Source organism: Mobula hypostoma, chromosome 5 (genome assembly GCF_963921235.1).
Source record: "Mobula hypostoma chromosome 5, sMobHyp1.1, whole genome shotgun sequence".
NCBI lineage: Eukaryota > Metazoa > Chordata > Chondrichthyes > Myliobatiformes > Myliobatidae > Mobula > Mobula hypostoma.
In genome coordinates, this window is record NC_086101.1 from 65,006,744 (window position 1) to 65,078,832 (window position 72,089).

Consider the following 72,089-nt stretch of genomic DNA (forward strand, 5'->3'; position numbering starts at 1 on the left):
AGCCGTCCATATTCGAAGCTGGGATCATTAGCACCAAAGACCGGTGTGGATGCCACTACACCATTGGCGGCCTACGATGTCCTTAATATTTATTGCATATTTATTTATTATTATTATCTTTATTTTTCTCAGCTCAAGCTGGTAAAACCTGAGGTATAGGCATAGCCAAGCACACTCATTTCTCAGTTGCTAGGAACTTTCAGACTATTCTAGTGGTGCTTAGTATTGTGGCTTTCTGGAGATTCATGTAGATATTGTTGTGTAGCCCTAATTGTTTAATGCTATTGTGTAGCAACTTTGGGATGCCAGTTGTAGATATGACGATTGGGACAAGTATACCCTATTCAGGTTTCATAGTCTTTCAATTTCTTCTTTTAATTCAGCATATTTCTGGTGCTTTTCACTTACTGATTTATGTATGCTATTTGTGTTTGGAATGGCTATATCTATTAAGTAAGTTGTTCTTGTTGTTTATCTTGTAGTATTATACCCAGTTGATTATTATAGATTGTACTGTGGGTAATAATGGATAGATCATAATATAATTTTTAGGACTCTGTCTCTAAAACTGGATCAGGCTCATATTTATAGTACTGTATGGTTTCATCGATATGTTTCTATCTTAAAGCAAGATTTTGGTGAATGATGTTTGCTACTTGATTATAATTGCATAAGTAAACTGCTGCAGGATCGTGTACTGTGTGGGATTGTTTCTGATTTCTCTTGGCATCTTCTGCATTTATCGTCTTGAAATTTTTGGTTTTTTAGTCTGTATTTTTGATTATTTTTATGTTAACCACCTGGTTCTGTTTTGCCACAATGAACCTTTCTGTTTCTGGGAAGTGGTCTCCAAATTTGTGCCTAGCATTTGATGCGTTTTTGTTGACATCTAGTCTGCTCAGATCATGGGAATGAATGCCGTAGAGGGTCATACTCTTCCTTTGGTTAACTCTTCTATAGTGATAATTCCTTCATTTTTCTGGATTGTGCTTTCTTTTAAGTTTAGTGGTATCTACTTCTTATCAGAATTGTATTTGCTCATATTGAGTGCGGAATCCTTTTCTCAGTGATGAAAATATATGCCTAGAAGTTTCATCTAGCTGTTGTGTAAATTTTTTAAGTCTGTTATTCCTCTTCCTCCCTCTGTCCTAGGTAGTGTTAATCTAAGCACGTTTGAGTGTACATACTGTTTTCTAAGATTTGTCATTTTGGTTCTTATTTTTCATCATAAATTTTCCAGATCAGTTTGAGACCAAGATATTGTACTAAAAGAATATGTTAATATGGGTATAAAGTGTTTATTGCCTTTGTTATATTTTTACCATTGATTCTGCTTGGCAGATTTTCAGAAGCCTTGAAGTAAATTCTGTTGAAGAGTTTCCTTTTAACACACTATGATCTATTTTCCTTGCTTGTTGATATCCCACTTATATGTTTCATTTTCATCTATTGGTTGTATTGTATCCCGCTGCTCTGTTTTGTATTACATTAGCTCTATTCCACCTTTCTTTATGTTTAATGTTCTGCATGTATCTAGTCCAAAATTCATGTTTATATCTTTCAAAAATAGATCTACTATTTGAAATAATTCCTTTAGCTTTACTGATGAAGGAACACAATTTCAAATCATCCCCATATAGAAAATGTATTATGGTTATTATTTTTCCTTTCTCTTTGTATTTGCACAGTTTGTTTTCTTTTGCACACTGTTTGTCCATCCTGTTGGTGCAGTTTTTTATTGATTATATTCTGATTATTGGATTTTTGAGTGTGCCTGCAAAAAATGAAACTCAGGTTTGTATATGGTGACATATATGTACTTTGATAATAAATTTACTTTGCACTTTGAACATTGAAACTTTCCTCTGCAAGTCTTCTGAGAGACCCAAAGGGATTCATTTGCCTCAGAATACCAAGTCTTGCAGCTACTATATTCATATTGTCTTGAATGTTATATAGTTTTGATATTTTATGAATCAAATATATAATGCCTGAATTAAATTTCAAACAATTCCTTTTTCGATTTGAAGGGCTGTGTTCATTTAACGTGGATGCTGGATACCTGTACCTTTATTGACCCTTACAAAACTGATTGATCACTAACCTAGCCATTGATGTACAGACAAGATTAGTATCCTTCATCATTAGCTCCACTATACAAAGTTGCTAAGAATTTGGATTTCAGGAACTGGGAAATATGGCTAGAATACCCTGGAATGGGTAAACATGGTGATAAATAATTTGAAGATGTGGGATCAATGTTTCCACTCACTGGTAGGCAAGAGCGTCATCATCAGGTATGAGTTGGCCTTGCTGTTGCTCCAAGTGATGAAGGTATCACAGGGACATCCAGAATGTATAGTGTCCTTGAAGTCATGATGTAGAGGCCTCCAGAGTAAGAGATAAGATGCACCGAATATAATCCTCACCCTGAAGATCAGCTTCCTGTTTCACTACATCAAGCTGTTCCTCAAACCTGAGTATACAAGCATCAATTGCCTTTGCATGTCAAGGTTTTCCCTGCTCCCATATTGCTAAAGATAGAATTGGGCTCATTGCTCAAAAATATTCCACCCAATTAAACCTTGCTACACTACCTGTTCCTAAACAGACTTTCTATGCCATTTGGCAGAATCTCCCATCACCAGAATTGATAAACAAGTACCAAGGCCCTTCTTGGACCAACAATGGGAGGGACTCTCCCACAAGATCATTTATAAAACCATAAGACCATAAGACTTAGGGGCAGAATCAGGGCATTTGATTCATCGAGTCTGCTCTGCTATTTCATCATGGCTGATTCAATTTTCCTCTCCGCCCCATTCTTCTGTTTTCTCCACATATCCCTTCATGTCCTGACCAATGAAGAATCTATCAACCTCTGCCTTAAATATACATAAAGACGTCACCTCCATAGCTGCCTGTGGCAAAGAATTACATAGATTCACCTCTCTCTGGCTAAAGAAATTCTTCCTCTATTATATAAGGAAGCCCCTCTATTCTGAGTCTGTGTCCTCTGGTCTTAGACTCTCCCACCATAGGAAACATCCTCACTACATCCACACTATCAAGGCCTTTCACCATTCGATAGGTTTCAATGATATCACCCCTATTCTTCTGAATTCCAGTGCATGCAGACCGAGAGCCATCAAACACTCTTCATATGAAAAGCCATTCAATCCTGGAATCATATTCATGAACCTCCTTTTAACCTTCTTCAGTTTCAGTTTCTAAGAAAAGGGACCCAAATCTGCTTACAAAACTCTAAGTGAGGCCTCAGTAGTGTTTTATAAAGTTTTAACATTATATCTATCTTTGCTTTTATATTCTTGAAATGAATGCTAACATTGCAATTGTTTTCTTCACCACAATCTCAACCAGGAAATTAAACTTTAGGGACTCCTACACAAGGACTCCCAAGTCCTTTTGCACCTCAGGTTTTTGTATTTTTTCTTCATATAGCAAAGAGTCAACATTTTAATTTCTTCTATCAAAATCCATGACCATATACCTCCCATCACTATATTTCATCTGCCCCTTCCTTGCCCATTCTCTTTATCTGTCTAAGTCCTTCTGTAGCCTCTTTACTTTCTCAAAGCTACCTGCCCCCTCCACCTATCTTCATATTGTCTGCAAACTTTTCAATAAAGCCATCAATTCCATCATCCAAATCATTAACGCATAATGTTAAAAGAATTGGTCCCAACACAGACCCCTGTGGAACACCACTAGTCATCAGCATCCAGTCAGAAAAGGCTCCCTTTATTCCCACTCTTTGCCTCCTGCCAATCAGCCACTGATTCATCCATGCTAGAATCTTCCCTGTAATTCCATGGGTTGCAGCTTGTTAAGCACCCTCATGTGTGGCATCTTGTCAAGGCCTTCTGAAAATAAAGAACACAAATCAACAGATTCTTCTTTGTCTATCCTGCTGGTTACATCTTCAAAGAATTCCAACAGATTTGTCATGCAAGAGTTTCCCTTGAGGAAACCGTGCTGAATATGACCTATTCATGTGTTATACTTGACGGAGGTGGAGTTAAGATGGCGCTAAATGGCCACTCCTTTGCTTGCATCTTCGGAAACAGCTCTATTTCCATCTTTAATATCTTTATTTTTCCCTTACGGTGTTCTTTTGAAGACCCTGACCTGGAGCTACACGCTGACTTTGGTTCGTTGTGGGAATAGGACCCATTCTCGGAGTTCAGGACTGGCTGTTGTTCGGCATGCCAAGGGGTTGGCCTGAGAGGCGGCCTAATGTTTGGAAGCCTAAGATCTTGGGGCTCTGCAGATCAAGGGTCGATGTCATGGAAGGATACTCGTGTGTCGTTAGGGAGGTGGGAAAATCTTTCGCTGTGGACCCGAAGACCTGAGATCTTTCAGATCTTCGGGCATAGAGCTCATAAAAAGTGACGAAACGGACTTTTTAACATCGTAAACCAACTGGCTGTTGTTATGTCTCCCGCTCGTTGTGAAAATAGGGGACACCTTCCTCTCCCTTATTAGGGAGAGAGAGAACCTGTGGGTTGCCGAATGCCAGATGAATTGCGATAGTCTTTGGGGTAACAGCAAGGTCTGTGGCTTTGCTATCGCTTAGCTCACACTTGTGCTCGGTAGCAGGTGTGCTTTTTGTTTTGCCGGTTGGGGGAGGGAGGATTGTTGCTCGCTGCTGCTTACACTCGGGAGAGGGGAGATTGGGGGGACTTTGGGATTCTCACATTTAACTGTCGCTCATTCTTTGGGGCACTTTTCTGTTTCAGTGGATGTTTTATGAAGAAAAAGCATTTCAGGATGTATATTGTACACATTTCTCTGACATTAAATCGAACCTTTGTATCAGTAGCCTCTGTCCCACCACACTGAAGCTCATATAGCCATCATGAATTCTCCATGGAGATTGACAACATTCTGGGATCCTGCCACCTCGAGACATTTAGGGTCTGGGCCCTGTATATCCTCTTTCATAAGTCCAGTAAGAATGAAATATGAATGACACCGATACATTGAAAGAGAATGTATAGAACTGACAGCACAATGACTACAGAGAAAGCAACGCCTCATTTACATTTGCAAAGCAATTTGATGTTTGTTTGTTTTGCTCATTACTAATAAAGGATCAAATATGTTTGTTCAACTTTGAACATTATTATTACTGAAGGCACGTCATACATGATGACTCTCCGTGCTTGCTCTCAAACAGTGGCATTGGTTTGTTTGAATAGCCTCTACGAGAATATTGATAACCAAATGAGTAAAAGATTAGAATGGAAATACAGAGTTGAGGTTGCAAACAAATCATAGATAAATGATGGGTTAGAAAGTTTGTCTTCTAAACTTTAGTTTTCACAGAAATGCTCTGAACTCTTTTACTTTAAGTTAGTCTTGCAGAAATGATTCAACAAACGTTTTTAATTTCTAGTCATGAACCAAGCAGCCATGCACGAAATCAACACAAATTGTTAGGATATTTGAATGCAGATATTTTTGGACATAGTGAGCTTTTGCTCACACTTAATATCACTAATCCCTTCTAAACTTCTTGCATTGTTATTGGATACAAATCAGTATCAGAATCAGTTTTTTTAATTACTGGCATATGTCATAAAATGTGTTGTTTTTCTGACAGCAATACAACACAATACATAATAATAGAGATAAAATGTGAATTACAGTAAATAGTTAAATTTAATAAGTGCAAAATTAAAAATATAAAAGTAGTGAGGTGGTGTTAATGGGATCAATGTCCATTCAGAAATCAGATGGCAGAGGGGAAGAAGCTGTTCATGAATTGCTGAGTAAGTGCCTTTAGGTTCCTGTACCTTCTTCCTGATGGTAGCAATGAGAAGAGGGCATGTCCTGGGTGATGGAGGTCCTTAATGATGAATGCCAGCTTTCTGAGGCATCGCTCCTTGAAGATGTCCACGGAGAAATCATAAACAATGCTGACAATAATGATAATGCAATCTGCGCTTCACAGTAAGATCTAACATATTAATGTGTGTGTACTGGGCATTAATTCGAACAGCCTTGATGGTTCGTAGAACCACTTCTTCAGTATCCAGGCTTACTGAGACATTTGGTGAGCTCTTAATTATGACAGAAGTGCTTATTAAATACAATATTTTGAACTTGTAATTATCTTTAATTAACACTTTTATCATAATTTTTGGGAAGCAAGCAGAAAGATCTATATACACATCATGAACCATTTGGAACACTTTGGCACTTCACCGAAAGATAAATCACCTCCAGAAGTAATTCACTTAATTTAGCTTTGTATTTATATATTTTATAAACAATGTAATAAGAACAACAGAGTACACACAATAGTTATACGCAAGTAGTAATTTGACCAGCTGTAACAGTTTGTCATAAACAATACATCAGCATTTTCTCAAAATCAGAATTATTGTCTTGAATTTGTTCGAAGACCTCAATAATTTCATCATTGTGTGTCCACTACAAGCTTCAAATGAAAGTTTCTTTTTGTCTTTTCTTTTCAAATCTTTTTATCATTATTATCCAAAATTAATAAGAGTACATCGAAGTAGGCAACACTTACAATGCCTCAAGAAAAAAAAACATTATTTTAAAGATTGAAAAAATTTTGGTGATTAAAAAAAAGAGAAAAAAATCCAACTAAGCAGGAAAAGGTGAGGAAAAAATAAAACCCCATTAGGTGTTCAACCCCGGAGCCATGCATCATACAAAAAGCTTCTAAAGATAAACATCAAAGCGCCAGCAAGAAAAAAAATGTACCAAAAATTTACAATGAGATCGTGGAGGAAATCTATCAATTAACTCAAATGATAATAACGAGCAAATGAACCTCATCTTTTCTCAAAATCAAACATAAGTTCATAGGTTCGACTTCTAATTTCCAAACTAAGACATAGCATCACTTGAGAGAACCATTGTGACAAAGTGGGAGCCGATGTATCCTTCCACTTCAACAAAATGGCCCTCCTAGCTATGTAACAAATGCAATAACACATTGGTCAGACAAAGTGATATTGCGGACATTTTGAGGAATTATTCCAAAAAGCACAGTTAATTTGTTAGGTTGTAAATTAATTTTAAGTGCTTTAGAAATTGTCAAAAAAACTGACTTCCAGAACTGTTCCAGTATGGAACAAGACCAAAACATGTGTGTCAGTGTAGCTGTCTTAGTTTTACATCTATCACAATAACTATCAACATTAGGGAATATTTTAGACAACCTCTCCTTTGTCAAATGGTAACGATATACAATTTTAAATTGAATCAGTGAATGACTAGCACAGATCGAAGAAGAGTTAACCACCTTCAGAATCCGTGCCCATTCCTCCGTCATAAAAGTGAAATTAAGTTCCTTTTCCCAATCTTGTTTAATCTTAAATAAAGGATGCTTATCCCATTGTAATAAATTCTTCCAATGGAACCCTTCATCGAAGGGTTCATACACATAGTAGTATCTAACAGGTCAGCATCCAATATGTAAGGAAAGTTACTTAAATATTTTTGTAAGAAATGTCTAACTTGAAGGTATTGTAAAAAGTGTGAGTACGAAAGAGAATATTTATTGTTCAAAAGACGTCAGTCTAACTTCTTTAAATAAATCCAAAAAAAGAATTGATACCTCTATTTTTCCAAAGTAAAAAAAATTGGATCACTCAAAGAAGGCTTATAGAAGTAATTTTGATAAATTAAACTACAAAGTTTAAATTTTTTTTAATTAAAAAAATTGCGGAACTGGAGCCAAGTTTGTAAAGAATGCTTAATCACAAGGTATAAATTTAAATTAGCAACTTTAGCTAATTGTATAGGTAAAGCAGCTCCCAATAATGAGATTAAATAAAACTGTTTTCACAGCTTTCAATTGTAAGTCTACCCAAATTGGCCGATCGTTCTTATCAACCCAATTTAACCAAAAGGACATGAATCGCACATTATCAGCCCAGTAATAAATTCTTAAATTAGGCAAGGCGAAACCTCCATCCTTTTTCAACTTTTGTAAGTGACATACCTTACTTTTTTCTTCTTACTTTTTAAATTACGTTTTTTTTTGTATTTTTTTTGCACAGTAACACGTCGAAACTGCACCCTCTCTAACATGCTGGTAGAGAGAGTTTTATTTGAGTTTTTAGCGCTGGAAATAATTACATTCTGACACGTCTCATTAGCGGGGCAGAAGCATGGTAGCATTGTGTATTCCAGGGACCAGCTGATTGAGCTTATGCCGGCCGGTTTAGCGAGCAGAGCGGCAGACACCCCTGCTGAAATCTGCAGGAAAACACACAGAGGATGCAGAGGGGGATCACAAAGTTGAGGAAAGAGGACCGGGTCGAGACAACAGAGACTTATGGAGAAGAGGAGTTCGGTGGGTAATAAAATGGATGAGTTCACAGCGCTAGCCAGGCGTCAGAGAACATTTTGGGAGTGCAATGTTATGTGTTTCACTGGAATGGGGCTGCAAGAGGACATACCCGATCAAAACTTCTCCATGGACGGCTTCCAGACCATTTGGGCTGACTGGAAGTGCACTGAGAGCAGTAAGCGTAAAGGAGTTGGGTGCTTACTGTTCTGGTTAACAACAGATGGTGCAATCCGGGTCATATTATGATCGAGGAACGTGTTTGTAGACCAGATATTGAAACTTTTGCTGTTGGACTTTGGCCATATTCCACCGAGATACAACACTGGGCGGCACGGGAGTTCATTCCTGCCTGTGGCCATCGAACGTGCAGCTCCTCCCGTGGAGGGTCAGACACCCTGAGCCAATAGGCTGGTCCTGAACTTATTTATCTATAAAGTATATCTATCTGTCTATCTATTTACTAATTCTTGGTCTCTTATTATTCCAAATAAAAGAGAAAATAATAGAATCAATCAGATCAAAAATCTTCTTAATCAAAAAAGCAGGGATATTCTGAAATAAATATAAAAATGTTGGTAAAATCATCATTTTGACTATAAGGATGCGACCAACAAGTGAAGATGTAAGTGGACTCCTTCTACTAAATAAATACTTCATGGAATCTACCAAGGGACAAAATTAGCTTTATAAAGATCCTTATATTTTTTAGTGATTATGACACCTAAATATCTAAAAGAATCCGTGATTTGGAAAGGAGTATTATCATATATTGAAACAGATAAATTTAAAGGAAACAGTTCACTTTTACTAAAATTTATTTTATATCCTGAAAAATCTCCAAATTCATTAAATAATTTTAGCAATGCAGGAATAGATTCCCCGGGATTGGATATATAAACCAGTAAATCATCAGCATAAAGAGAAATCTTATGAATGGTCTCATTTACAAAAATCCCATAAGTATCTTTAGCTTCACAAAGAGCAATAGCAAGGTGTTCTAATATTAAATTAAATTACAAAGGACTTAATGGACAACCTTGTCTTGTCCCCTGTGAAAGCCGAAAAAAAGGAGACCAACAGTTATTAGTAATAACAGTAGCAATAAGAATATTATATATCATTCTAATCCAATTATTAAAATTAACACCAAAGCTAAATTTCTCTAAAACATTAAATATTTCCATTCAACTCGATCAACTGTTTTTTCAGCATCTAAAGAGACTCAAATGAAAGTTTTATTCAAGTATTGAATTCCGCTGAAGTTAGTTTGAAGCTTTAGTTTAAGCTGGCATGCTCCTTATCATGTACTTGTAATAATATTGTAAAGAAGGGATTAATGTTTTCATTAGTGTTGTTTGAGTAAATATTATTCAGAATCAGAATCAGAGTCAGGCGTATGTTGTGAAATTTGTTAGCTTTACTGCAGAGGAGTGCAATGCAATTCATGATAATAGAGAAAAACTGAATTACAGTAAATATATAATATTAAGTAGTTAAATTAAATAAGTAATGCAGAGAAATAGAAATAATTAAATGGTGAGGTAGTATTCATGAGTTCAATGCTCATTTAGGAATCGGATGGCAGAGGGGAAGCTGTTCCTGAATCACTGAGTGTGTACCTTCAGGCTTTTGTACTTCCTTGGTAATGATGACAACAAGGGATGACCTGGGTGGTGGGTGTTCTTAATGATGGATGCCACATTTTTGAGGCACCACTCCTTGAAGATGTCCTGGATGGAGGCTAGTGGCTAGGATGGAGCTGACAAATTTTACAACTCTCTACAGCTTAATGTATTTCAAACCATTGTAGTAGCCACCTCCTGCCCACCATACCAGACGGTGATGCAGCCAGTTAGTCTCTGCGGTACATCTGTAGAAATTTCAGTGCTTTTGGTGACATATCAAATTCTTAAACTCAATGGTTCAGGGGTTCATACCTTCATTTTTTTATCAAAGTGTGCAACTTTGAAATTCCTCAGTTCTCCGGGTAGAGAAAAAACCAAGAGAGATAAGAAAGGCAGCACGATCATGAACTCCCAAATCCCACCTCCCACCAAAAAAATGAACAAAAACTGATCAGGCACATCAACTCCTAAATCCCTCATCCCGCACAAAAGAAACGAGCAAAAGGGGACTGTCTTGTCTCCTTTTCTCTTCACCATTTACACCTCAGACTTCAACTACTGCACAGAATTGTGTCATCTTCAGAAGTTTTCTGATGACTCTGCCATAGTTGGATGCATCAGCAAGGGAGATGAGGCTGAGGACAGGGCTACGGTAGGAAACTTTGTCACATGGTGTGAGCAGAATTATCTGCAGCTTAATGTGAAAAAGACTAAGGAGCTGGTGATAGACCTGAGGAGAGCTAAGGTACCAGTGACCCCTGTTTCCATCCAGGGGGTCAGTGTGGACATGGTGGAGGATTACAAATACCTAGGGATACGAGTTGACAATAAACTGAACTGGTCAAAGAATGCAGAGGCTGTCTACAAGAAGGGTCAGAGCCGTCTCTATTTCCTGAGGAGACTGAGGTCCTTTAACATCTGCCGGACAATGTTGAGGATGTTCTACTAGTCTGTGGTGGCCAGTACTATCATGTTTGCTGTTGTGTGCTGGGGCAGTAGGCTGAGGGTAGCAGACACTAACAGAATCAACGAACTCATTCGTAAGGCCAGTGATGTTGTGGGGATGGAACTGGACTCTCTGACAGCGGTGTCTGAAAAGAGGATGCTGTCCAAGTTGCATGCCATCTTGGACAATATCTCCCATCCGCTACATAATGTACTGGGTGGGCACAGGAGTACATTCAGCCAGAGACTCATTCCACCGAGATGCAACACTGAGCGTGATAGGACGTCATTCCTGCCTGTGGCCATCAAACTTTACAACTCCTCCCTTGGGGTCAGACACCCTGAGCCAATAGGCTGGACCTGGACTTATTTCCTGGCATAATTTACATATTACTATTTAACTATTTATGGTTTTATTACTATATTATTTATGGTGCAACTGTAACGAAAACCAATTTCCCGCAGGATCAATAAAGTATGACTATGACTATGACTATGATTATGACTAAAATGGAGCAGACATATTGTCCCCCAAATCCCTCCTTCCGCACAAAAAAATAAACAAATCAGACCAAGCACATTTACCACCAAATTCTTCCTCCTGCACTAATAAAACAAACAAAATGGATCAGGCATATCAACCCCCAAAAATCCCTCCCTGCACAAAAAACACAGAATATAAAAACTACAAAACTGAAAGACTATAAGACTTGGTTGATGTCCGGGCACGGTTTGGGGTGGACTCTCCCTTAGCAGCTGCCTTCCAGAGTTTGCTCAGTGGAATTACAGGCTGAACTGCTGGGGACCATCAATTTGTGGACTTGTCGTTCAGGGTGTAGGACTAAAAACGTGTTTTCTTATGTGACGATGTTCCTTTTTTTCTTTCCCTTAATTTTGAACGTACATGCGTGTGTTTGCACCTTGGACCGTGAGAAACGCTGTCTCATTCGCTTGTAAGCATGTATGGTTTGAATAATAATTAAACTTGATTTGATTTAATTTGATAAAGAGTCTATAGTCCAAAATCCAAATCCAAACCACAGGAAAAAACCTGGATAATACTCTTCACAGTTGCAGGCTCTCCCCTCTGCAGTTGTTTCGATGGTTCAATCTCCCTTGTCACCTTAATCGGTAAACAATGGGAGTTTTAATTGAGGAAATGGGATCAAACATTGGTTCATGTGCCATCCTACAGTCTTCTCACCATGAGGTTCATTCACACTGCCTCTGCCTCCCGGAATCCTTCAGAAACTGCTGAGCACTGGAGCACCCAAACAATCTGCAAACAGCAAAACACAGGCTCCAACAGTTCCAGAATCACATTCAAGACGTGAAACAAATGTAAAAGACACAAAAGAAGTGAAAACGAAGGCTTCATGATCTTACCAGATGTCGACCAAAGGACTGTTGTACATAGGTGCCCGCTTGACTGGAAATCCTCATGAAATATAGCCGCCAAAATTATTATTTTTAAACCAAAGAAGGGGAAACTTAGTGATACTTGAAACAAGGCAATAAAACAAGTAAGTAATTTGGTAATGTGTTGTCTCATTAAAAATCAGATAGTTCTTTCACTTTTTTTTGTTGAAATTCATGGCTGAAAACAATATGGTTGCCTTCTTAAAATAAGAGAGTCTCTGTAAATTCCTGGTGATTATTAATAACATTTTCATTAATTTATTTTTGATGATCTTCCCTATCACAGAATGGTATTGCGGTTTTCTACTTGCAGTGCTGAAACTTGAGTATTTTTACAAGGCATCTACTCATTATATTATGTACAAGATGATAAATCAAATGACTTTGATCCACTATTATGTTTTTGATGTATAAATAATTAAGAATAAAAAACGTATAATTCATTTCTGCTAGTGTATGAATCAGCGCAGAGACAGATTTAAAATTGTTTTCCTCAGTTTTCCAGAAAAATCTACATGACAATCAGACAACTGCACGTGAATATCTAGATCAATTTGTTATTCAGATTTATCCATTAAGAAATTGTAAGAAGCTTTTGGGTATTTGGATAAGGTACGATGGCTATTCTGAGAAGAACAATTGTAATTTATGTAATGATCAGCGATTATATCGTAATATTTAAACCGTGCAAATATATGTAATAGCCAGTTATGTTTGCACACCACCTAAGTTAACATCATCAGATGGTGATGAGAGTTTGTAGGGCTGAATGAACAGAGAACAATACATCAGAGGAACAGCCCCTTCTCTCCACGATGTCTGTGCTGACCATAATGCCAAGCTGAACTAATCCTGTATTCCTGTACATAGAATCATGGAGAACAGAAGAAAGCCTTTCAGCCCATTTCACCCATGCCAACCAAGGCATCCAACTAAGCTTACCCTATTTGCCTGCATTTGACACATATGCTCCTAAACCTTTCCTATCTATGAACTTGTTCAAATGCCTTTACCATAAAGCTCCTTCTAAAGTTCCCAATCTCAACTTGACGCTCTTTAGTATTTGACATTTCCACCCTGGAAAAAGTCTCTAGCAACCATATTTACACTTCATAATTTTACATATTTCTATTTATGCCTCAGAGAAAACAATCAAAGTTTGCCCAACCTCTCTTTTTCACAAATACTCTCTAATCAGGCAACATGGTGAAAATACCTTTTCTGCACCCACTGCAAAGCCTCCACATTCTTTCTGTAATATGGTGACCAGAACTAGACACTATACTCTAAATGAAGCTGAACCAATATTTTATATAGCTGCAACATGACTTCTCAACCTTTATACGCAACAGCTCAACCGATGCCGTACACTTTCTTTACTGCCCTGTGAACTTGTATTATGATAGAGGGCAAAAAAATCAAGAAGAATGGTAGAAATCATCAAAAATAAATTATGGATCTGAACCCAAGAAGTCTCTGTTCCTCACTGTTCCTAAGGGAACTGCCATTTACTGTATTCTTTTCTCTTATATTTGTTTCCAGAGTGTAATACCTCATACTTGTCCAGACTGAACTCTATTACATTTAAGTTCCTAAATCTAAGAATAATATAAGTAACAAAATTTTAAAAATCTGTAGTTAGGGAAGGATGAAGACAAATGAAGGAATAAACAATAGTTGTTAAAAATTATTCACTCAAAAACAGAAACTCAGCATCACAAAGAGAGGCAAACCATATATTAGTCAATATATCCCCCAGGGAGACAATTCACAAATTTATGCTTACTTTACACATAGTTCAAATTCTGGTCAATGATACGTTGAATACAGTATACTCCATATACTTGATGTTGCAATATGCACTTGATCATTCTATAAATTTAGATATAAAATATGGTGAAATTATACTGACAGAAGGAGAAAACTCAGAGAAGGGAAATACTAGATTGGCTGACACAATCATGATGGTGTAAAGTGTAAAGTAATATTTTTATCTGCAATATTATAGATCTTGTTTAATATACTGGGATTATAATTTAGAGTCCACATTATCTGTTGCTGACCTGGGTAGTGAGAAATGGACTCATTACACTTTGTATTGTGCTATAGTCTGTATATAGCTTGATGAATTATCATTATTTCAAACTAGATGAATAAAGATAGATTAAAACAATGTGTGTTACATGTGAAATATCTATAAAGGAAACTATATGACCAAACTTCAAAGTAATTGTTCAAATATACTGATGAGAGGAGCAAGTATTTGTACAGAAATCCTTTATTTCTCCCCACTAATACACATTACAGGTATTACCCATTTAAGATTTGAAACAATTATGACTGCATATGATTTAAATGTTCAGAGAATATTAAACAATATTTTTTCCTGATTCCAGGCTAGTGATTGAAGATGATTGAATCACCCATGGATATTTTGAAAGTCTGTGAAGTTATTCTGTGTATGGTTATTTTTAGAATAGCACATATGTTGTCCTTCATCAATGATGAATTTAATGCCATTGTTATGTTGAACAACTCATTTGCAGCAGAAAACCACAAATTGGCTTTTGTCATGTCACTTACAGGAACATGTTGCGAAAAAGACCCTTGTTGCCACAATTGGCCAATCTGCCAAAACAGTAATAACACAATCCTTGGCTGCAACTCCTGTCCCAGCAGACTGATTTCAGACTTGTCTGGCACTGTATCCTGCTCACAGAACAGGTTCATGAAATTAAAGGAAATGTCTGTGAGCTGCCTGGATATTTACAGACTTGGATGCTGATGCGTTTATGACCTCATGCCCCCGCCCCTCCCCCAGAAATCATTTTCTGTTGTTTTACCCCTTCTCTTCCAACAAAACCTGCAAAATGCCTCCAGCTCATAATTCTGAAATAGATTGAAAGAGCAGAGCTCCTCTGTACAATTTATTTTGGTTTGCTTCATGCTGGGCTTACGCCAAATTGATTTGCTACTCAATGACAGGCATTGTTTACATGATAGAAGCTGAACTGGAAACAGGAGTAACTTTGCATATTTGCATTTAATTGCTGCTTAATAAATCTCCAGGTGGCCAATAAATGTGAATAATGGATCTATGTATTTCCTTTGGAAGCATGAATGCAACAGATAACATAATACAACACCAGCTTGTTTATGGCTCAACTTAATGTTCTCAACGACATGAAAGTAACAACTTCCATTGATGCAGCACCTATTCCATAAAGAAAAGTTCCCAGTTGAATCAATAAATGAGAAATGAGAAGAATGATTGATAGCCTGCTCAACATGGATATTCAGGAAGATGTTAATGGAGAAGAAGAAGAAAGGAGGATTTTCATAATTTTCTGTGTGTTGGCTAGTTGCACGAGTCCAGCAGATATCACCCAGGCTGGACCAGATGCACTGAGGATTGCTGAGCAAGATCATTGTAGGAATTGAAGAGATGCTGATCAAGATCCTTTCATGCTTGTTAGACACAAGAGAAGTCTCAATGATCTTAAAAACTGCAAATATTCAAAAATTGAAGGCAAAGATAAATTTGGAGATTTAGGATAATCAGCATTATAGAAACATAGAAAATAGGTGCAGGGGTAGGCCATTCAGCCCTTCGAGCCTGCACCGTCATTCAGTATGATCATGGCTGATCATCCAACTCAGAACCCTGTACCAGCCTTCCCTCCATACCCCCTGATCCCTTTAGCCACAAGGGCCATATCTAACTCCCTCTTAAATATAGCCAATGAACTGGCCTCAACTGTTTCCTGTGGCAGAGAATTCCACAGATTCACCATTCTCTGTGTGAAGAAGTTTTTCCTAATCTCGGTCCTAAAAGGCTTCCCCTTTATCCTGAAACTGTGACCCCTCGTTCTGAACTTCCCCAACATCGGGAATAAGCTTCCTGCATCTAGCCTGTCCAATCCCTTTAGGATTTTATACGTTTCAATAAGATCCCCCCTCAATCTCTAAATTCCAACGAGTATAAGCCTAGTTGATCCAGTCTTTCATCATATGAAAGTCCTGCCATCCTGTCATTATGACAGTCTCTGGTATTGTTTTAGAAGCAAAATTATAAGATGATTAATTATCTGCAGCTCAGCGAGTGTATTTTGCACATTTAATTAGCATTTTTTGTTAATGTACTGTATATTTTTACATAATACAATTTAGTAAGGACAGGAAGAGTTAGAGTTGCAAAAGAGGTGAGTAGGATGGATTGACAATCAAAGATGTTGGAGGAACTCAGCAAGTAAGGCAACATCTCCAGATGGCATGTCAAAGGACTGGGTCAAAACTCTTCATATGGACTGAAAGAGAGAGGAGAGATGGCCAATATAAAAAGGTGGAGGAGAGGAGCAGAGCAAGAACTGGCAGGTGACAGGTGGATCCAGGTGAAGTGAGTGAGAGACAGGTGGGGAAAGGATAAGAACGTGAATGATTTCAGAAGCTGTTAAGGAATCGCTAGAAGTGACAAAGAGCTGACCAAAATGAAACCTGGAAAGAGGGGACAGTGGAGCATGGACAAAAGGGAGAGGAGCAGGGGGAGGGGAACCGATGGGTGGGGCACTGATGGGTGGGGCATATGGTGTGGGGAACATGGAGGGAAAAAGATAGAGTGATGGAGCTGAGATGGATCAGGAGAAGAGAAGAAATAAATAAAAGGGAATAGGGACACAGAGAGAGATGTTAACAAAAATCTGATAATTCAGTGCTCATGTCATTGGTTTGGAGACTGCCCAGGTGGAATAGAATAGAATATTATCATCGCTCAAGACAATGAGTTTGTGGAGCTACTTGCAAAACAGATCCTTACAATGCATGCTGTATGGCTAAACTTTAAAAAAAAAATCCATATTTACATGTGACAAGTGATGTTGAAAGTCCAGAACACTCAAAGGCTATTGGCAAGTCAGTCCATAGCATTACTCTGCTGCACAATGACCCTCAGGAAGAAGTGCTTTATCAGTGTTGTTCCTCTAATTTCCATTTAGTCTTGACTTGGCAGTGAAGGAATCGTGGACAAGCATGTTGACACATGATTGAGAAATGGAATTAAAATGTCTGGCCATGGGGAGCTCTGGGAAGCTTTGGTAGATAGTGTAAAGGTTCTTGGTAAAGCAATCCTAATCTACATACGGACTCACTGGTGTAATAAATTGGACACTGGGTTGATAGAATATATTGGTTTTACTTACAGTTTGGTGTTAGGCTTGTATGCTTCAGCAAATAGCATATGGTGACTTGGATCTGACCTTTCAGTGTACATCCATCCAACTACTGTCAACTGAGTCACTGAGTTTCGATTCTTTTACCATCTGAAAAAAAGTGTTTGGAGATCATGTACTCAAATGCAGCACTATGACTAAAATTTACTGAGCAGCAGTGAGCCCGCATGATGAGTTATCACCAAAGGTGTTCCAACAAAATCTCCAAGCCACCAACAGGATGATAAATCAAACACTGGTTTCCTCTCCCAGACCAATGTCCTAAACATCGAGATTTCAGCGGGCAGACTGTATCATTCACCATAAGTGTCATCAGACTGCAGAACCAGGCACTCTATTCTGAACTTCTTCATGACATGAACTTCCAGGAGAGAGAAAAAAAGACAAGGATATTGACACATCCATCTTAAATAGATGTAACACCATTAGTTTGGACAGAGCTCTGGCCCAATACTACTCACTTATGGGAAGGCACTAAACAGTTCCGCTCTCTGCAATGGAGCATAAAATATCAAACAGAAGTAGCTGGAGGAGCAGAGAGCAACTCAGTCTATCAACCATCTCCTGTCCCATTTGCAGCAGAGTCTACATTGCCATCTCACAAGTCTCATCAGCCAGCTCCAGAGCTCATGGAAGAACAGCAGCAGTAAATTACTTTTAACCCTGTTGGACTGCTGAAAAAGATGATTAGGATGATAGTGAATATTGGTAGTTTGGGTTGAGGCATTTGATATTGTAGTGTTCACCCAGCTTGGCAATTAGCTTGCAGACGTTTCATCACCAGTTGAGGTGACATTCTTGGGGCACAATTGTTGGTGTTTCTGTCTGGGAGTGCTCGCATTTATATAGGCTCCTGTTCGCTTGCCTTGGTCCTGATTGACTACTCCTTTGGTTGATCATCGAATTCTATTGGCTTGGGTTCCTTTGGCTCTTAGGGGTTTGTAGATGGTGTCTATTTCAACATGTTTATTTACGGAGTTATCAGATGAGAACCACGTTTCTAAATATTCTCATGCCTGCTTCATGTTTGCCTGCACCCGAACTTCCGCGGTGTCCCAGTTAAAGTGGTATCCTTCTCCACTTTGTGATCCCGGCTGTATATGGCCAGATGTCAAAAGCAAGAAGATGATATAAGGTGAGTGATAGAACAGGCAAAGGCAACTCAAGTAAGAACCAAGCTAGCATTTCCCATACATGTCTTGATAGGATAGTGGATATACTAGACTTCTTCAATTGATTGAATTTGAATTCATCACCTTTCTTGGCAGAGTTTAACATCATTAGTCTAAATTTCTTACTAATTAATCCTGTAGCCTAACCAGAGTTTTATCATACAAACATTAAATAATACTCAAAGATTAAGAGCACCCAAAGACCAATCCTGATGAAGGGCATCAGCCTAAAATGTAGACTGTTTATCTTTTTCCATAGATGACCATGCTTTATCTTTCTATAAATGTATGATTCTTTTTGTACCAACCAGTTTTTTTGAGTTATTAATACTAAATGCGCTTCCACTACACTGTGGAGCAGAATATTTTTGTTCATTACATCCAGCTACATTATTAATTTTTACTTCCATCTTTGCTATTTACTGGCCATCGAGACATTTGTGAGAAACTTTCCCTTGCTAATATATCTAAAACATTACTGATTATGAGCATTCCTAGCTTTAAGAAGAGCGATCCACAGTCTCTTGTCTCTACTTCCCTGGTAACCTTCTCTCACATTTCCTCCACACTTTACTCAAAGTTTTGATACCGTCAGGGCACTGAAGCAGGGACACAATTGCAGACCAAGTACTGTTCACACTGTGATATTTACTGAGTAGCAAATCCCCGGGGGCAACAAAGTAGGTGCCAAAGCTCATGCAGAGATCAAAATATCCAGAGAAATCCAAAAACCAGAATCGGGAAACAGGCTGAGTCAATAGTCAGACGGACAGAGTACAGATATGAATGCTGGAAAGGCTCAGGAAAATTCATTGGCACAATCTGGCAACAAACAGGTGAAAACAAAGGACTGAAATACACTGAGCAATAAACAGAGAGACAGATGATAGATAGGTAGAGCACAATGAGACACAAGTGGAAGAGAAACAGGTAATAATGAGAAACAGGTGAGAGACTGAGTACTCAGTAATACAGGGGCCGGAGTCGAGCAAAAGCGGGGACAGGAGTGCATGGCAATACAAAACCACAGACCAACAACTCGGGGGGAAAACACAAAAAGACAGTTCAACTGGAGGTACTGACAGTATCCCCTCTTGCATCTATGGATGCCTCCTGGCATCACGGCAGGTAAAGCTGGGTGCTGGCGATGAATATTCATGATGAGAGAGGAGTCTAGGATGTTACGGGCGGGGACCCAGCACCTCTCCTCAGGACCGTAGCCCTCCCAGTCCACAAGGTACTGGAGGCCATGGCCCCCACGACGAACGTCCAGCAGTCGACGCACCGTGAAGGCCTCTGACCCATCGATAAGCTGTGGGGGAGAGGGGGTTTGAGGACAGGACATGGGGTGGCTCATGAATGGCTTGATGCAGGACACATGGAAGGTGGGATGAATGCGGTGGCGAGTGGAGGGGAGCTTGAGACTGACGGCAGCAGGGCTGATGATTTTAGCAGTGGGAAAGGGGCCGATGAAGTGAGGGCCAAGCTTGCAGGACTCCACCTTGAGGGGTAGGTCTCAGGTTGAAAGTCACAAATGCTGTCCCTGACAGTAACGAGGCCCTTGGAGCGATGGGGATCAGCTTGACGCTTGATCCTAGCAGAGGCACAGAGAAGGGCAGAGCGTGTGCACCTCCACATCCGCTGACAACGGCGGATGAATGCCTCAGCAGATGGAACGCCAACCGCCTCCTCCTGGGCAGGAAACAGTGGAGGCTGGTAGCCAAGGCAGCATTCGAAGGGGGACAGACCAGTGGATGAGGACAGATGAGAGTTTATAGCGTACTCGGCCTAGATAGCTGCTGATTCCACGCGGAGGGGTTCTGGGGGACCAGACACCGCAATACTGTCTCCAGCTGTTGGTTGGCCACTAGGTCTGGCCATTGGTCTGTGGGTGGAATCCTGAAGACAGACTCATGGAGGCACCTGTAATGTATTGTGTGAGTATTCGTAGCGTCAGAGTGCGTATGCCGTCAGGATGTGGAGAAGTAAAAAATGGAAGTCTGGTGAATAAACGTGGTTGTTCAATCTACAGCGGTGTCCGAGTCACATCAATATTACATGGTGTCAGAAGAAATAGTGAAAAAAAAGAAGAGAAGACAGATAAAAGGTGTCATAGTTACAACCACTGTCAAGTTTAAGCCTACAAGGTAATGTTGCTGAGGACTGGAAAATATGGATATAGAAGTTTGAGCTGTTTTGCACTGCTACCAGCGTAGCTGAAAAGACGGAGAAAGTGCAATGTGCTAAATTTCAGCATGTGGCAGGAGAAGAGGCAATAAAGGTTTGCAATATGTTTGTCTTCCAAGATGAGGAGCAAAATAAAATTGAAGTGTTGAAGAAAAAGTTTCAGGATTACTGCGAACCGAGAAAAAACCTACCGTACATCCGACATGTTTTTCACGAGGGATCAAGGACCAATAGAGACTATAGATGCCTATGTAACAGATCTGAAGAGCAAGGCAAAAGACTGAGTTCAGATAACTGCATGACTCTTTAGTACGTGACAGGATCGTATGCGGCATACAAGATGATCAAGTGAGAGGCAGGCTATTGAGAGAGGTGGATCTTACATTAGAAAAGGCGATTGATGTTTGCCGTGCCAGCGAGATCATGTCAAGTCAGGTTAAAGTGCTCAATGAAGAGATTGAAGTGCACAAAATAAAAACTGTGAAAACTGACAAGAGTAGGACAAAGCCAGCTCCACAGGATGATCAAAAGGAAGTTAAATGCAACAGATGTGCTTATAAAAATTGTTACAGAAAATGTCCAGTCTTTGGTCAAGCATGCAAGTTATGCCAGAAAAGAAATCGCTTTGCAAAGTTGTGCAAATCAAAGGAGCATGCTAGGAAAATGTATGCTGTGGAGCAGAGTGAGGGGAACAGTGACATGTTCATTGGCACAGTTGAAGTGGAACAGGAGGTATGCATCGAGAATATTGACAATGTAGAGATGGAGGATGAAGATGATTGGACTCAAGATCTGATAATAAACAGGAGGAATGTGACATTTAAGCTTGACACTGGGGCAAAGTGCAATGTAATGTCAGCAGAAACATTCAACTCACTGGACATCAGAGGAAGACTGAGAAAATCCACCTGCAAGCTTGTTGCATATTTCGGCCACAAGACGGCGCCACTGAGCAAAAAAGCACTCACCTGTGTGTACAAACGTCAACAATACAAGATCGAGTTTGAAATAGTACAGCAACATGTTCCTGCAATGCTGGGAAAAGCAACATGAACAAAGCTAGGCCTGGTGAAGCAAATCTATGGTGTTGAAAAAGAAAATGACATTCTCAAAGACTTTGATGACTTGTTTTCTGGATTAGGATGTTTACCAGGGAAAAACCATATCCAGATTGATCCAACTATTGCACCAGTCGTGCATGCCCCGAGGAAGATTCCAGTAGCTCTCAGGGATTGAGTAGTGGAGGAGCTACACAGAATGAAACAGATGGGTGTAATAACAAGACAAATAGAACCGACCGACTGGGTGAATAGTATGGTGACAGTGGTCACAGAAAAAAAGACGAGGATTTACATGGATCCACAAGATCTCAACCAAGCCATCAATAGATAGCTCTTGGATGAAGAGGTTGTTTCCTGCATGCCTAATGCAAAATACTTTTCAGTATTAGACGCAAATCAAGGTTTCTAGCAGATCAAGCTGGATGAAGTTCCAAATTATGCACTTTCAATATGCCCATAGGGAGATATCATTTCCTGCATCTACCCTTTGGGATTTCTTCTGCATCAGAGGTATTCCAGAGATCCGTGGCACAAATGTTTGAAGGCCTGGGTGGGGTGGTCAATATCATTGATGATTTGCTGATATGAGGTGACACAATTGAGGAACATGATCAGAGACTGAGGAAGCTCCTGGAGAGAGCATGTGAGTACAACCTAAAACTGAACAAAAGTAAATGTAAGATCAGAACTACAGAGATCAAATACATAGGTCATGTACTCAGCACTGATGGGCTAAAACCGGATGATGAAAAGGTCAGAGCTGTGGTACAGCTACCATCACCCAAAGACAAGCAAGAACTATTGAGGTTCATGGGCATGATACAGTATCTTGCCAAATTCATTCCCAAATTATCAGAGGTCAGCGCTCCACTCCGAAAGCTACTAGAGAGCAACACTGAATGGCATTGGGAAGACAAACAAAAGAAAGGTTTTGACACATTGAAGCAGTTGGTTACCAATGCACCAGCACTCAAGTTCTATGATGTCAATAAAGCAGTGACGATGTCTGTGGATGCCAGTTTGGAGGGTATAGGAGCTGTTATACTGCAGGATGGGAGGCCTGTGGCATATGGATCATGAGCACTTACGGACTGTCAATGCCGATATGCTCAAATCAAGAAGGAATTGCTTGCCATAGCTTATGGGTGTGAGAAGTTCCACCAATATGTATATAGCAAAGAAATCCAGGTTGCGAGTGATCACAAACCACTTGAGAGCATCTTCAAAAAGCCACTCCACCAAGCTCCTATGAGGCTCCAAAGGATGCTTCTCAGGCTACAGAGGTACACTCTCATAGTCACCTATAAGCCAGGAAAAGAACTGCACATCGCTGATGCTTTGAGCTGTGCTTACCTCAGAGAGCAAAAGGAACAGTTGCTAGGAAGGGAGCAGGAGGTCAACTGGGTTACACCTCAGCTACCCATCTCTGAAGAGAAGCTGAACATGTTTAGGAAAGCGACTGCAGATGATCCTGAAATGCAAATGCTAAGAGACATTACAATGAATGGATGGCCAACAGGAAAAAAATATGTTCCAAAGGAAATGCAGAAATACTGGACACTTAAAGAGGAAATCAGCTATGCATCAGAAGTAATGTTCAAAATGGCAAAACTCATCGTACTGAACCAAATGAGACAGGAAATGCTCAACAGAATTCATGAGTCACACCTGGGGATAGTGAAATGTAAAGAAAGAGCGAGGGACATTCTCTATTGGCCAGGCATGTCAACTCAGATAGAGGACATTGTGTCTCAGTGTGTTGTCTATATTGAAAACAAAAACAGCAATCCAAGAGAGCCTCTGCTTCCCCACCCACTACCAGGAAGACCTCCCTCCCATGTTTGGAGTAATCAAGCACTTATCCCATCTCCTCAGAAAATAACTGAAAAAAATGCAGAAAGGGGAGCCTGCCTCTCAGATGGCTGTTCCCCATTCTCTCGCCCGACCAGACAGTTGGGTGATGGCGTACTACCTTGGCTCAATCAGCGGGAAATGTTGTTGCTTGTAATTCAAAAATGAGGGTGCACCGGGAAAGAAGAGAGCGGCAGGTACTGGACTCACCTGAGTACTTCTCTGTAGGAGGCAGACAGCGCTCTTGGACAGGAGGAGCACGCGAGGACACAGAGGGTGGGGTGGAAAGTGCGGTCACAGAATGTTGATGGAAGCTCTGGGGCAGCTGGAGTGACTGAGTCTGGGCCCCAAGATTGGCTACATCAGCAGAAAGCCACTCCACTGCCCTGAACGCAGACTCCAGCTGGTTCTGGAGTCTCACCAACATCGCTCTCTGCTGTTGCAGAATAGCTCTCAGACGACCGGGATCTGCTGGATCCATTCTGGCCAGGTTGTACTGTCAGGTCGCTGAAGCAGGGACCCAATTGCAGACCAAGTACTGCGCACACTGTGATATTTACTGAGTAGCAAATCCAGAGAAATCCAAAATCCAGAATCGGGAAATGAGACACAAGTGGCAGCAAAACAGGTAATAATGAGAAACAGGTGAGAGACGGAGTACTCAGTAATACAGGGGCCTGAGTAGAGCAGGAGCGGGGACAGGAGTGCATGGCAATACAAAATCACAGATTGACAGCTAGGGGGGGAAGCTCACAAAAAGACAGAGTTCAGTTGGAGGTATTGACAGATATCCATGCCCTGGTGGTGTTCCCGGAACTAGATGCAATACTGTAATTGGATTCTAACCACTGATTAGGTATTTTCATCATCACTTCCTGCTTTTGTGCTCTTCATACTTAAAATTGTTAATGAACTAATCCTGCTATTATTTTTAATGAATTGTGTAATTGAATCTTTGGTCTCTTTGTTCTTGCACTCTTTAAAAAATTATTTCATTTAAATTATATTTAAATTATATCACCTAAGTTACCTCTTTCTCTCAAGATAATAATAGCTTCTCTGTTTTAAGTTGCGCAAGTTGGATTTTTAACCATTTTACCATTCACTCGACCTAAAGTCTGTCACTTACCTCTGCATGTCAGACATCACTACATTTGAAATATTAACTCTTGATTTTCTTTTTTTCTTCTTTTCTATTCTTACTTCTATAGGGTGCGACAGAAGTGAGTGATTAATGTGGTGCTATTACAGCTAGAAGGTCAGAGTTCAGAGTTCAAATCCAAAGTCGTCTGTAAGGAATCTGTATGAACTTCCCGTGAAATGCAGTGTTTTCTGCAGCTGCTCCAATTTACTCCCACAGTCCAAAATAAATACCAATTGGTAGGTTAATTAGACATTGTAAATGGTCCTAGAATTAGGTTAGGGTAAAAGTGGGAGGTGTGCCAGAAGGGCTTAATCCACGCTGTATTTCAGTAAATAAATAATAAATTTCTTTTCCATAGATTCTGTCTGACCTGGTGAGTATTTCCAGTATTTTTTTACTTTTAATTTCAAATGTCCAGTATCTGCATTCTCATTTATTACTGTTATAAATATTTTTAATAGGTTTTTTCCATCTATTTTATAATGATTCTCAAACTGGCCATTTTCTACCTTATTTACTTTTTTAAACATTTTCTTCCCATTTCTTTTTGTTTATTTTGGATTCTACTGCATTATGGCTCTGAGATTTTGCCATCCCTACATCTTTTCTGCTTTTTTAACTGAACATCTGCAAACTTCCAGCTGTAGGCTTTCACAAATAAAAAGATGTGAGACATTTTATATTTAAGAAAAACCATAACACATTTATTGTACTCCAAACACTGAACACAAAGTGCAGTAATATACTTTATGTAATTACATCATCACATCAGACCAACCTCTTAAAGTGAACCACAATTCAATGCCAGTGATTGTGAATTATATACATCTTCATCAACTACGTTACCTTACACAGAGATGTTCCACATCTGATGCCATTTCTTTTCTACATTTGTAGTTTTGGATAACAAGCTATATGTAGTCAACAGTAAAGGGCAGGAAAGACAGGAATGGTGTAAGCGAGGATAAAAAATAACTCCAACTCATTGAGTGATATGTCCTGGAATAGATGTGTTGGTATACTGGGGTTGTTTTGGAATTTTGCCAAGTCTGACACTGCAGATGACATCCCAGAATGCAAGTTCAAGACCAGAGCCAATGACCAAATTGAATGTATTCAAATTCTCTCATAATATATTCAGATCCTATATCATGAAAGTAATTCTCTGAATTGTCTGAATTCTCTTCATGATATAGGATCAGAATATGTTATCCATTTTATGATGTTATATGGTTTATGTGTTCTAAGGTAGTCATGCCTTCTATCATTACATAGATTGTTCAAGATACTAACCCACAGTATTGCCAAATGACATCTTGTTTACTGAGCAATACACACAAAATGCTGGAAGAACTCCGCAGGTCTGGCAGCAATTATGGAAGTGATTAAACAGTTGATGTTTCAGGCTGAGACTCTTCTTCAGGGCTGGAAATAAACTGGAAAGACACCAGAATTGAAAGGGTGAGTGATAGGGAAGGAGGACTAGCTTTTAGGTGATTGGCGGTCAGGTGAGTGGGAAAGGTAAAGGAAGAATGAATCCTATAGGAGAGGAAAGTGAATTATGGGAGAAAGAGAAGAAGGAGGTGCACCAGGGGAGGTGATATTCAAGTGAGGAGAAAAGGTCAGAGACCAGAGAGGGGAATAGAAGAAGAGGGAAGGGGGAGAAAGGAAAAGAAGTTCTGCAAGGAGCAATCAAAATTCATGCCATTAGTTTGGAAACTATCTAGAAGGAATATGAGGTGTTGCTCCTCCACCCTGAGAGCGGCCTTTTTTGTGGCAAAAGAGGAGACCATGGACCGACACGTCAGAAGGGGAATGGGGATAAGCATTAAAATAGTTGGCCACTGGGAAATTCAACTTTTTACAGATGAGCGGAGATAAATTTGGTGGTAAAATCTGACTGAAGATGGCAAACTTTGCAGAGAATGATGTGCTGGATGCAGAGACTCATGGGGTGATAGGTAAGGACACGTGGAACACCATTCCTGTTAAAGCAGCAGGAAAATGGAGTCAGCGTAGATGTCCAGGAAATGGAAGAGATGTGGTATCAATGGAAGAGGAAGGGAAACCCTGTTCTTTGAAGAAGGAGCATATCTCTGATGTTCTGGAAAGGAAATCTTTGTTTATTGTTCAGCTTTGCATACTCTTGTCCAAGGAAATCATGCTAACAGGTTTCTACAGTCTTACCCTCACCTGCATTTTTCAATAGGTTTATCTGTCAAGTCTTAAGGACCTAAATTGATTTCTAATTGACAGCCCAGACAGATTTCATCGAACTGAAACATTTGCCCACCGTACTTTGCTCTGATACACAGACCTGACTAATATGCTCAACATATTCCAATGTTATTATACGATTTCAGGTTGTTCATAATGCAGCCTTAAGCCAACTTTTAAATAGCTCTGAAGATGTGGTTAGCTCCAGTACTGAATAATATATTTAGTTTCAAGATCAAGCATGCATGTTGTTCAGTCTATGGAGCTTTTGTAGTTGGCTAACAAGGAATTTAGATTAAGTATTTATATTATGAATAATATCGCATGATAATATGATGTCATTCATCCCCACATTCCTTTGATGGCTCTTCAACAGAATAACAATTGTCAGCATGGATTGTTTTCATACTCATCATTTTTGTTATTATTGTCAGCACTAATATAAAAGTTTGTTGGCCTGATTTTATATTATACTTCAGAGCCATAGATCTTCCCAAATAGTTTAACAACATTTTTGTGGGTAATGTACTGTTATAATCTAAATTGAGTATCCCTTATCTGAAATTCCAAAATCTGCAAACCTCTGAAATCCAGAATACTTTTGAGTGCTGACATGATGTCCCAAATGGAAAATTCCACAAGGTGCTGTGAAGGTTTCCAGGTGATACGTAGATCTCTGCGCACCACAGACAGTTCTGCAAAGTGACCTCACATATGTAATGAACAGAAATTAATCACAGTTTTTTTAAGAGTGCTGTCTAAAGTGAAAAATGAGTATCTCAATTGTGTATTAAAAGAGTGGATTCCTTAGTGTTGGAGTGAATATATGCCACTTAACAGTACGTTGATCATGAAACAAGCAAAATCTATCCTGACAAACTGAAAACTGAAGATAACTGTAAAGATTCAGTCAGCTGGATGCTGATTTTAAAGAAAAGGCATGGAGTTAAATTTTTAAAGATTTGTGGTGATAAAACATCTGCTGATCACAAAACATCAGAGAAATTCATGGAACGGTAACAGGCACTTTTGCCCATAATATTGTGCCGAACCAACTAAAAAACAAATCAAAATACACACAAAAACTAAACTTGTCTACCTACACAATGTTCATATCTGTTCACCTTCCCCACATGCATATGACTATCTAAACATCTCTTAAAAGCCTCTGATGTATTTACCTCTACCACCAAAACTGACAGCGCATTCCAGGCAGCTCACAGCCCTTTGAACCGACCACACCCCCAATGCCTTCATCTTCAATGCATGCTCTCTGTTATTGACATTACAACTATGGGAAACAGATACTCCCTCTCTACTCCATCTACAGTATGCCTTTCATATAATCTTATAAACCTCTATCAGATCTCCCTTCAGCCTCCAGCACTCCAGAGAAAACAACCTAAGTTTATCCTGCCTCTGATGATAGCACATGCCCTCTAATCCAGACAGCATCCTGGTAAACCTCTTTGGCACCCTCTCCAAAGCATCAACATCCTTCCCATAGTGGGGCAAGCTGAACTGCATGCAATACTCCAGATGTGGCCTAACCAGAGTTTGATAAAGTTGCAACATCACATCTTGACTTTTGAACTCAATGCCTCGTCTAATAAAAGCAAGCATTCCCATAAGCCTTCTTGACAACCCTGTCAACCTGCTTAGCCACTATCAAGGAGCTATGAACTTGGATCTCAAGATCTCTCTGCTCAGCAACACTGTTAAGGATCTTGCCATTAACAGCGTACTGTCTCCTTGCGTTTCCCCTCCCAAGGTGCAAGACCTCACATTTATCTGAGTTAACCTCCATTTGTCATTGCAACTGATCTATTATGCTGCTCTATTCTTTGCCAGTCTTCTACGCTATCCTCAACTCCACCAATCTTGATATCATCCACAAATTTACTAGCCCACCCATTTATATTTTCATCCATGCAATTTATATACATCACAAACAGCAGAGTTCACAAAAAGATCCCCATAGAACACCACTAATTAATACCTCGAGATCAAATAAGTTCCTTCAACCACTACCCTCTGTCTTCTATGTGCAACCCAGTTCTGAATCCAAACAATCACTTTGCCATGGATCATATGCATCTAAATCATCTGGATTAGCCTCTCATGGAGAACTTTGTCAAACGCCTTACTAAAATCCATGTAGACTGTTAGAGTGGATTCTTTTTGGGTAGATGATTTGTTAACACTTAAGTGACTTTGGCCACCAGACTTCTATTTTAACTGTTTGACAAAGGACTGTGGATTGAGTCCACCACAATGGGCTTCCTAAAAGGTATAAATACCAAATGCTTCTGGTGCCTGATGCTGTAGTTTTGAAGGCAGTATCACCTATACATTATAAATATTAATTGTATGAATTGTCTTCTATGTTAGCACGGGAAATGCCAAATAAATGTATTGTAGACTTAACTTACATTCCTAAAGGCTGTAGATACCAACCCAGACATGTTGGCGTCAGAAGGAAAGGATGAAATCCGAAGGTGTGATGTTTGTATGTAACTTTTGACTTTTTAAGTAGCGATTGACTTTGTGTTTAGCATATAAATATTGAGCCCACATTTTAGCTAGCAGACCTTTCTGCGGAAAGCGTCTCCGTGCGTAAGATGCCTGCTGTACCCTGTTGTGTCGAATAAAGAAGCTGCTTCGTATCTACCAGTGACTCTCTCTCTCTCCGTTAATTTCATCCACAACAAATTATCTACCCAAAAAGACTCCACTCTAACATAGACAGCATCCACTGCCCTACCTTTATCAATCCCTCTTGTCACCTTGTCAAAAAACTCAGTCGATTTGGTAAGGCACGACCTGCCCCACACAAAGCCATGCTGGCTCTCCCTAATACTCATGTATTCTACCCCTAAGAATTTTCTCCAGCAATTCCCCTACAGATAACCTGAGATTCACTGCTCTACAGTTCCCAGGATTTTCCCTTGTTCCCTCCTTAAATAAAGGTGCAACATTAACCACCTTGCCTGTGCCTAGAAAGGACACAAAGATACCAGTGAAGGCCCCAACAATCTAATCTCTTCCCTCTTTCAATAACCTGAGGTAAGCACCATCAGGCCTTGGGAACTTATCCATGTCAACTCTTCCTCATCCTTAACCTCTAAATGCCCTAACGTACTGTATTTATACAATCAACACTGATCTCTGGGGTCCTTCGTATTCTTTTCCTTGGTAGATACTGAAGCAAAGTACTCAATAAGTACCTCATGCACATTCTCCACATTCAAGCGAATGTACCCCACTTTATCTTTGAGTGGTCCTACCCTCTTCCGAGTTATCCTCTTACTCCTGATGTATGCATAGAATGCCTTGGGACTCACCTTAATCCTACTTGCTAAGGACTTTTCATGCTCCTTCTAGGCTTTAATAATTCTTTTTTTTTGCTGTCTTCTTTATAATCCTCTTGTGCTTTATTTGATCCTAGCTTCTGAAGCTTTACATGCTTTTCCTTTTTTCTTTCTGACTAATTTCATCACTTCTCTGGACATCCAAGGTTCTCTTATCATTCCATTCCTGTCCTTTCTTCCAACAGGAACACACCTTTCCTGTACTCTGTGCAATTGATCTTTAAAGAATTTTCACATGTCTGATGTGGACTTGCCAGGAAAAAAAAGGTGCTCTGAATTCACTCTTCTTAATTCCTGTCTAATGCCCTTGTAATTTGCCCTATTCCAATTTAAAACTTCCCTGCAAAGACCATACGTATCCTTATCTATAGCTATCCTGAAAGTTAAGGAGTTGTAGTCACAGTTCCTGAACTGCCCTCACACTGAAAGGTCAGTCACTTTGCCAGGCTCATTACCCAATACCACATCCAGTCCAGTTCCTCCTAATATTGGACCATCCACATATTGATTCCCTGACACATATACTTTCCCTGACATCCCTTTCGGTCCGATCCTTCACTTACTCATCTGGCGCTGTGGTTTGTAGCTCACTGATGAGTTTGCCAAGATCATCGATGATGAAAGTGTGCCTTGCTGAACAGCTGCATCAGTACATATGTGTGATGAACAAGTGTAAGGCAAATACTTCTTTCCAGTAGCACATTAATTCAAAGTTGGAACTAATGGCAATCCCAGGCTATCTCATTATATATTCCAAAATCTGAAATTCTTCAGCCCGGATAAGGAATACTCAACCTGTACCGTTATATAGAAATAACAATCGATTTAAAGACTTTAAGGATCAACACCATGGCCAAAAACACAGCAGGAGTGGCGGAATTCAAACCAGGCTGAAGTGAAGAGGGATAAGGCCTCCTGTACCGGCATTTTGTTGGTGAATGTACAGTCACTCAAAAATGAGACCGACAATCTCAGGGGAAGGCTGCTGTATCAGAGGCAGATGAGGCAGATCTCAGTTGTTTGTTGCATTGAGATGTGGCTAACAGAGAACACACTAGACACAGCTATCCGACCAGAAGGCTTTATGATTTTCAGAATGGATTGAACCTTGAACTCTAGTAAGAAAAAATGTGGCGGCGTGTGCTTTTTAGTCAATTCTCTTTGGTGTTCCGACATGGGTTATGTCAACGTCTTGTTTCACTGACTTAGAACAACTAACAATTAAATATAGACCATTCTATTTGCCTCAGGAATTCTCATCCGTGATCCTGACAGCAGCTTTTATACCACCGGCAGCCGCTTGTAAGCAAGCACTCGGGAAAATGCACGATGCTGTCAGCAAACAAGAAAAGACTCATCCTGACGCAATTCAAATTATAGTCGGTGACTCTAACCAGGCCTGTTTGAAGAAAGCCCTGTCCAGTTATCACCAGTACATAACTGGTTACACTAGAGGTCCCAACACACTAGACCACTACTACACTACGGTAAGGAATGGCTATCGTTTCATCCCGAAACCACATTTAGGCAAGTCGGATCATTTGGCTGTATTTCTACTACCTGCATACAGACAAAGTCAAAAAAGCAAGGCTCCAGAGATCAAAATAACTAAGAGGTGGTTTTGGGAGACCCAGAAACGATTACAAGCTTTGCTTCCAGATGAGCTCAATACCTTCTATGTTCACCCTGACCACCAGAAGAGGGAAGAACCATCATGGGGAAGACCGCCATGTCTCCCGATAATTCTTTGGTCTCAGTATCTGAAGATGACATGTGCGCTGAATTCAAGAAGTGAATCCAAGGAAAGCATTCAGTCCGGACAGAGTACCTGGTTGAGTACCGAAGGGCTGTGCTGATCAGCTGGCTGGTACATTCACGGATAACTTCAACCTCTCTCTCCCCAACAGTGTGTGGTACTCATCTAGCTCAAGCAGGCTTGAATTGTATCAGTACCCAAGAAGAGCATGGTAACCTATCCTAATGACTATCGTGCAGTGGCACTTATATCCACAGTGAAGTAACTCTACTAGCTTTGAACAACATAATGAAACATAGAAACATAGAAAACTTACAGCAAAATACAGTCCTTTCGGGCCATAAAGCTGTGCTGAACATGCCCTGTCCGTAGAAATTACCTGGGGTTATCCATAGCCCTCTATATTTCTAAGCTTCATGTATCTGTCCATGAGTCTCTTAAAAGATCCTAACGTATCCACCTCAACCACAGTTGCCGGCAGCCCATTCCACGCACTCAAAACTCTCTGCATAAAAAACTTACCCCTGACGTCTCCTCTGTACCTTCTTCCAAGCACCTTAAAACTGTGCCCTCTCGTGCTAGCCATTTCAGCCTTGGGAAAAAGCCTCTGACTATCCACACGATCAATGCCTCTCATCATCTTATACACCTCTATCAGGTCACCTCTCATTCTCCATCTCTCCAAGGAGAAAAGGCCGAGCTCTCTCAACCTATTCTCATAAGGCATGCTCCCCAATCCAAGCAACATCCCTATAAATCTCCTCTGCACCCTTTCTATGGTTTCGATATCCTCCCTGTAGTGAGGTGACCAGAACTGAGCACAGTACTCCAAGTGGGGTCTGACGAGGGTCCTATATAGCTGCAACATTACCTCCCTGCTCCTAAACTCAATTCCACCATTGATGAAGGCCAATGCACCATATGCCTTCTTTACCACAGGGTCAACCTGCACAGCAGCTTTGAGTGTCCTATGGACTCGGACCCCAAGATCGCTCTGATCCTCCATACTGCCAAGAGTCTTACCATTAATACTATATTTTGCCATCATACTTGACCTACCAAAATGATCAACTTCACACTTATCTGGGTTGAACTCCATCTGCCACTTCTCGGCCCAGTTTTGCATCCTATCAATGTCCCACTGTAACCTCTGACAGCCCTCCACACTATCCACAACACCCCCAACTTTTGTGTCATCAGCAAATTTACTAACCCATCCCTCCACTTCCTCCACTTGCTGATGGAACCAAATTTGTCCATTCCTTCTTGCTAAATTGTTCAGGTTGTGCCAGGTTTATTGGGGAGTGGTGGTGGACAGCAATCTTAGGGTTTTGCCAGAGGTTTCGATCGGGTTAACGTCTGGACTCTGGCCTACTCAGAAACATCAATTTCTTCATCTGAATCTACTCCAAGGTTGCTCTGGCAGTGTGCTTTGGGTCATGGTTTTACTGAAAGATGAACTTCCTCCCTAGTTTAAGCTCTCTGGAAAAGACTAGCAGGTTTTTATCCATGATCTCCCTGTATTTAGCAGCATTCATCTTCCAATCAACTCCGGATGCGACGTACCCTTCTTTTCCATCTTCCAATCATCCTGATCAGATTTACATTCCCTGTTGCTGAAAAAGCATCCCCATAACATGATGCTATCTCCACTATTCTTTATAGTATGGATGGTGTTACCTGGCTGATACACAGTATTATATTTATGCCACATCTACCACTTAGAGTTGAGTCCAAGAAGTTTCACTTTAGTCTCAACCCACCAGAAGGCCTTCTTCCACATCTTTGCAATATCTTCTAAGTGATGCTTTGCAAAGTCGTTGCAGGTATGGATATGTTTTTATTTTTAGCCAGGGCTTCTATCTTACCACTTTTCCAAAAATATCCTTTTTGTGCCATGCCTTATAGATTGTGGAGCTGCTAAGTTCATTTCCAGTTGCTGCCACTGACATCTGCTGCTCACTCAGAATGATTGTAGGCATCACAGTTGCTTCTCTGGCTTGTCCTGAATGGTCTTTTGCCTTCATTTGGCCTGGTCTGTTGAAAATCAGCATACTGATGGACCTTGCAGAGGAGGAGGTATTTATTCTTATGAATTCTTTGAAAAAAGTTGATCCTCCAATTTTCCACACCAACAATTTGGGTGAGTTGCATCGTAATTATAAAGGAATGAATACATTATTTGTCTCACGATTTTGTTTTTTTTTAAATATTTTGTAAGTTATTGGCAAGCTTTGGGATTTTTCTTTTAATATTACATGACGCACAAGATTTTGTAGGCTACCTCAACATTCTTTCTTTAATATATTTTAAATTTAGAAAGTGAGACAGTAAAATGTGAAAGTAGTTGTGGGGCTGAATACCTTTTCAAGGCACTGAATGAAAGCAATGAGAGGCATGGAGTGGATAGATATTTAAAACCTCCTCATAGTAGAAGCATCAAAAACAAAATTGTTTTAACATCAGAGAAATAATTTTGGATATGATCTGAGGGGTAAGATTTTAGACAGATTATAATTGATATCTGGAATGCACAGTAGGAAGAGATGGTGGAATAAGACACAATCACTTTGTTTAAGAGCTATTAAGGAAGATACTTAAGTAGATAATGTATAGGACATGGCCTTTGTGTGGGCAAAAGCATTAGTGTTGATGGACAAAAAGGTTGCCATGGACATAGTGAACTAAACAGCCCATTTCACCCTCACATGATTCATTGACTATAACCCTATTAAAATGGAGCAAGATACATTAATACATTTACCAAACACTTGGAACTTCCAAATTGGCGATAGCATTTTTTTTGTTTTGAAGAAGATCATTTTTACACGTGCTTTTAATTCTAAATTCATTTCTATTTACAATTTCATTAAAGCAGGCTAACTAAAAGGTCTTTAATTCATCTTGTAGAATCTATTTGTATAAAAATTTCACATACATAAAGGCACAAAGTTTAGATTCATTAGTGCACTCTGAGATGCTGATTGAATTCATACTTCCATTCCCTCCTGTAGTGGATTCAAAACATGTATTTGGATTTAATTTTCTGTACTACAGTCAACATCTGAATTCATACATCTTGAGCATAGTCACTTCAATTTGTATTTCAATTTTCAAGTTCATCCTTATTAGATATTATTGAAAATCTATCTGTTGACCATCTAAATACCTTTCTATTATGAGAAAATGTCAAACTGCTGGGAACCTAAATCCTAATAACTAAATTGCATTCTAGAATGTGTTCTTCTGTGGATAAAGGGGAGTGTTAGAGAGAGGAAAAGGAGGAAATTTTCAGCAGCCCCTCTTTGTTATATAATTAAAATCATTCCATATAGTGTTTGAGATGTATTTCATAACAGATCTGATTATAATAATTTCCTTAAATAGCTAGATATTGGCTATCTTTCTAGTTCAAAATTTATTAAAATATTTTTCGTAAGGAACAACTTCTTACATTAAGAGCTGACAATACCCTTGACATGGATTAGTTTTGTACTTTAGAAAGACTTTTCTCTTTAAAATATGATCTTTTTGGGGATCTTATTCACTATTGTTGTTATCATTCTGTATTCAAATCAAACAATTATTCTACATTAAAAACACCCAAAAATATTGGATTCAGACAACTTCATGTTTCCACTACTTATGATTATTATTGAGAAAAATGTACAATTTTTTAAAATTCTCTTCCATGTCAAAGTGATATATACATATAATCAATTGCAACACATTTCCAGTAATATGTAAAATACAACTTCAAAAGGTCCACTGACAATTTGACAATTTAGCTCTAAACAGCTGATCCACACAGACAATGAAACTCTTGACTGTCTCTTTGGAGTCTCCACCCTATACCACTCACAACCTCATGATGATATGAGTAAGGTGAAGATCCGGTAAGGCTTTGAAACTCCCTCTTCTCAGTTCACCTACTTGCTTATCAGAGAGCCATATTAATATCCGCTAGTCTGAGAAAAAAATGTTTCTGCTTTCCAAGTTATGTTTTGTACCATCAAAACATTAAACTGATGCAAAAGAAGAAACGGGAGTCTAACTTTGGGTTTTTCTTTAAGTGAGGCACGTACGAATCACGTGGTAGCGTGATGATGTATGCAATTGTCTAGTGAGGCACAGATTTGTGCAGTATGGGTAGTTGATGGGAGAACTGAAGCAGAGGGTACTTTTATTTAACTTCAACTCTCAAATTGTTCTGTCACAATCAAATCTATTCATAAGAACAAAGATATTTTCATGATTACTTCATAGATTCAGGGTAAATCTACCAGCTCAGAACTAAGCATCTAGATAATATAACTTGTCATTAGTGGCAGAAACTTCTTCCACATCAACCCTTAAATCCATGGCTCAGCATTTCCAAAACTTTGCCTTAAGCCAGATAAAAATGTGCCCAGACAAGAGCCAGCAATATCTCAGTGAGATACCGGTTTGTTGAAACTACAACACCGTTGTACATAAATGCTAAGCAGTAAAACTAAAATGGTGTCAAAATAGATGCCGTGATGCATTTAGTGAGGTAGTGCAGTGGGTAGTGCTTGTCCCTCTCACTTTCAGCTTCCACCGCTGGCCAGCAGTCTTGCAAAAAGGAGAGCTGAATGTGTGAGTCTCTCCCTGCCAGTACATGTAGTTCCCACCTCATTGGTGACACATGGAAACTGAACTCCTTTTGGACTCAGCTCCTGTAGCCAAGCTGGTGCCAAACATATTGCTTTATGTGCTTTCCTTTTGACTACGCTGGTAAGACCGAGAATGGGATCTTGACGACTGGGCATCTCAGAATCTCCATACCTTTTGCCAAGCCTTGTGATGATGATCACAAACAAGGGAGAATCTGCGGATGATGGAAATCTGAACAACATGCACAAAATGCTGGAGGAGCTCATTAGGCTAGGCTGCATCTATAGAGAAAAGTACAGTCGACTTTTCTGGCCAAAACCCTTCAGCAGGGCTTGCCGAAGGATTCCGTCCCGAACTGTCGACTGTACTTTTTTACATAGATGCTGCCTAGCCTGTTTAGTTCCTCCAGCTCCTTGTGTGTGCTCTTGTGATGATGCTCATCATCGCCCCTCATCCTTCCAATACCAGAACTAAAATTAAATCAAAACCCACAAACAGCAGATAAAATCAAATCTTTATTTTTCTTATGTCCAGCTGTGAATTAACTAAGTATCTAATTGCAGGGGAATATTCCAAGAAAACTTAAGGATGGTGGAGCCCAGAAGGTAATTGCAAAGGACAAGGCTGAAATGTTGGAAAAACTTAAGTCAGAAATGCCAAGAGGGTGATCGACCTCTGTTTCATCTTACAATCTCTGCCATCAATGGACAGACAATTATTAAACTAATTGGAATCACTCTATTTTCAAAAACAATTTTAAAAAGCCTTAAAAAGGCTCTAGGCTTCAATAAACCTAGTTTTACATTTTGCCATCCAAACCATTTTTAGGGCCCTCAGATCTTATGAGGCTCTTTAAAGTCACACTTCAACAGATGATGCTCCAGCAAAAACAGTATCAGATTATCCAGTCACTGATGAATCAAGATCTCCATTTCTAGTGACATCCTAGTGAATCCTTTCCACAGCCTTTCTAGATTAATGACATTCTTCATATAGCTAGGTGACCAGAACGTAGTTCTTCAATTGCAATCTGATCACTGCCTGGTACAGTTGGAACATGATATCCAAGCTCTTGTGCTTGATGTCCTGATCAAGGAATTCAAATACCCTCTCCACTGCGCCACTTCACCACTTATGTTGTCTTCCTTTGCTGCCACTTTCATGGAAAAAGTGTCTCTTACCTCAAGTCTTCTGTCCTACAACATACTCCAGGGCTCTCAACTTATGACTTAAGTCCTGCCCTGGTTACCTTGTCAAAATGCAACATTTTTAAATTGTCTGAGGTAAATTCCATCTTCCATCTCCATGTATGTAAAGGATGTAAGTCAGTTCAATTCAATTCAATACTCTAGTCTTCTTGAAATGAACGAGAACATCGCATTTGCATTCCTCACCACAAACGCAACCTGCAAATTTACCTATAGGGAACCCTGTACAAGGACTCCCAAGTCCTTTGCAACTCAGTTTTTTGTATTTTCTCTTCATTTAGAAAATAGTCAACCCTTTTATTTCTCCTAACATAGTGCATGACCATGCACTTTCCGACAATGTATTCCATTACCATTTCTTTGCCTATTCTCCTAATCTATCTAGCTCCTTCTGAAACCGATCTACTTCCTCAAAACTATCTCCCCATCCACCTATCTTCATATTGTCTGCAAACGTAAGGCTATTAGACCATAAGATATAGGAGCAGAAGTAGATGATTTGGCCCTTTGAGTCTGCTCCGCCAATCAATCATGGGCTGTTCCAATTCTTCCAGTCATCCTCACTCTCCTGCCTTCTCCCCATACTCTTTGATGACCTAGCTAATCAAGAACCTATCTATCTCTGCCTTAAATGCACCCAGTGACTTGGCCTCCACAGGGGCTCGTAGTAACAAATTCCACAAATTTACCACCCTCTGACTGAAGTAATTTCTCCGCATCTCTGTTCTAAATGGATGTCCTTCAATCCTGAAGTTGTGCCCTCTTGTCCTAGACTCCCCTACCATGGGAAAAAACTTTGCCATATCTAATCTGTTCAGGCCTTATAACATTTGGAATGTTTCTATGAGATCCTCCCTCATTCTCTTGAACTCCAGTGAATGCAGCTCAAGAGCTGCCAGACGTTCCTCATACAGTAACCCTTTCATTCCTGGATTCATTCTCATGAATCATCTCTGAACCCTCTCCAATGTCAGTATATTGTTTCTAAAATAAGGAGCCCAAAATTGCACAATACTCCAAGTATGGTCTCATGAGTGTCTTATAGAGCCTCAACATCACATTTCTGCTCTTACGTTCTATACCTCTAGAAATGAATGCCAATATTGCATTTGCCTTCTTCACCACCGACTCCACCTGGAGGTTAACCTTCAGGGTATCCTGCACAAGGACTCTCAAGTTGCATTGCATCTCTGCATTTTGAATTCTCTCCCCATCTAAATAATAGTTGGCATGTTTATTTCTTCCACCAACATGCATGACCATACACTTTCCAACATTGTATTTCATTTGCCACTTCATTGCCCATTCCCCTAAGCTATCTAAGTCTCTCTGTTTCCTCAACACTAGCTTCCTGAGCACCTTCTCAGTCATAATTTTCACTGTATCCACTTCACTTCCCCGACACTCTTCAATGTCCGGTATACTGCAGATGTCTTCCACTGTGAATACTGATGTAAAATACGCATTCAATTCCTCTGCCATCTCTACATATCTCAGTACAATACCTCCAGTGTCATTTTCTATTGGTCCTATATCTACCATCAACTCTTTTTTACCCTTTATATTCTTAAAAAAAGCCTTTAGTATCTTCTTTGATATTAGTCACCCGCCTCCTTTCATAATTCATCTGTTCCTTCCTAATGACCTTCTTAGTTTCCTTCTGCAAGTTTTTAAATCTTCCCAATCCTTTATCTTCCCACTAGCTTTGGCTTCCTTGTTTGCCCTCTTTTTTGCTTTTACTTTGGCTCTAACTTCACTTGTCACCCACGATACTGTCCTTCCCGTCAAAAAATTCTTCTTATTTGGAATATATCTGTCTTACACTTCCCTAATTTTTCACCAAAACTTTGGCCAGTTTCCCTTTCATGTCATTGTAATTTCCTTTATTCCACTGAAATTCTGACACATTGGAATTTAGTTTCTCCTTCTCAAATTTCAAAGTGAACTCGATGATATTGTGATCACTGTTCCCTCAGGTTTCCTTAACCTTAAGCTCTCTTATCACATCCGGATCATTACACAACACCCAGTCCAGTACAGCCGATCCCCTAGTGGGCTCAACTACAAGCTGTTCTAAAAAGCCATCCTTTAGACATTCTACAAATTCTTTCTCTTGAGATACAATACTGGTCTGGTTTTCCCAATCCCCTTTCATGTTAAATCCCCAATGATTATCATGACATTGCTCTTTTGATATGTCTTTTCTATCTCATGCTGTAATTTGTAATCTACATCCTGGCTGCTGTTTGGAAGCCTGTATACAACAACCATTCGGGTCCTTTTACCCTTGCCATTTCCTTAACTCAACCCATAGAGACTCTACACCTTCTGATGCTATGTCATCCCTTCTAATGATTTAATATTATGCCTTATACACTGGGCCGCGCCACCCCCTCTGCCTACTAACCTATCTTTCTGATACACCATATATCCTTTGACGTTCAGCTCCCATTGGAGCTGTTGATCTAGATCTTGTAGTAATCTTAGATAATCTACTTCAATCTTGATTTTACCCAAATTTCTTTTGTCATCTACAAACTGATTAACCATTCCAACCACATTCTTATCTAAATTGTTAATATAGATGTTGAACTGACTCTGGGGCACCATTGAAAATCAATGCTTTATGGCTAATTTCTAACTCATATCACCAATTTGGTTTATTTTATCAAATTGGCTAACTCACAGATCCCGAGGAGACATTAAATTATGCTTAATTTTGTATGTGGCAGGGGCCTGTAAAGGGAGATTGAATTTGGATGAGGCGGCCATTGTGGCAGCGACCATTGTGTGAGTGGGTCGGTGTTGGAGTGGGGAGTAGAGGCTTCAGCAGGGAGAGACATAGGCTGTAAGTAGATTTTTTTTCACTATTTATTCTTTCTTTTTCCATTATTGCACATTTAGATCAATGGGGATGCAAGGTAGGATAGTGAAATGTTCCTGTTGGGAATGTGGGAAGACAGGGAGAGCTCTACGCCTGCAGGATGTGCATCCAGCTGCATCTCAGATCAGACCATTTTAAGGAGTTGGAAGAGGTACTGTATGAACTCTGGATCATTTGGGAAGCTGAGGTATTGATAAACAGTACATACAGGGAGGTAGTTACAACCGTAGTGCAGGACATTGGTGACTGAGTGATCATTAGGAGGGGGAAAGGGGATAGACTGCTGGTGCAGAGCATCCCTGTAGCCAAACACCACTTTGGATACTTTTGGGGCGAATGACTTAGCAAAGGAAAGCTGCAGCAGTCAGGTCTCTGGCACCGTCTGACTCTGTAGCACAGAAGGGAAGAGTGAGAAGTGGTGACGTCTAGTGACAGGGCATTTGTTGGTTAGTGGAACAGAAAGGAGTTTCTGTGGACAAAAACACAATTTCCAGATGGTATGTTGCCTCTTGGGAGCCAGGGCCTGGGACATTTCTTATCAAGACCTCAGAATTCTTAAATGGGAGGATCATGGTCCAAATCAGTACCAACGGCATGGGTAGGAAGATATTCAGGGAGTTAGGTAGCAAATTAAAAGACCGGACCTCCAAGACTCTGATCCGAAGACTGCTACCTATGCCACATGATAGTGAGGCCAGAACTAGAAAAACCATACAGATTAAGATGTGGCTAAGGATTCGATGTAGGAGGGAGGACTTCAGGTTTGTGAATCATTGGGCTCTTTTGCAGGTGAAAGTCGAAGAGGTACTGAAGGGATAGTCTGCACCTTAATTGGAGGGGAACTAATATCCGAGCAGGAAGGTTTGCTGGTGCATCGGGGGGGGGGGGGGAGGTGAGGGGTGTTACTAGAGTTTCAGGGGCATGAGAACTAGAGTGCAAGAACAATTAGTGGGGAGTGGGTGTGAAGAAAGATGCTGTTACGCAAAGTTAGGATTCAAAACATCGAGCATGGTAGGACTAATGTTCTGAGCTACGCACATTTCAGTGCAAGGAATATTGAAGGAAAGATGGATGAGCTTAGGGCGTGGATCAGCATATGGAATTATGATATTGTAGCCATTAGTGAAAGTTATCTGCAGGAGGGGCAGAACTGGCAGCTAAATGTTTTGGACTTCCATTGTTTTAGCCGTGATAGAGTAGGAGGGATTAAAGGAGGAGGTCTGGCATTACTAGTTACGGAAAATTCAGAGCAATGTTCAAACAGGGCAGACTGGAGAGCTTATCTAATGAGGTTTATGAGTAGAATAGAACAATAAAAAGGTATGACAAATACAACAGGATTATATTCAACCATGATTGAATGGTGGAGCAGACTTGATGGGCCAAATGGCCTAATTCTGCTCCTATGTCTTATGTCCTATATTGTAGAACACCAATAGTCTGCGGGATTTAGAGGAACATATTTGTAGAGAGATTGCAGATGGTTGCAAAAAAAAAGTTTGTGATTGCAGGCTATTTTAACTTCTACATATTGACTGGAATTCCAATACTATGAAAGGACTAGATGGGAAAAAGTTTATCAAATGTGTTGAGGAAAGTTTCCTTAATCAGTGCATAAAAGTCCCAACTAGAGAGAGCGTGATACTAGAAAATAAGACAGGGCAAGTGACAGAACTTTGTGTAGGGGAACACTTTGCATCTAGTGATCATAATGCCATTATATCCAATGTAATTATGGAAAAGGATAGTTCTGGTGTTTGGGTTAAGATTTTAAGTTGGAGAAAGGCCACATTTTATGGTAGCAGAAAGGATCTGGTATGTGTGGATTGCAACTGATTGGTTTCTGCCAGAAATGTACTTGGTAAGCAAGAGGAGGTGAAAACTGAAATTTTGAGAGTAAAAAGTTTGTATGTTCCTGTCATAATAAAAGGTAAGGTCAAAAAATTTATAGAGGACCTTGGTTTTCAAAAGATATTGAAGCTTTGATTAAGAACAAGAAAGATGTGCTTAGCAGTTATTGGCTGGTTGGAACAAATGTGGTACTTGAAGAGTATAAGAAATGTAAGAGAATATTTGAGGAATTCGGAGTGCTGAAAAGAGATAAGTGGTTGTTCTAGCAGACATGGTGAAGGAGATCCCAAGGGCTTCTACAGATATGTTAAGAGAAAAAAGATTGCAAGGGACAAAACTGGTCCTCTGGAAGGTCAGAACGGTAATCTATGCATGGAGCTGAAAGAGATGGGGCAGATCTTAAATGGATTTTTCGCGTATGTATTTACTTGGGAGATGGACACAGAGTTTATTGTTGTGAGGAAATGCAGTAGAAGGTCATGGAATATATAGAAATTACAGAGGAGGAAGTGTTTGCTGTCTTGAGGCTAATTAGGATGGATAAATCCCCAGGGACTGATAAGGTATTCCCTTGGACCCTGTGGGAGGCTAGTGCAAAAATTGCAGAGGCCCCAGCAGAGATATTTAAATCACCCTTAGCAGGAGGATTGGAGGAACAATGTTGCTCCATTGTTTAAGAAAGGTTCTAAGAATAAGACAGGAAATTTTTGGCACATAAACCTGACATCAGCGATAGGACAGTTTTTGGAAGGTATTCCAAGGGACCGGATATATAAGTATTTGGATAGACAGGGACCGATTAAGGATAGTCATAATGGCTTTATGTGTCTAATCAATTTTATAGAGCTTTTTGAGGAAGTTATCAGGAAAGTTGATGAAGGGAAGGAAAGGACTTCCACAAGGCCTTTGACTGGGTTCCGCATGGGAGGTTGGTCATGAAGGTTCAGTTGCTTGGCATTAAAGATGAGGAAGATCAAGTAGATTGCATTAGACTTTGGCTTTATGGAGGCAGCCAGAGAGTGGTAGTAGATGCAACACACATCAAAGTTGCTGGTGAACGCAGCAGGCCAGGCAGCATCTCTAGGAAGAAGTACAGTCGGCGTTTCAGGCCGAGAACCTTCGTCAGGACTAACTGAAGGAAGGGTTAGTAAGAGATTTGAAAGTGGGAGGGGGAGTGGGAGATACAAAATGATAGGAGAAGACAGGAGGGGGAGGGATGGAGCCAAGAGCTGGACAGGTGATTGGCAAAGGGGATATGAGAGGATCATGGGACAGGAGGTCCGGGGAGAAAGACAAGCAGGAGGGGACCCAGAGATGGGCAAGGGGTATATTCAGAGGGACAGAGGGAGAAAAAGGAGAGTGAGAGAAAGAATGTGTGTATAAAAATAAATAACGGATGGGGTACGAGGGGGAGGTGGGGCCTTAGTGGAAGTTAGAGAAGTTGATGTTCATGCCATCAGGTTGGAGGCTATCCAAACAGAATATAAGTTGTTGTTCCTCCAACCTGAGTGTTGCCCCATCCCTACAGCAGAGGAGGCCGTGGATAGGCATGTCAAAATGGGAATGGGATGTGGAATTAAAATGTGTGGCCACTGGGAGATCCTGCTCTCCCCGGCGGACAAAGCGCAGGTGTTCAGCAAAGTGGTCTCCCAGTCCACATCAGGCCCCGCCAATACACAGAAGGCCACATCGGGAGCACCGGACGCAGTATATCACCCCAGCCGACTCACAGGTGAAGTGTCGCCTCATCTGGAAGGACTGTCTGGGGCCCTGAATGGTGGTAAGGGAGGAAGTGATGGTTGGCTCACTGACTGGAGGTCTGTGACTTTGTGATGTGCTGCAGGAATTGGTGCTGGGTCCGTTGCTGTTTGTCATCTATGGTAATAATCTAGATTTAAAACATCCTTAGCTATGGGTAAGGTGCCAGAGGATTGGAGGATAGCTAATGTGGTTCCATTGTTTAAGAAAGGCTACATAAGCAAGGAGATTAGAGGCTGGTAATTTATTGGAAGGTATTCTAAGGAACTGAATATTTAAGTATTTGGATAGACAGGGACTGTTTTGTCCCTGTCAATATGGCTTTATGAGTGGGAGGTCACGTCTAAAGAGGTAAACTGGATCAGCACATTTGCATATCTCACCAAGATGGGGGGTGTAGTAGACAGCAAGGAAGACTATCAAAGCTTGCAGTGGGAGCTGGACCAGCAGGAAAAATGGGCTGAAAATGGCATATGGAATTTATTGTAGGCAAGAGTGATGTGTTACACTTTGGGAGGATCAACCAGAGTAGTTCTTGCACAAGGAATGGTAGGGCACTAAAGAGTGCGGTGTAACAAATACAGGTCCATAATTTGTTGGAAGTGGCATCACAGGAAGTTAGGGTGTAAAGAAAGCTTTTGGTACATTAGCCTACATAAATCATTGCATTGAATACAGGAGCCGGTATGCTATATTGAAGCTGTATATGATACTTGTGAGGCCTAATGTGGATATTGTGTGTTGTTTTGGTCACCTACCTATAGGAAAAATGTAAATAATTTACTAGAAAATTTACAGGGTTGTTGCCAGGACCTGAGGACCTGAGTTAGAGGAAATGTTTGAATAGGTTAGGACTTTGTTCCCAGAATGTAGAAGGAATCAGATAAGATTTTACGGGGTTCAAAAATGTTGAGGCGTATAAATAAGATAAATACAAGCAGCCTTTTTCCACTGAGGTTGAGTGAGACTACAACTAGAGGTCATGGGTTAAGGGAGAAGGGTGAAATAATTAAGCAAGGAACATGAGGGGAACTCCTTCATTCAGAGGGTAGTGAGAGTGTGGAACGAGCTGCCAGTGCAAGTGTTGGATCTAAAGCTGATTTTGACATTTAAGAGAGACTTGGATAGGTGTGTGGATGGGATGGGCATAGAGGGCTATGGTCTGGATGCAGAATAATGGCAGATTAATATTTCAGCACAGACTAGATGGGCCAAAGGGCCTGTTTCTGTGCGGCAGTGTTCTATAACCCAATACCCTAGATCCTATTTGTTGCTGTTGTTCATGCTATCAAATGGAACATGGTCACTGATCTCCTTACCTGCATTCAGTTTGACTTTCTCTTTGTGGATAGTTGGTTTTATTCCAATGTGGACTGTCCAGAAAATGTGAAGTGAAATCGATTGTGTTTCATACTTTGGTAGAATTTGACTGACTGCAACCTCAGAGAACTTTAGTCAAGATGAATTCAGTGAGAATTAGCGAGATAATTGGTATAACGATACTAACCGAAATAAAATTAAATATAATTGTTGAAAGCCAGTTATCTCAGTGCAGAACATCATGTGGTTACCTCGGGCTGCTGATTGAGAGATACTGGATGGAACAAGCTCTCCTGTCTCAATGAGTGACACCACCCCGCAACCCACCTATTTAAACCTAGCCTTATCGCAGGACAACATACAATGACCTATTAACCTACTAACCATTACATATTTGGACTGTGCAAGGAGGGAATCCATGCACTCATGGGAAGAACATAGGAACCTTCTCACAGAGAATGCCAGAATTGACTAAGAACTCTGACGCCTGAGCTGTATTAATATCACACTAATCGCTATACCGTTGCGGTGCCACAGTCTTCCTTCTATCTTAAGATCTGTATTGATAATAGCAATGTTTATTTCCATCAATAATTCTTCAGACAGTGAAGTGATAAGTATTCACGTGCAGCAAGTAGTGGACTGTTCAATATCATAAATGACCATCTCCGTCAGAGATGAAACCAGTCCCTTGCTGACCAACAGCACTGCAATCATTGAATCAGGATTAGAAGAATAATTTGCACACTAGGTGTTTTCCAACATGTAGCTTCTTTACTGAATCTTCAACTATCCACTCATCAAGGAGGTACGTATGATCAAATTCATTCCTCTGGCATGTACCACCCACACATGCTCAAAAATCTCAAAAACTTCCAGGGCAAGTAGGCTTCTTGATTCATACATTATCCACCATATTAATTACTCTTTTCACCATGCTGTGGTAATGGTATGTACTACTTACTTATCAAAACCTCTTCAACAGTATCTTCCAAATCTACAACATCTACAACCTACTTCAATAAAAGCAATGAATACAGAAAACATTGTTTCCCTCCAATTTACTCTTCATCCTATCAATGCAGGGTAAAAATTCTGGTACATGTAGTTCATCAACTTTTCCTCAAGGGCAATAGAAGATCACAAGTGATGTCTCTATCCAAATAATCTTAAACAACATATTGCTCTTTATTGTTTACCTGTACTGGACTTTTCTTCTTGGTAGCTTTCACACTTGATACTGCATTGTTATTGTTTTACCTTAATCTAACTCAGTGCACTTTGATCCGTATAAAAGTATGTAAACAAGTTTTTCTCACTGATCCCCCTCTGTAATCTCTGCAGCTCTCCAACTCTTCAAGCATGTATTCACTCCAACCCACTGTCATAGATTGTCCATTCTCCTCTCCTATCGGATTCTTTTTTCTCCAGCACTTTACCTTTCCCATCCACCTGGTTTCACCTATCACCTTCCAGCTAGTCTATTTCCCTTCCCCCTTTTTAATCTGGCATCTCCCCCTTCCTTCACTGTCCTGAAGAAGAGTCCATCAGCCTGATATGTCAACCTTATTCATTTCCACAGATGCTGTCTGACTTGCTGAGTTCCTTCAGCATTTTGTGTGTGTTGCTCAAGTTTTTCACTATATTTTGGTACATGTGACAATAACAAACACATACCAATAGTAAATTTAAAGTATTACCTAGCTGTAAGTATCTGCCTCTACTTTCTGTTATTTGCTATTAAATAAAGACAGTGAAAAACTGTAACATTTTGAAGTAATTTTAAAACTGTAAATACTTTGAGATAGTGATTGAGAGAGCAAGATCTTTGCAGAAGGGGAACCTTTTAAAAACAAGTCTCACTGGAGTGAGTTTATTTGAGGAAATAAAACAGTGAGATGTAAGCAGAGTGGACAATGTGGAAGTGGACAGGGCTTTGGCACAAGAAGTTCTGGTGAGAAAAGACCAAGGGCCTAGTTAGATTCTAGTAAGTTGTTACCTTTCTATTTCTATTAGTACTTAGCTAGTATGGTGCTAATAGGTCCAGGGTCAGAGGTATATTCTTTATACGAGATGTGGGAATCCTGGGAGACCTCCAGTCTTCCTGATAATTATATCTGCATGAGGTGCATCCAGCTGCAGCTCTTACAAAAGACGTTAGGGAAATGGAGTTGCAGCTGGATGACTTCCCGCTCATACAAGAGAATGTGGTGGCACTCGATAGGAGCTACAGCGAGGTAGTCAGTCCTATATTTTAGGAGCGAGATAGCTAGGTGACTATCAGGAGGAGAAAGGGAATAGGCAGGTTGTATAGAGTAACACTATGGTTGTTTCTCTCAATAACAAGTATACTGCTTTGTATACCGTTGGGGAGGGGAGTTCGGGGGTGAGATGAACTATCAAGGGATGGTAATGGTGTCCAGGACTGCAGCACAGATTCTACTCTGTGGTAGAAAAGGGAAGGGGGAGAAGAGGAGTGCAATATGGATAGGAGATTTTGTAGTTAGGGGAGCAAACAAGAGAAATGGTGGATGTGAAAGAGACTCCCACATGCTACACACTCAAAATGCTGGAGTAACTCAGCAGGCCAGGCAGCATCTATGGAAAAGAGTACAGTCAATGTTTTGGGCTGAGACTCTTCCTCAGAACCGTATGCAATGTTGCCTCACGGGTGCCGGTGTCAGCATGTCTCAGATGAAGCTCACAGCACTCTAAAGGGGGAGGTGGGCAACCAGAAGTAGTGGTGCATATTGGTACCAACAACAAAGGTAGGAAAAGGGATGAGTTCCTGGAGAGACACCTTCGGGTGTTTGCTAGAAATCGGAAAGGCAGGACCTCAAGGATAGTAATCTCTGGATTGCTGCCTGTGCCACATGCCAGTGAATGTAAGAATAGTATAATTTGGCAGATAAATGTGTGGCTAAGGAATTAATGGAGGGAGCAGATTTTCAGATTTCTGGATCATTTGGATCTCTTTTGGGAATGGTATGACCTGTAAAAATAGGTTGGGTTACACCTAAACTCGAAGGGGCCAATAACCTTTCAAGTGGATTTGTGAGCTGTTGGGAAGGGTTTAAATTAATTTGGTAGTGAGATGTGAATGGAGTGATAGGGCAGAAGATGGGGTAATTGGTATACAATTGATAGTTTAGAAAAGGATAAGAATTTAACTAGGCGTAATATGGGAGCAAAATTGAAAAGGGAGATGAATATAGGACTGTAGGCATCACTGAGTCGTGGCTAAAGGAAGATCAAAGTTGGGAGTTCAGCATCCAAGGATACACATTATAACGAAAGGACAAGCAGGTAGGCAGAGTACTGGAGTGGCTCTGTTGGTAAAAGATAAAATCTAATCCTTAGAAAGAGATGATATAGGATCAGAAATGTAAAACCCTTGGTGGCAGAGTTGAGAAACTGTAAGGGTAAAATTATGAGTTATATACTGGCCTCTGAACAGTAGCTAGGATGTGGGAAAAAAATTACAACAGGAGATAGAAGAGGCATGTAAAAAGAACAATGTTAAGATAGTCATGGGAGATTTCAGTATGCAGGTAGATTGGGAAAATTAGGTTGCTGCTGGATCCTAGGTGTAGAAAATTGTAGAATACCTATGAGATGGCTTCCCAGAGCAACTTGTGATTCAGACCACTAGGAAAAAGGAAAATTTTGGGCTGGGCAATGTAGCTCACGAATCAGATTCGATTCGAGAGCTTATGGTAAAGGAACCCTTAGGAAGCAATGATCATAATAGAATAGAATCCACTCTGTAGTTTGAGAGGGAAAAACTAAAATTGTATGTATCAGTATTACAGTGGAGTAAAGGGAATTACAGAGGCATGAGAATGGAGCTGGCCAAAGTTGATTGAAAGGGGACACTACCAGAAATGATGGCAGTACAACAATGGCTGGAGTTTCTGGGATCAATTCTGAAGTTACAGAACAGAAAAATCCCAAAGATGAAGAAGTACTCAAAAGGTAGGATGAGGTAACTGTGGTTGACAAGTGAAGTAAATGACAGCATATAAGGAAAGGAGAGAGCAGACAAGAGAGTTAAGAATTAGTGGGAAGCCAAACGAATAGGAAGTTTTTAAAAATAACAATTAAAGGCAACTAAAAAGCATTAAGGAAAGCCAATAATATAAAAGAGGATAGTAAATTTATCAGATACACTGTTCAAAATAAAAAGAAAAAGAAAGGTGAGAGTCGATATCAGACAATTGGAAAATGACAGTGGAGAGGTAGCAATCGGTGACAAAAAAAAATGGTGGACAGACTGAATAAGTACTTTTGATCAGTCTTCACTGTGGAAGATCTAGCAGTACTTGAGAACGTCAGGGGGCAGAAGTTAGTGTAGTTGCTATTACTGAGAAGAAGATTCCTGGGAAGTTGAAAGTTCTGAATTGGATAAGCCACCTGAACCAGATGAACTACACCCCAGGGCTCTGAAAGTGGTGGCTGAAGAGATTATGGAGGCATTAGTAATGATCTTTCAAGAATCACTAGATTCTGGAATGGTTCTGGAGGACTGGAAAATTGCAAATTTCACTCCACTCTTTACAAAGTCAAATTATAGACCAGTTAATCTGACTTCAATGGTTGGGAAGGTGTTGGAGTCTGCTATTATGGATGGCATTTTGGGATACTTGGAGGCACATGAAAAAGGCCAAAATCAGCATGGTTTCCTTCGGGGTAAATCTTTCCTGATAAATCTGTTGGAATTCTTTGAGAAAATAACAAGCCAGAGAGGTAAAAAAGTGTCACTGTATTTTGTTTACTTGGATTTTCGAAGGTCTTTGACAGGGTGCTGCACATAAGGCTGCTTAACAAGGAAAACAAGGTAAGAGCCCATGGTATTCCAAGAAGGATATCAACATGACTTGAAAACTGGTTGACTGGCAAGAGGCAAAGAGCCTTTTCTGGTCGACTGCCTGTTACTGGTGGTGTTCCAGGTTGGTATTGTGACTGATTCTTTTCACTTTATGTCAATGAGAATGGATGATGGACAGGTAGCGATGTGGATTCAGGAGATCTGCAGAAGACTTTGACAGACAGGGTGAATGGGCAAAGTAGTGGCAGATGGAATATAGTGGAGCGAATATAGTCTGTATGGTCATGCACTTTCTTTGAATTAATAAAGGTGTAGACTATTTTCAAAATGGGGAGAAAATTTAGAAATCAGAGATGCAATGGAACCTGGGAATTCTCGTGTAGAATTCCCCAAAGTATAACTTGCAGGTTGAGTCGGTGGGAAGGAAGGCAAATGCAATGTTCTCATTCATTTTGAGAGATCGAGCATATAATAGGAAGGATATAATACCAAGGCTTTATAAGGTATGGTAAGCAATTTTAGGCCCTTTATTTAAGAAAGGATGTGCTGCTATTGGAATTTGTCTCGAGGAGTTTCACAAGAATGATAGTATTAACATATGAGGAACATTTGATGGCTCTAGGCCTGTACTTGCTGGAGTTTTGAAGAATAAGAATGGATCTCATTGAAAGCTATCAAATATTAAAAGACCTTGATAGAATGGATATGAAGAGGATGTTTCCTCTAGTGAGGGAGTCCAGGACCACAGGACACAACCTCAGAACAGAAGGCCATCCTTGTGGAAGTGAGGGAGTCGAGGACCACAGGACACAACCTCAGAATAAAAGACCACCCCTGTAGAACAGAGATGTGGAGGAATATATTTTGCCAGAGAGTGGTGAATCGGAAATTCATTGTCACAAATTGTTGTGGAGTCCAAGTTATTGGGTACATATAAAATGCAGATGATAGGTTCTCGATTATCAAGTGTGCCAAAGGTTAAGGGGAGAAGGCAGGAGAATGGGGTGGACAAGGACAATATATCAGCCATGACTGAATGGCAGAGAAGACTCCATATGTCAAATTGCTTAATTCTGCTCCAATGCCTTATGGTCTTATGGTCTAAAGGAAAGCCTTGTCTATCAAATGTAAAAGATACAAGTGATTACATATTGTTTGTGAAATTTGGTATTAAATTTGAGAGTCTACAGATAAGGCAAAAATACGTAAAGACATGAGTTTCATCTTCCTGAAGTTATTTTCATTGTAGCCTGTTTGAGGGAATTTCAATTGATGGGATATGATTTTCACTTCAGTAATACTACAATGATCCCATGGCATTTCTAAGATCCACTATTTCATGGTAGATGAAATCCCTAAAGTTAACTTCTGAACAATCTTTGTCAAACAAAGTTTTTATGTTCCAATATATATCCTGGTGAAATCTTCAATTTATGAAACTGATTTTGAAGGCTTATAAAAAGTGCTTCTAAGCAATGGGATATCAACAGGAAATAGGAATGAAGAGTTCCACCACAGGAATATAAGCAATAGTGGGTCATTAGTAAGAGGCCAACATTGCTTGAAGATTGTTTGGAAAAAGATACTTCCAATTCACAGTTGGATAGTAGCTGTATTCACAAGTGTAATCTCTAATCACATAGAGTCTAGCTCTTTGAAGTTATGACACCCTCTGATGTTTCCAAACGACAGGGTTCCAATGCTTATGTACTGAAGTGTATCTCCAAGAAGTCTCACCTCTATTGAGAACACAGACGAATGGAGTGAAACACGATGTGTTAATGGCCATGTACAACTATATTATAAAACAATCTTTTCTTGTACTTTATGAGCTATTATTCATTTTCAAAAAAATGGAAAATATCTTTAAATAAAATCCACTTGCTTGGCTTCCTTCAGGAGTATTGTTCTTTTTTCTCTCATCCATTGATTAAATCCTTTTGTTGTTGTCTAACTGAGGCTCTTGGTGCACTGTCCATTCTCTTCAAGTTCTGTATGTAAATTTCAGTATTTTACATCAGATCCAATTTATTTTAAAACATTACAACAGATCTTCAGCTGGATAACATTGCTTGTATATAAAAAATAAATAGGAATGAGATTTCAAAATCCAAGATTTCTGAACAGAGGATTTATTTTATTAGTCCCTTTGCTTCAGGAGGTTCAAGCTTTACTGTGCAGAATTTATTCTGTTCATAAATGTGTGATATAATAACAACTGCAGATTGGACTTTGCTTCCTTAATTTGATTCATTTGGCTTCTATGGTTTGTCTCTGTTTCTCTCTCTAGTGCTGCCATCTGATTAACCATTTAGTTTCATCATTTTCATGTTTAATTGCAGCCTTTTGGATTCACTGCTGAATTCAAGTATTTCAGATAATAAGCAGATTCAAAATTGTTCATTAATATTTTTGATTTCTAGCAACTATAGATTTTCCTTTTATTATTTCAGATAGACTTAGATTCAGATCTATTTATCACATGGATTGATTCCTGCCACTGCCTGTAAGGAGTTTGTTCTTTCTCCCCGTGACCATATAGGTTCCCTCTGGGCTCTCCAGTTTCTTCCCACAGTCCAAAGACGTAGGTTAAATTATCACTGTAAATTGTCCAGTGATTAGCCTCAGTTTAAATCAGGCATTGCTGGGCAGCGTGGCTTAAGGGGCAAGAGGGGCCTATTCTACTCTGTTCTCAATAAATAAGTATGTAAATAAATAAATAAATGTATATTGAAGCATTCAGTGAAATATGTCATTTGCATTAACAACCAACACACCCACATATGTGCAGCTCCCAAGTGTCACTACACAGTTCAGCACCAATGAATTATGCCTGTAGTGCCCAGCAAAACAATACAGTACGCAACAAAGCAGAACATATCAGACAACAGAGAAATAACCCCGTATTTCCCTCCCACACACCCACACAGATACACAGTCCTCTAAACTGAAGACAGGACGTTTTCTTCGGCTTCCAGTCTCCAGTAGCCATGTGTTTGCATTCAGAGGCTCGGGATCCAACCATTGAGCCTCAGCTCCACCTACAATTACCCTTCGGGTTTCAATCTGGATCTCTGATTGATCTTCAGGATCAACTGTGGACTCACAGATGATGACAAATGATGACCCTGTGTGAAGTTCAAGCTCCAGGCCTGGAACACTGGATTTGCCAATGACAGGATCGAAAAACTGGGCCTCAAACGCTGGGCAGCCCACGCTGCTGGCCTTTGTCATGGAGCGAGGTCTTAGACTCCAGCCTGTCCTCCAATTCCCCCATATTTCCTTACCTAAGCTCTAACTAGAACCATAACTCCCCTCTCTATCCCCCAAAACATCCTTACGAACCTATGAGAACACTAAAAGCTAACAAAACTTGAGCCACAACCTGAAGGATAGTGCAGGTTAGTGCCATCTTGAATCAAAGAATTGATTCAGTAATGAATCTATTTTCCCCATTCACATCTCATTTATATTTACATCTCTATAACTAGCTTCTATTTCTATTTTCTTCTCATTACTACTCTCTTTTACCTTGCCTTTCTTTGTCGATATCTATTCTCTCCTGCCTTTCTCCAGTCTTCTTTATGCTATCTCTATAGCTTACCCTTTTGGAGTATCTTAATTTTTTAAAATCTAAATCTTTCCACACTTCTATAAATGGTCAAATCTTGAACAATTAACCATCTTTGTCTCTCCACAGGAACTGCCAGACTTTCCAGTACTATTTTTTCCTTTGTTTTGTATTATTTCACAATTTTCCTGAGTTAAATAATTTTGCTCCCATGATTTCGTAAGCTGTGTGATACAGTTTACAACTAAAAATACAAGAAAGAAATACAGAACTTAATGAACAAATTCAGTCTTCATATTGGTTGATCTGCATAATTGTCTCACTGATGAATGTGTGGAAGAGGCAAGGGTTAAAGACAATGTCCAGACGAGAGAGCCTGAGGCAGTTGTAATAAACCCAGACCTTTGAAGTGAGACAATTGCTGTCACCCTTCTCAGTGCAGACGACATAGGTGGAAATGACTGTGGCAGTGTGTCATCAAATGAGAAGAATGTAGCTTCCCTTAATACCGTAGGAGGAGCCAGAGACAGACAAAACAGGATTACAGAAGAATGTGAAAGACACTTAACAACCAAAACAGAATTGCTTTACTAACTTCAAAGTGTCTTCGGTTGTCATCTTGTCATTTACGTTGACTTTTAACATCTCTGTTGTGAATGGCAATTGATCTTGCAAGTAAGGTATTCAAACAAATACCATTCACCAAATCATCGATATACATAACTGACAAGCCAATTCAGTATAAAAATACTAATGCCCCACCTACCCTTCGCACCCCATCTGTTATTTCTGTCTCTCTCCTTTTGCTCCCTCTGTCCCTCTGACTATACCCCTTGCCCATCCTCTGGACTTCCCCCCTCCCCCTTTTCTATCTCCCTAGGCCTCCAGTCCCATGATCCTCTCATATCCCTTTTGCCTATCAACTGTCCAGCTCTTGGCTCCATCCCTCCCCCTCCTGTCTTCTCCTATCATTTTGGATCTCCCCCTCCCCCTCCAACTTTCAAATCCCTTACTCACTCTTCCTTCAGTTAGTCCTGACGAATGGTCTCGGCCTGAAACGTCGACTGCACCTCTTCCTAGAGATGCTGCCTGGCCTGCTGCGTTCACCAGCAACTTTGATGTCTGTTGTCAGTATAAAAATAGCAGTTTTCTACCCCGGCTTCAGAACAGTGTGGGTGACAGGGGGCCACGCTGTTCTTGTTGGGCACAAGTAAATAAATTATGTTTGAGACATAAGAGTGAATGTGTCTGGATCCAGATATTTTAGTTATTTTATTATTGGTATGATATATGAAGCAACCTAATTAAACCTAATTATTCACGGTGGTGCCCAAACATACTCACTTTTTGGGGGATTTTTGTGCACGCAAGTCTGATCATGGGCTACTTGGAAAGAAGAAGACCTTGAAAACCATCGAATTGCAGCTACAATTACCAAACAAACCCAGATGATGTGGGAAGCACTTAGCAGATTAGGCTGTATCTGTGGGAAGAAAAGCAGAGCCAAAGATATTAGCTGTGTATAGGACGCTAGAAAAATTGCTGAAGTGCAAAGATGAATTACTTTCACAAGTGTCCTGGAAAATGTATTATTATTTTTCCCTTATTAATCTGGAAATTGAATTAAAGAATCAATTCTCACTACATTCTAATTGGCTGTATCGCCATTGGGTATGGGGGACAGTGTGTGTCACAACCACCGATTCGGCAGCGCGGTAGATATGGCAATTGTGCTTGTGAATTTGCATATGTCAGCTAATTATTATTTAATCGTGATAGTATTTAACTCCATACCTGTCGTCATAGTGCTTGTCGAGACTTGGACAGAGCACAGCTGCCTGTTTGCTTTCAGCCTTCCCTAAGAAATTGGACTTTTGAGTTAAGTGACTCTGAAGACTAGCGGTATTCGTTTAATGTTTTAGATGTTCTTTTCAGCCGCAGTATAAGCTTTGTTTTCCTTTTGAGAGTTTTAGTTAATGGCCCTGTTTGGCCTAGCGTTTGTTGTTTATTTTCCCTTTAACACTGTTCGTATTAAGGTCTGTGATCAATCGACCTGCTTCAGTGTCTCTCACTCCGCACTTGAGCCTTATCTGAAGCTGGTTACAGTAAGTCTCGACCAACAAAGATGGACCCAGCAGAGAGAGAGCAGCTGAACTTGGCCGTGGGATTCATTGGTCAGGTAGGAAACAAGCTACAGGCAATGGAATCTGTTCTCAGTGAAGTTACGGAGGCAATGAGGCAGATAACCTCATGCCGACAAGCCCAGTCTCACTTGGAGGAACAGGTGTTGTCCCTAGCCGCAAATGTTCAACAGCTCACCACAGACAATCGGACTCAGATGTCTGTGATTACAGCACTCACAGCCATCATCCACAAACTTACTGTGAACAGCCAACATCAGCTGACAGCCATTAACATTCTCGCCAGCTCAATTCAACAGTTTTTCAGGCCGCATCAGTCCCACTCCCAGCATTTTCCGAACTGAAGCGACGTTTCACCACTGCCCCACTGCTGCAACACCCAGACTCACCTCAGCCATTCATTGTCGAGGTGGATGCATCCGATGTAGGCATTGGAGGTGTCCTCTCTCAGCGCTTGTCTGCGGATAGCCAGCTGCACCCTTGTACCTTTCTTTCCCATTGCTTGACTCCGGCCGAGAGGAATTATGACGTTGGGAACTAGGAGCTTCTAGCTATCAAGGAAGCCCTGGAGGAATGGCGACACTGGCTGGAGGGGGCAGAGCATCCATTCTTGGTCTGGACTGATCACCAGAACCGCGCCTATATTCAGGATGCTTGGAGACTCAACTCTCATCAAGCTCGGTGGTCTCTCTTCTTCACACAGTTCAATTTTGTCCTCGTTTATCGTACCGACAGCAAGAATACAAAGGCTGATGCTCTCTCCCAGCAGTTCGATGAATCTGAGGACGATACCAATCCAGAGCCCATTCTTCCTCGCTTGTGTATCGCTGCTCTTGTGATCTGGGGAACAGATGCAGAGGTGAGGGCCGCCCAACAATCAGATCCAGGCTCAGATGGGGTACCGCCCAACCAGTACTTTGTCCCTGCTGCGGTGCGTACCAAAATGTTGGAATGGGGTTACTCCTCCTGTCTGGCTGGACATCCGGGAATTCAGTGGACTCAGGAGTTTATAAAGAGACAATTTTGGTGGCCATCTATGTCCCAGGGTGTCCAAGACTTTGTATCTGCATGTTCCACCTGTGCTCAGAACAAGACATCACGCCAGTGTCCTGCGGGACTGTTATGTCCGCTGCCTGTGCCCCACCGCCCCTGGTCCCACCTCTCAGTAGATTTTATCACTGGTCTGCCCCTATCTAATGGAAACACCACCATTTTGGTCGTTGTGAATTGGCTCCCATCGGCTCGTGAGACTGCCACATTCATGGTTCAACATGTCTTCAGGCTCCATGGCTTTCCTCAAGACATAGTGTCTGATCGTGGACTACAGTTCACTTGCCACTTTTGGAAGACTTTCTGCTGTCTTGTAGGAGCCATGGCCAGCCTTTCGTCTGACTTCCACCCCCAATTTAATGGCCAGACTGAGAGAGTGAACCAGGAGTTGGAGACAACCCTGCACTGTCTTGCCTCTTCCAATCCCACGTCCTGGAGCTCCCAATTGGTTTGGGCAGAGATCGCCCACAATAACCTCCAGTTGTCCTCCACCGGTATGTCTCCCTTTGAATGCCAGCAGGGATTCCAGCCCCTGCTCTTCCCTGATCAGGAGATTGATGTAGGAGTTCCCGCTGCTGAACAGCTGATCCAGCGCTACAAGCGCACCTGGAGACGAGCCAGGGCTTCTCTGCTGCGCACCCAGAAACAGCATTCCCGGCGGGCTGATCAACTCCATTGACAAGTAAGACCATTCAAGTCAGGAGAGGAGATCTGGTTGGCATCAAGGGATCTTCCCCTGAAAGTCAAGAACCGGAAATTGGCACTGCACTACATGGAACCGTTTGTAGTGGAAAAGGCTGTCAACAAGGTGTCCCATAGATTGCGTCCAGTTATAAAGAGAATGAGTAAACTAAGTGAATCATACAATTAGCTCCTGATTTCCACATGTGGCAACAGATTTCAGTTGTATTTCAGTTTAGGATTTTAATACAGACAAATGTGAGGTACTTCAGGTAGTGTCATGGTCCGGTCCGTGAAGTCCACATTCCAGTTCACAGTCCAGTCCATCGATCCTTGTTCCGGGTTTTCCTGTTTTCTCCCTTGTTCTGCTGAGTGCCTCAATTGAGGCACCTGATTCTCATTTTGGGCTGGCTACATAAATAGCTCCTGAGTCAGCTTCATTTTCTGGACTTCTCTTCCCTTCTCTTCCCCTTCCTTCTTCAGCCTTGCCTGCGTCCTCGCCTGTAATGCCGTCAAGTTCAACCGCCGGAGCAAGACCGGAACAGTTTGTTGTTGTTCGGAATTGTCTCTCTGTGTCCTCGGCTTTGCTAGTTAGGTCCGGCTGTTTGCCGCTACACTGAGTGGAGAACTGTCTCTTTATGTTCAGTGAACTGTGTATAGAAAGAGCCCCAGCCCTACATCCTGCTCCCAAGGAGGGGTCCCGGCTCTGTGTTCCATGTTTCCCGTGCTGAAATCCAAGGCTCCAAGGTTCCTGTCTCCCAAGGCCACGTCATGTCTTCACCTAGTTCCGGAGTCTGTGCCCGAGTCAAGACCCAGGTTCTAAGTCCTTGCCCAGTCTCTGGCTTGGAGTCTATACCCAAGCCTCGTCTAGTCCTGTAGCCAAGCCTCAAAGAACCCAAGCTATGTCCGGTCCTGTAGCCACGTCATGTCCTCACCTGGTTCCAGGGTCCAAACCTGCATCAAGACCCAGGTTCTGGGTCCTTGTCCAGTCTCTGGCTTGGAGTCCAAACCCAGGCTCCTAGTTCCCAGTACCTTGTCCTGGTCCTGCTTTCCAAGCCAAAGTCCTAGCCCAAGTCTGTGTTCCTGTCCCAGCTCCTAGTCTGTGTCCAGTCCCGTCCCTAACTCTACTCCAGTCCAGTTCCCAATACTTCAGTGTCTGTGTCTCGCATTTGGGTCCACCATCAACACCCACCCTATAACAGGTAGGACAGATAGAACAAATGACAGGGACCTGCCATCAGGACTCACACCTCCAGGTTCAGGTACAGTTATTACCCCTGGATGTAGGGAGTAGCATAGGAGGATTAATGGCACCTAACGGCGACTCCTTTGCTTGCACCTTTGGAAACAGCTCTATTTCCATTTTTAATATCGCTATTTTTCCCTTTCAGGGTTCTTTTGAAGACCCTGACCTGGAATTACACACTGACTACGGTTCTTTGCAGGAATGCGATCTGCTCTCAGGATTTCATGAATGACTATTGTTTGGCATGCCAAGGGCTCGGCCTAAGAACTCCGCTCGCCTTCAGAGGACCGAGATTTCATGGCTCTGGAGATGGGGGTGAGGGGGTGGTATCGGAGGTTGGTACCTCTGCCATAGATCGGTGTGTCATTGGAGACAGAAGATCTCTGGCTGTGTGCTCAGTGACCTGAGATCTTTGGGCACAAAGCTCAGAAAAAGTGACACAATGGACTTTTAACATCATAAACCAACGAGTTTATGTCTCCCCTCTCGCTGTGAAACAGAGATGTCTGTTTCTCCCCTATTAGGGAGAGAGAGCCTGCAGTATGCCTATTACCGGCTGAGTAAGTAATCTTTGGGGTAACTGCAAGTCTGTGTCTTTATTGTTGCTTTGTTTATGCTTGAGTGCTCAGGGGTGGGTGCTGATGTTTTATTTGCTGGTGTGGGGAGGGGGGATTGTTGCTTGCTGCCACTTACACGTGGGAGGGAAGGGAGTTGGGGGGACTTTGGGGTTCTAACACTCTGCACTTGGGCCCTATCCGAAACTGGTAACATGGTGGGGTGGGGTGTGGTGTGCTACTGCACAGTATCAAAGTAAACGGTGGAGAGTTGTAAACTTAGGCAGCTCCATCAGGAGCATTAGCCTCTGTAGTATCTAGGACATGTTCAAGGAGCGATGTCTCGAAAAGGCTGCATCCATTATTAAGGACACCCACCACCCAAGTCATGCCTTGTTCTCATTGTTACCATCAGGAAGGAGGTACAGAAGCCTGAAGGCACACACTCAATGATTCAGGAACAGCTTCTTCCCTTCTGCAATCCAATTTCTGAATGGTCATTGAAACCATGAACACTGCCTCTCTACTTAATTGTATCTCTATTTTAATACTTACTTATTTCATTTAACTACTTTATATACTTATCGTAATTCTTTTTTTGTTATGTATTGCATTGTACTGCTGATGCAGAGTCAACAAATTCCACAACACATGTCAATGATATTAAACTTGATTCTGGGAGAAGGCAAAACATCGTTTATGTATGATTAGAGTATAAAAAAGATACCCATTTAACTGAGTTCAGTTGCTAAGCATAGATTTTTCCTGTCTCCATAGCAGGATTCAGTAGGACACATTGTGCTTTGGATGGAAATATATTTTGCCTAGTTTTACAGCCCCAGTTTTTCATTACAGTTATGAGCCGGCTTCTTAAGTTCTTATTTTATATTCTGCAGATTATCTCCATATGACATCCAATTTCTCACGCCATAATATTCAAATATTTATGGACAACAGAAACTTTGAACCAATTTTGCCTTTCTAAAAGTATGTATTATAAAATAATTGAGACATATCACAAAGAAGGTACAATAATTCCTCTACTGCCTTAGAAGTTTGCACAGATTCAGCATGTCAGCTAAAACTTTCACAACTTTTAAAAATGCACATTGGAGAATATCCTGACTGATTGCATCATGGCCTCATATGAAAACAGTAATGCCCATGAATGGAAAAGCCTATGAAAGCTGATTGACACATCCCAATTCATCAAAGGGAAAACCCTCCCCACTAATGAACATGTCTACAAGGAGCACTGCCACAAGAAAGCAGCACTCATCATAAAGGACCCCTGTCGTCCAGGACATGCTCTCTTATTGCTGCTGCCATTGGGAAGAAGGTACAAGAGCCTTAGGTCCCACACCACCAGGTAAAGGAACAGCTATTACCCCTTAGGCTCTATTACCATCAAGCTCTTGAAACAACATAGATAACTTCACTCACCTCAACTCTGAACAGGTTCCACAAACTATGGACACTTTTTCAAAGATTCTACAACTCATGCTCTCCGCATTATTTATTTATTTGTCTTTGAAAATTGGTTGTTTGCCTGTCTTCATTTGTGTATCTTTTTTAGTGAATCTATTACATTGCTCTCTTCTCCATGAAGTATGAACCTTGAAGTAAACCTTGACTGTAAGATGTAGATGCAGAATTAGGCCATTTTGCCCATCGAGTCTGCTCCACCATTTCATCATGGCAGGTACATTTCCCTCTCAGCCCTAATTTCTTGCCTTCTTCCTGTATCCCTTCATGCCTTGACTATCCAAGATTCTATCAACCTCTGCCTTAAATATACCAAATGACATGCCCTCAATTGTCGCCTGTGGCAATGAATTCCAGTCTCACCAGCTCTGGATAAAGAAATATCTCCTCACCTCCATCCTCAATGGATGTCTTTCTGGTGACATATATGTACTTTAATAATTAATTTACCCTGAACTTTAAACTTAAATAAGCTGCTATGATCTTTTTAATTACTTTGAGTCTGTAAGGTTATATCTACAGTTGATTCCATGCCTTAATTGAAGTTATGCCTTACTGATTCAGCAGGTTGCAATATTTTATAGAGGAGTTAATTATCAGAATTATACACAGTAATTTGAAATATGGTTGCGATCTAACAGGAATATATATTTATTAGTCAATCAAAAATAATACGATATATTCAACATTAAAAATACTTAAGCAAAATCTAGCACATGAGTTTGGGTTTTTTTGTAGCATTTTTTATTTTCTTCCATTTAATTATTACTATATCACACCATGTTTATGGATATTGAAAAGGTCAGCTTGGACCCCATACTCAAGATTCAAAGTACATTTATTATCAAAGTATGTATGCATGCAGTATATAACCCTGAGTTTTGTGTTCTCCACAGACAGCCATGAAACAAAGAAAACTATGGGACCCATTCAAAGAAAAACATTAAACCTTCCTGCACAAAAAAAAACCCAATTTGAACAAATGGCAAAAAAAACGTGAAAAACACAGAATATGGAAAACCAACTCACAAAGTTATCAGAAGAGTCCAGACTTATTCAGTTCAGGTCAGTTCAGTTCAATCTAGCACTAATCAAAATCGCCCAAAATAGCAACAAAAAAAAAGGAGAGACAAGAAATCAGAAACACATCACACATCGTAACATACTCATTAAGTCTACATGAGAAGAACAGCCTTTTGATTGAGGTATTAGACAGTAACCAACAGTGACAGAAACTACAGCTCCTTCCAGAGTTAGAAAACAAGATGATAGTGAGGGAAATATTGAAATCAGATTATTGAAATATCCCATGATATCTGAGTATTTACTTTTATCATGTTTTCATCTATAGCTGTGGCAACAATATTAATCAGAATCTATTCATGCAAAACACACTTAGAGCCTCAGAACACACAAAGCTAAACAAGGGAATCGAAGAAAACTACTGAGTTAATCATGTTCTTTCCTGAGGTTTTAAGGTTGTGGGGAAATACAATCAAGGAAAAGCACTCAAGCAAGTATATCCAAAACATCTAAATCTCTCAGAGTTAAAAAAAAGTCATACAAATGGGATTTGGATTAATTTAAAAGCAGATGGGCAGCATGAGCCACTGTTGTTTAGTGATTTAAATATGGGTTATGTCACTTCGTTGTGAGAAAACAAAACATAACAAACAGACACTTTATCCTTCACATTCCTAAAATACATAACACAATGGAACAAAGAAGTGAAAATGATGGAGAGCAGTCCAAATCAACAACATTGTATTCCATTCATGAAATGGCATAATACATCAAGTGACAACATCAAACGCTCCTCAGGCTTTTCAAATGAAGAGTATTTGATGGCTCTGAAGAGCATTTTATGGCTCTGGATCTGTACTCACTAGAATTCAGAAGAATGAAGGGTGACCCCATTGAAAGCTACCGAATGTTAAAAGGCATCAACAGAGTGGATGTGGAAAGAATGTTTCCGGTAGTGGGAGTGTCTAAAATCAGAGTACACAGTCTTAGAATAGAGGGGTGTCCTTTTAGAATGGAGATGAGGAAAAATTTCTTTAGCCAGAGACTGGTGAGCCTGTGGAATTCCGCTCTGGAGGCCAAGTCTTTATGTATATTTATGTTAGAGGTTGATAGATTTTTGATTAGTCAGGCATAAAGGGATACAGGGAGAGGGCAGGAGATTGGGGTTGAGAGAAGAATGGACCAACCATGTTGAAATGGCAGAACAGGCCTGATGGGCTAGATAGCCTAATTCTGCTCCAATATCTTCTTGTCTTGTGGTCTTATGGACAACATGAGGTGACATTCTCTGCATGGATGCAAGGAAATGCAGATTCATGTGCATTTGACTATTGAAATTAACATAGCAGAAGAAAATGCAAATAAATAGAGATTTTAATATGTTATCTATTTGCATATACTAAAGAGTAAATGCTGAAACTCTGTTAGCTTTATCACATTATCTGGTTAAAGGGTCATCTGAAAAGTTTCAAAATCTATCATTTTACTACACTAGATTAGATCTGATAAGAGTGTTGCAATGTCCTAGACTAAGAAAAAGAAAACACTCCTTCTGATTATCTAGTGACCAGAAGGAGATGTACATATACATGGATATTAAGTAGAAAATGATTTATGGCTTAATACCACATCCTATGACACATTGATAGTCTGCCGACACTCAGGGAATTAAATTGAATAACATTGAAAAGTTGAAGTAGTGATAATGTGTAAATAATCCACTCCTATTCATCTCAATATTCACTGCAGACACCTCAAAATATTCTTGATCACATCTCACTGACATGATAGCAGGAAACAAGAGGGTATTTGCAGATAATTTTAACGTCTTCCTGACTCTGTCTGTGGTTCCCTCCTACTTTAAGAATCCTCCTCCCGTTAAGGCATGTAGTGTCAACTTACCCAGCACTAGCAGATTCACCTACCTGGCAGCATCATTCGGCAGAATGATGGGACCAAGGATGACATCCAGCGCAGACTCAGCAAAACTAAAAATGTCCCCAGATCAATGAGCAACATATGGAGATCAGCCATGTACAGCGTACACACCAAGATGAAACATTACCAGAGCTGTGTTCTGTCCACGCTTGGGTACAGGTTAGAAAACTGGCACATGACAGAGAATGACCCTGCCAAGCTGTTGTCATTCCATACCGTGAGCCTCTGGAAGATCCTCCGTATTTTCTAGCCTAGAAAGATCTCAAACCACGCCTTGGTCCTTCAGTATCACCAAGAAGACAAGGACCAAATCATCATGAGGAAACATTGGAGATGGATTGGGCAAGTGATGAGAAGAGAGTACTCCATTATCAAGACAGTACTTCATTGGACCCCTGAAGGATGAAGGAAACATGGGAGACCAAAGACAACTTGGTGCCATACTTCAGAGGCAGAAATGAGGAAGCTGATCACACCTGATGCACAATAGAGAAGATGGTCAAAGACAGACAGAGATGGAGGACCTTCATTGCCGTCCTAAACGCTAGCAGTATGAGAGGTTATATGCATGTCTATGTGAGAAAAACAACTTAACATACCTCCCAGTGGCTCTGACATGCACTCAGGGTACCTCCTAATTTGAGTTCCTATTGTCTTCATGTCAGCTTGAACCAGTCTGACCCATCTTGTTTGACCTCTCTCATTAAAAAGGCATTTTTGCCCACAGAACTGCCACACATTGGATGTTTTTCACACCTTTTTCTGTAAACTCTAGAGAGTGTTGAATGTGGAAACCCCTGGAGGTCAGCAGTTTTTGAGATACTCAATCCGCCACATCTGGAACCAGCAATAGTTCCATCGTCAAAGTCACTTTGTTTAAATTTCTTCTCCATTCTGATGTTTGGTCTGAACAGCAACTGATCCTCTTGACTACATCTCTTTTTATGCATTGAACCATTGCCACATGATTGCCTGATTAGATATTTACATTAACAAGCAGATCTAATAAAGTGAATCTAAGGTGTATCTAATAAAGTGACCACTGAGTGTATACAATCATGAAGTGCTTTGAGAGGCCAGTAACCTCAACCTACTTCAATTTGATTATCACTGAACCAGGGCTACGGTGGACCCCACTTCCCTAGTCCCACAATCATCTTTGGAGCATCTCCACAGTACAAACACCGATGGCGGACTATTCTTTAATGACTTCAGCTCTGCCTTCAATACTATAATTCCAAGCAGACTCATCACCAGTGTACGGAACCTGGGGGTCAGAGCCATCCTTTGCAACTGGATTTTTGACTTCCAGACCACAATCAGTGCCAACAGGCGGCAATATCTCCAGCATAATTATCCTAAATATTGGCACTTTACAAGATTGCATCCTCAGCCCCCTGTACACACATGACTGCCTGGCCAGATTTTGCTCAAACTCCATCTCTAAGTTTGTGGATGGTACACCACAGTGAGTAATAATGAATTGGTGTACTGGAAGGAGAAAGGGAGCTTGCTAACATTTTGCCAAGACAACAACTTTTCCTTCAATATTTGCAAAACAAACGAACTAGTCATTGACCTCAAGAAGTTGTGGGGTGGTGATAGTGCATATGCTCCTGACTACATCAATGGTGTGGAGATTGAGAGGGTGAAGTTCGAAGAGTGAACATGCCTAATAGCCTGCCATGGTCTAACATAGATGCCAAGGTCAATAAAGCTCACATTTACTGAGAAAGAGTGAAAAACATTTAGAGACATGGAGCATAGAGCTACAATTCACAAGCAGGCACTTTGGCCTATCTAGTTTGTGTTGGCCTTCTTTTCTGCCTAGTCCCATCTAACTGCACCTGGGCCACAGCCCTCCATACTTCCTCATCCAGGTACCTATCCAAACTTCTCTGTAACGTTAGAATTGATCCCACATTATCACTTCTAATGGCAGTTTACTCACACCACCCTCTAAGTGAAATAGTTCCCCCTAAGATTCCCCTTATATATTTCACTGTAAGCCTGAAACCTATGGCTCTAGTCTCGCGCAACCTGAGAGAATAAAGCCTGCATGTATTCACCCTATCTATACTTTCATAATTTTGTATACTCTTTAAGATCTCCCCTTATCCTCCTGTGCTTCTGGGAATAAAATCCCAACTTAATCGGCCTATCCCTTGAACTCAGGTACTCAAGTCCCAGCACATCAACATATAACATTTCCTTGTATTCTGTTGTTACAGAGCAGATCATTCCACAGTGCATTCTGGTAGAACAAGGTAAACATGATTACAAACCAGAATAAAGTGTAACAAAGTGAAAAAGAATTTCAGAATGTATATTGTATACATTTCCTGACATTAAATGTACCTATTGAATGACTACAGAGAAAATGCAGTGCAGGTAAACAATAAGGTGGAGAAAACAATATATGGCAATGAACTATCAAAGTTCATCTGAAGTTTCGCGTAACGTCTAATTCAGATGTTGGTGTCACACTAGGCAGGGGCTTTGGGAGCAAGGGTGGACCCAAATGCAAGACACATCTTGTGAGGTTAATTAAATTTAGTTGATTGTTTGATATCAGGAGAGCAAGGCAGGAGCAGGAAATAGTGAACTGGACAAGGACTGAGGACTATGACTAGGCTGGGACCAAGGGTCTGGGCCAGGACTCAGAATCGGCTCCCAGAACTAGAGGAGACATGAAGAGGCAAGGGTATGGACTCCAAGCCCGAGACTGGGCAAGGACCCAGTACCTGGGTCTTGCCTCGGGCTCGGACCCCAGAACCAGGCATGGACATGAAATGGGCTAGGGAGAGGAGGAACATGGGAACACAGAGCCTCGGTCTCGGGAGAGCAGGTACATGGAACCATCACACATACACAGAACACAGAGTCGGGACCCCTCCTTGGGTACAGGGAATAGGGCCGGGACTCATGATACTCCGCGGGGCAATGGCAAGATGGCCTGACGTACCCCACGGAGGTGAGGACAAGACAAGACAAGACCAACACAAATGAACACCAGGCAGTACCTATCCAGCTCCGGTGATAGAACTAGACCGAAGTGCAGGCAGGGGCTGCAGACGAGGGCTAGAGGCGAGAGGGGCAGAGAAGGGATTCAGACAAGGGGGTAGGACAGAAATCACAGACCGCCAGGGCCAGAACTTAACTCAGAACTGGGAAGCCTCCAGGACCGGGACTTGACATGGTACTTGAATGCTGCCAGGGCCAGGACTTGGACATGGTACTTGAATGCCATCAGGACCAGGACTTGGACGTGGTACTTGAATGCCGCCAGGGCCAGGACTTGGACGTGGTACTTGGATGCTGCCAGGGCCAGGACTTGGACGTGGTACTTGGATGCCGTCAGGGCCAGAACTTGGACGTGGTACTTGGATGCTGCCAGGGCCAGGACTTGGACGTGGTACTTGGATGCTACCAGGGCCAGGACTTGGACGTGGTACTTGGATGCCGCCGGAGCCAGGAGGTGGTGCTTGGAACCTCCGGGTAGTTCTCGGGAACTCGGCCCAGGAACAGTAGACAGCGGCTCTTGATTCTCTCCGGCAAGTTAACTGATGGACCCACCTTGATGAGGAAACTTTGCAGGCTCGCTTCAGCGAAGTAACTGGACAGGGTTGCTCCGGTGAGGAGAGGCGAATTACTGGCACTCGCTTCGGCAGAGACTAGGCTTGCTCCAGTCAGATGACATTAGCATACTGTACCTTTGATGACTTTGCATATGCTCCCGCCCCGAATGGCTGAAAACTGGAGACTATAAACTACCGGTTCAGCTGAGTGTTAATTGCCACTACTCACCAAAGTCGAGGGACACAGGAAAACAGGGAATCAACGGTTCGGATCGTAACATAAACAAGCTAAATTTAAAGGGACCCCGATCCGGACCATGACAGTTGGACATAATTAAATTATAAAATTATTGGTTGCAGCAGTTTTTCCACCGTGGGAATTCTTTGTGTCCAAGGCAACTCCAAGGCCACTGTCGTTCAGAGCTAAATAATCTGAATTCCTCCAGCACTTACTCATGTGCCTGACATGATGGCTAAAAGAACAGAGAGCTGAAATAGGGTTGATTTCTTCCTAGCTATCTGACAATGATCAAAATCATTTGCATTTTGTTGCAGACTAGGTGTAGATTTGAGTGTGACGCCTTCAAGGTGATTACGAAAGCTGCCAATGGTTTTTTGCGGTTTTTGGATACCTGTACACACAATGCTTTTCTGTCACGGTGTGCTCCCTTAGCCTTGTCTCAACAGACTTACCACAAGGCAATGGGACTATTTGCCCATAACTAGGACAGTGGTTGATGGGTGCCAGGGCGTGTCCACACAGTGCTGAGCCTTCACGCCATGTCTCTGGGGCCCACTGCTGCTCTGAGATCCCCTGTAGTTTAGCCTGGGACCGTAAGATACCCAGTTTCTGTGTGTGGCCCCGAGGAGGTACTGCAGGAGTCTTGGTGGTGGAGAGGCTGTGTACTGGCAGGAGGAGGCTTACACACTCGGCTCCTCTTTTCACCCTCTATTAAGAAGGCTAGACAGCGGCAATAGGGTAAGCAGAGATCACTATGTGGCATACAGCATGCAGCATGCACTAACTACAAGTACTACTATACTACTGCACTACTGCACTAGATGCTTCACACACACCCTGTGAGCAAATACTCCCACTCACACTGTTGCAGGAAAGGTCCTGGCTAAGGTGATGCTTCACAAACTCATTAGCAACATCACTGAGTCAATGCTGCCTGAATCGCAGTGTGGATTTAGGAAGAACAGGAGCATGGTCGACATGACCTTTACAGCCCGACAGTTTCAGGAAAAATGCCGGGAGCAACATCAGGACCCGTTTATGGCCTTTGTCGACCTCTCCAAAGCATTCAACACTGTGCAAAGAGAGCTGTTATGGGATATCCTCCTTAGGTTTGGCTGTCCCAATAAATTTGTTAACATCCTCCACCAGTTCCACGATGGGATGATTGCTCGGGTGACCATAGGAGGACAAGAGTCCGAGCCCTTCCTTGTACACACAGGGGTGAGGCAGGGTGTGTGCTAGAGCCAGTACTCTTTAACATCTTCCTCTTGTGTGTTACCAAGCTTCTCCACAACGAGATTGAAGTCAGCAACCATGTGGCAGTGGATGTCAGATTAGATGACAACCTCTTTGACATCAGGAGGCTCCGTGCAACCACCAAACTCCGTAAAGATTGGGTCCTGGAGCTGCAGTATACAGACGACTGTGCTCTTGTGGCCCATACTCTGGAGGATCTTCAGACTTCCCTTGCTGTGGTGGTGAGAGCATACAGCAGGATGGGGCTGACTGTCAATACCACCAAGACAGAAGTGGTTTGCCAGTGGAGTACCAGTGTCCCACCCACTCTACCTGCCTTCACTGTTGGTGATGAAAAGCTGTCAGTAGTGCCATCTTTCAAATATCTGGGGAGCATTCTCTCTGAGGATAGCACAATTGACAATGACATCCAGAGCAGCAATAAACAGGCATCAGCTGCCTTTGGGAGACTTTGGCGTAGAGTCTTTCAGAACAGAAGCCTTCGTCCCTCCATAAAGGTTGCCGTATACCAAGTGGTCTGTGTCACCACCCTCCTTTATGGTTGTGAAGCTTGGGTAACCTACAGCCGTCACATCAAGTCCTTGGAGCGCTTCCACATAGGCTGCCTCCAGCGCATCCTGGGAATTACCTGGCGTGAGTGGGTGCCTCACACTGAAATACTTGTAAAGACCAACTGCAGGAGTATTGAGGCCATGATCACCCAGCGTCAGCTGCAGTGGCTGGGGCACGTGATAAGGATGCCCCCATGTCGACTATCCCGCAGAGTGTTATACGGCTCAGCTGGAAGGCCGAAGAAGCACTATAAAGATTAGATGAAGAATGCTTTAAGGAAGTACAAGATCAGACCCGAGGACCTGGAGGAGGTTGCTGCTGACCGTACCACTTGGCGACAGCTGTGTAGGGACAGGGTTCATATTCTGGAGATGGAAAGAACAACCAGAAGACGGCAGAAGAGAGCCAGGAGAAATGCAGCCATGGTTGCCACCACTACCACATATACGTGTCCCACCTGCAATAGAGCTTGTGGGTCCAGGATAGGACTGTATAGTCATCAAAGATCTCACCGTTGAAGGAGTGGACGTCGTCATCGGATTTCGATGGACGACTGAAGAAGAGAAGACACACAATGCTGGGGGAGGAGAAGAATTCAACTTTGTTTTCCGTTTTGTGATGTTATAACAAATAGAACATAGAACAGTACAGGCCATTCATCCCACAATCTTGTGCCTACCTATACAAACCTATTCCACGATCAATCTGACACTTCCTTCCTTTCTCAGTTGATGACCCTCCTTTTTTACTGACGCAGAAATATTTGTATATAAAGAACCAGAAATGAAATTCTGAATACCTAAATAAACATGGAAAAGTTATGCTTGATTCTGCTCTATTTATAAATAAAGCATTTGGCTAGTATCTCTGCACTATGGTATAAAAAGGGGAACTCATCCAGAAGATGCTTTGAAGGTACGGGCTATTCAGGATCCTTCTGTTGTTATTCCTCCTTCCTATTAAGACCAAACGATCACAAAACATAGGAGCAGAATTAGGCCATTCAGCCCACTAAGTCTGTTATGCCATTCCAATATAGCTGATTTATTATCCTTCTTAACCCCATTCTCCTAACATCTCCCCTTAACCTTTGAACTAATTAAGAGCCTTTCAACCTCCACTTTAAATACACTCAATGAAATGGCCTCTACAGCCATCTCTGGGAATGAAATCCACAGATTCACTACCCACTGGCTCAAGAAATTCCCCCTCATCTCTGTTCTGTAATCCATAATTCATTGAAAATGGCGTCACAGGCGGATAGGGTCATAAAGAAATCTTTGGTACATTGGCCTTCATGAATCAATATACTGAGTACAGGAGATGGGATGTTAGGTTGAAGTTGTATAAGAACATGATGAGGCCTAATTTGGAATACTCTGGGCAATGTTGGTTACCTACCTACAGGAAAGATGCAAACAAGGTTGAAAGGCTATAGAGGAAATATACAAGGATGTTGCTGGGTCTAGAGGACCTGAGTTATAAGGAAAGATTGAATAGATTAGGTCTGTATTCCTTAGATAGTAGAAGACTGAGAGGAGATTTCATAGAAGTATACAAAATTATGAGGGATATAGGTAGGGTAACTGCAAAAATGCAGGTAGGGTTTTTTCCGCTGAGGCTGGGTGGAACTACAACCAGAGATCATAGGTTAAGGGTGAAAGGTGAAAAGTTTAAGGGGACAATGAAGGGAAACTTCTTCACTCAGAGGGTCGTGAGAGTGTGACATGAGCTGCGAGCGCTAGTGAGGCATATGAGCTTAATTTCAACATTGAAGAGAAGTTTGGATAGGTAAATGGATGGTAGGAGTATGGAGAGCTATGGTCCCAGTGCAGATCAATGGGAGAAGGCAGTTTAAGTGTTTTTGACATGGAGTAGATGGGTCAGAGAGTCTGTTTCTGTGCTATATTTTCCTATGACTCTTTGATTCTAGGTATATTAAGGGGGGGAGAGGTAATA